This window comes from Epinephelus fuscoguttatus, linkage group LG18, assembly GCF_011397635.1.
Source record: "Epinephelus fuscoguttatus linkage group LG18, E.fuscoguttatus.final_Chr_v1".
NCBI lineage: Eukaryota > Metazoa > Chordata > Actinopteri > Perciformes > Serranidae > Epinephelus > Epinephelus fuscoguttatus.
In genome coordinates, this window is record NC_064769.1 from 20,311,587 (window position 1) to 20,373,041 (window position 61,455).

Below are 61,455 nucleotides of genomic sequence, written 5' to 3' on the forward strand. Positions count from 1 at the left end.
CTGGAACAGACTGCCCAATGATCCGAGATTCTCTGCAACTGTGTCATCCTTTAAAGTCAAGCTTAAGACCTACCTATTCGCAGGCCTATGAACAGTTAGTGCCTCTGTCTCTCTTTTGGGGATGTGTAATTTGGGTATGTCTGTGCGGGTGGGTGGGCTGCGGATGAATTACTCTTAAGACTTAATTTGTTTTTATTCACACATGTTGTGTGTAGAAGCGCATTGAGATTACTTTGTATGAAAAGTAAACACTGTCGCCTCACAGCAAGAGGGATCCTGGTTCAATTTTAGGAGGGAGCCCTTTTGCGCAGAGTCTGCATGCTCCCCCTATATCAGCGTGGGTTTTCTCCAGGTGCTCCAGCTTTCTCCCACAGTCCAGAGACATGCAGGTGACTCTAAATTGCCCGTAGGTGTGAATGTGAGTGTGAATGATTGTCTGTCTCTATGTGTCAGCCCTGTGATAGTCTGGAGACCTGTCCAGGGTGTACCCCACCTCTCACCCAATGTCAGCTGGTTTAGGCTGCAGCCCCCCCATGACCCTCAAGAGGATAAACGGTTACGAAAATGGATTAATGGATGATTGATTTGATCTAAACATATCCTGAAGATTTCCTATTAAATCAATCTAAAACAAAAGACAAAATGAAACAAACTCGCATTTGATAGCCTCAAAATCATATGCCTATGTGGTTAAATCATCATTTTCCTCTCAAATTTTTAGTGCATTAGGCTAAGGCATCAGAGTCAGCATGTGAGACTAGTCATTGTTGATGTGGCACTGCCCTTTGGACTCACAAGAAACCAGATAGACCAGTCAGTAGGGTTCTAATCTCTCAAGACAGATTCTGCAATTTACATTGTAGAAATGTAAAGGAAGAATTTTTTTTTCTTTTTCTTTTTTTTACCGATGGATTTCCAGATTGGTAAGGTTCAGCCCTGTTTTAATGAGTAGAATTGGTCATCATGTTTTCTTTTTTTAATTATTATTATTTAATGAGATGATTGATATCAGTTTTGGTGACTCTGAGGCATGGGTGCAGTATGCAAGAATTTTTAAATGAAGCAAAATTAAACATATACAAACAAACAAATACATATAATGGATTTTTTTTCCAAGTTTGTGTAATGCGCCTGTTTTCCTGTAGGTGACACCTGTGAGCAGAGCAGACGCCTGTGACGTGGAACGCTACAGAAGAAGAGTAACAAAAGCAGGGCTACTGCTTTTTAGGGCAGTAACATCTTCTGTCATATCCGTGTCTGGGCTCACATTTACTTTAATTTTGAAAAATGTAACTGAAACCAGAGGGAGTTTAGATGTTTAGAGGCTCGCGTGGAGGAGCAGCTTGTCAGGAGTGACGGCGTTAATGTTTTCAGACGTGTTTTCGTTGGTGCAGCTAAGCTAGCTCTGAGGTTAGCTCCTCTTCAACTGGACCGTCTGCGTCTGACAGACTGTCTGACCTGAGAGATAATCAGCCGGTGTTTACCGTCCAAATTAACCCCTCACCTCTCCATCAGCCTGTCCGGTGCTAATCATCAGGTGAGCCAACTCGGTTGTTATTTTTGTCAAACATACTGTACATTTGGTTTGCATATGCAGCACGAGGGAGCCCTGGTGTCAGACTGATAAAGACAAGTGTAGCTGATAAAACCTAGTGTTTTGTGTGTTGCAAGAACACAAACACATGATAATTTCAAGGCCTTTTGGACCCACATTTTACCTTTCTGACAGGTACATTCAGCAGAGTATGACAGCCACACATTAATTAACACATTTGTCTTAATGTCATCTGCTTTATTCTTAAACGTTTAAATAGATAATGCCATTTTTATAAAGGCTCCATGTTCATTATTCGCCAAGCTACACATACACTGCATGCAATGTGCTGCTGTTTTGAAAATGATTTGTAGTACTGTCAAAATACCACACATATTTGAGAAATGATCAATAGTAGAATATGTTTCTTTCATTTAATAAGAGTCAAGTCAAATAAGTTAATGCAATGACATCTTGGGATTGTAATCCAGCTTTTGGGGAACTATAGGACTAGGGTTGCAGTAATATACCAGTTTCGAGGTACACGGTGATACTAAAATTGGCGGGTATCATACCATGTACATTTACTTGTCAACAATATTGAAAAAAATACAACTGGACGTTGAATCTCCCATTTGTTTTTACACATACTTCCATTAACAAAATGTTTTCAAGTTTCAATAATAGCAATAACACATTTGTTCAACCAACAATAGTCCTTTTGTTTTCATTCCTTTAAGGGTTATTCTGAAATACTTTGATACCGCAGTATTTCCTGAGACAGTTATCGTATCGTGAAAATCTCATACCGTTGCAATCCTATATAGGACTATGAATACTATTGCCTTTACTTCAACAGGGCCATCGAGAACATGCTCTCTTTTACAAGGACGCCCTGATCACAGTGCATATAAAATAAAAGAATTACACAAAAGTTACAGCATACATCAACTAATTATACAGCAAACAGGCCAACTGATCAGTTTTGATCATAAATCAATTATCCATCCATCCATCCATCCATCCATTTTCATCCACCTATCCAAGGCCGGGTCGCGGTTGCAGCAGCTGGAGCAAAGCACCGCAGACATTCCTCTCCCCAGCACCGCTTACCAGCTCCTCCTGGGGGACCCCAAGGTGTTCACAGGCCAGATGAGATACGTAATCTCTCCAGCGTGTTCTGGGTCTGCCCCAGGGCCTCCTACCAGTGGGATGTGCCTGGAACACCTCCAGCGGGAGGCACCCAGAAGGCATCCTGATTAGATGCCCGAACCACTTCAACTGACCCCTTTTGATGCGAAGGAGAAGCAGCTTTACTCCAAGCTCCCTCCGGATGTCCGAGAGCTCCTTACCCTGTCTGTAAGGCTGAGCCCAGCCACTCCACGGAGGAAACTCATTTCGGCTGCTTGTATCGGTGATCTCATTCTTTCTGTCACTACCCAGAGCTCATGACCATAGGCGAGGGTTGGGACGTAGCTGGACCAGTAAATTGAGAGCTTTGCCTTCCGGCTTGGGAGCAAGTTATATAAAATATTTTGTCAAGCAAAAATTTCAAATATGTGCTTGTATCAGATTCACAAACACATGGATTTGCAGGTTTTTTCAGCTGTTGTTTGGATAAAACAAGCAATTCAAAGATGTCACCTTGGCTCTGTGAATCTATAACAGGCATATTTCATTATCTTCTGACATTGTATTGACAAAACAAACAGTTTATTGAAGAATGAGTCATAAGATTAAACAGGGATTACATTTATTGTTGGTTCAAGCCCTGACGAAAAGTAACAAAAAAACCCTCCTAACTCAAGCTACACCACTATACAGCAAAAGCCAAAGTCCTTAACAATATCTGTTCTAATGATTTTGATATATCAATCGACCCATGCAGCTCTGTTGTAATGTCAAGATAAAGCTGACCTATTATTTCTGCGGATTGTTTTGTTTGTGTTGCTCTAGTTGGGAGTGTAGAGATGGGAAGTCTGGGCAGTAGGTTCCAGTCCCCCTCTCAGGGACCAGAGGAGGCTTCAGAGGGCACAAGTACCAGCCACAAGCCTGGATGTGAGTGTAAGAAGAGGAAACGAAATGCTCCGTGTGACTGCGACAGTGAACAAGAGGAGGACGATGCCATACTAGACACACCTCGCAGGCAAGTCTGGTTAAAAAAATGGATTAAATGTCACGTATATTAAAGTCAGCAATATTTTTTCATGCAATTGTTTTTCTGTCTCCCTTGTTGTTTTTTCAAACTTGAGCAGGAAGAAATTGAAAAGTACATCACGCTACATTTATCAGACTTTGTTCCTGAATGGGGAAAACAGTGACATTCGCATCTGTGCTCTGGGACAGGAGTGGAATCTCCACAAAGTGTACCTCTGCCAGGTAACACATGAACATGAAAACACACCGAAGACAGTTAGTGATATATTCTTCCATGTGGGTTATTGTTTTCTGTCCTTAAACGCTTTTTTCCCCTCTTGTTTCTCTCCCTCCTTCTTGCATCATGCAGTCTGGGTATTTCTCCAGCATGTTCAGCGGCTCTTGGAAAGAGTCTAACATGATGGAAATCAGCTTGGAGATCCCCGACCAGAACATTGACACTGAAGGTGAGAGGGCCCCAGAAAGTCACAGAAAGCAGCAGATGACCGTGTTTGTTTGTTTACGTGTCTTACCAAAAGAACTTAACTTTTTTTTGTGTGTGTGTAGCTCTACAAGTCGTATTCGGATCTCTGTACCGGGATGATGTTCTGATCAAGCCCAGCAGGGTTGTCAGTATTCTTGCAGCTGCTTGTATGCTACAGCTGGTCAGTACTTTGTGAATCATATAACTGCATGTACAAAAATAATAATTTTACATTTTAGATAGTAGCTGATTTAATTCAATCTACTATCTAATCTAAGTTATGGCGTCTTGTTGTCTACAGGATGGTTTGATCCAGCAGTGTGGAGAGACCATGAAGGAAAACATCAGTGCAAAGACAGTGTGTGGCTACTACGCTTGTGCGAGTATATATGGCCTGGATTCAGTCATGAAAAAGTCAGATTTTAATTTGTTCTGATTATTTAAAATCACAGTGATTAGACGATACAACTGTTTTTATGCCATGTACTCACATCACACTGTATGTGTGTTTGTGCTTCTCTTTCTGCAGATGTCTTGAATGGCTTCTGAACAACCTGATGACCCACCAAAATGTCGACCTGATGAAAGAACTTGGGTATGTGTGTGCAGCCTGTGTCCATATTTTAGGGATCATCGTAACTTTTCTGATAATGAAAATCTAATTTTCTATCAGCATGACCATCATGATTACAGCGTGCTGCTTGATTAAAAATAACTCAGTTAGTTTTAGTGCTGTGACATTTTTGTAAACATATTTTTATTGACATTATAAATTTAGCAAGTTATGTAGAACTCTACCTAATAAGAACATATGGCATTATGTAAAATACAGTATTAATGACAATAATCATTTCTTGCATTTCAATTTGGGTCCTCGCACTGCGTGGTGCTCGGGCCCTAATTCTAATAATAAAAATAAAATCCACATAAAAAAAGAAAACGTAAATAACTAGGAAGAGCTTTTTTTTGAAGTGGCTGAAATACATGTTACTGCGAACCCCCGTCCACAACTGTACATTGCTCAACTTCTGTAATGGTTGTCCTGCCTGCTTCTTCAAACTGGGAGCGTGCCGGCAGACATCTACTGTATGTAATACAGTGCTTTGAGGTAAATGGCTACTTTAAAAAATCTAAACTATTCCTTTAAACACATTGGGGAGGAGGTCATCCAAGAAACAAAGGCCACCTATCTCCAAAATCACTGAATCTCAACACATTCCCACAAGCAATGATACAAAGTGCCTCGGTGTGAACTGCACTTATAACATTGTTCAGGAATATTGGGATCAAATCAATGTATTTAAATTCACAGGGGTGATATATGTTGTCATTACCAAATTATACTGTTTTATTTTCAGTCAAGTAGTAAGCATAATAATACATTTTATTTATAGGTGCCTTTCAAGACACTCAGGGTCACCTTACAGGCAAAGAGAGAAAATAATAACAGATTAATTAAGTCAAGAGAGAAGGAATAGAGTAGCATAAAAATAATAATAACATAACACTAGTTCTCACCTTTGCACATGCTGTGACAATTTTAATAAGGACAACTGGATGGCCGTGATGAGTAAGTATGTTTCAAACCACCATATAAAAAATGTCTGTGATCATACTCACCCTGCGTCTCTGCACTGCAGGGTGGAGGTGATGGAGCAGCTCATCCAGTCCTCAGATCTGTTTGTCATGCAGGTGGAGATGGATGTATACACTGCTCTGAAAAAGGTACATGAAAATTTACATAAAACTCCCAGATGTGCTCTCTGCAGCATCAGACCTGTTTCTAAGAGCTCTTTTTTTAATCGCCTCTCTCTGCAGTGGATGTTTCTGCAGCTCAATTCGTTGTGGGACGGCCCAATCAAACAGCTGCTGGCTGACGCTGATGCCTGGCTTTGCAAACGCAGGACAGGTACAGTAAGGCCACATCTCCTGAAATACTTAGCTTCCTATGCATTGTCTTTAGATGTTTTACTCTGTGTCCAACTGACTTTGGTCCACAGACCTGTGTGAGAAAGAGCCTTTCCTGAACACAGAAGAGGGGGAACCTTTTCGTTCAGTGTTCAAATATGTGCGTCTCCAGTATATCATCAACGATTTGGCATCTGCGCGCATCTTGGAGAGAGACAATATTTTGCCCCCTGGTAAGATGTGACTCTGTCTGACATTTAATCATGAGTGTGCTCATTCTAGGAAACAAATCCAGTTATGTAGACCAATATTCTATTTTTATCTTTGTGCTTAAATCAGTTGATTAAGTTGTCTTATTTCATTATAAGTGGTGCAAAGAATTAGACACACATGCCTCAGTTTTACTTACATCTAACAGAAACTTGAAGTAAAATTGTAAAGCAGAGTTACCATGCGTCATCCTAGTGTTTACAGGAATGCTCTTTCCATGTTTTTATGCACTGATAATACTTTATATTCCAGACTGGTTAACGTCGGTGTACAAAACGCAGTGGTTCGCTATGCTGCGGACAGAATTTGACAATGACAACGGGTGAGACTAAACATCTGTTATGTCACCTGTATTTTCCAGCTGCAGCAGTATCTTTATATAACTACAAAAACTGTATCTATAAAATATGATTTTAACACTGTTGGGATGACAAAGACACCTGTCTGTCATTAGTCCCCAGGAAGCCAACAAAGACGAGTTTGAGGTGAGCAGCATGAGGTGCGGCAGGAAACTGACCAAAGATGGAGATGTAAGTCGGACAGTCGTGCTGCTGCATAACTTTTGCTCCTGTAGAATGTGATTTGTTTAAGTTTTACATAACAAAAACAAATGTTTTCCTCTCCTCAGTACTGCTGGCGGTGGACAGGCTTCAACTTTGGTTTTGACCTGCTGGTGACCTACACAAACCGCTTCATAGTCTTCAAGAGAAATACTCTGAGTCAGCCATGTGGGGGCGCTGTGAGTCTGCAACCACGAAGGCATCTGGCATTCAGGTGTGTAGCTCATTGAACCTTTAGGTATTATTGTAAAAGTCTGTGTCTATATCGTGGAGTTTAACATAAGCAAACTAAGATGATCTTTCGGAAAGTGTGACAATAAAAATTACAGGTGTAATCTATGAAAATAATCCAGCTGCAAGAAGAGTTTAATCAAAACAAATATTTAGTGTTAAAGCATTTTAAAGTGGCTTTACATTTATAGTCGTCTTACAAGTTAGGGATACATGTTGGAGCTCAATTGAAACAGAAATGGGAGTACAACACAGTGCAAAAGCAGTACACATTTACACTACAAGAATACAATACATTTATAACAAAAAATACATTTACAAAAAAAATAGTTTACAATAAGGCCAGCAGTATTTTGTAAATATATTTTTTGTAAATGTGTTATTTTGTAAATATATTGTATTCCTGTGGTGTAATTTTGTACTGGTTTTGCACTGTGTTGTGCTGGCTTTCTGTATAGTGTTACGGCTGTCTGTGTATTCCCTGCTTCTGTCGTAGACCTGCCCAGGTGTGCTGCCTGGCATGGAGGAGGTGGTTAAGAGCTCCTGTGCCAGCAGCAGAGGAGAGAGGCCTCTGGTGTGGATTTGAGGGTTTTAAAGGTGTTCATGTGATTATTTTTGGTCAGTGTTGGAGTTTTTGTTCGCACCATAGGGCCGCCTAAGGGTGGGGTGTAACAATAGCTACATGTGCTATCACATGATCTGTTAGACAACAACCATTTGGTTGTGTATATCTAGAGGTGTGTCTCCTTATCCTGTTCTTGTCTGATGAGGAACTGGTGCCTGAAACATGTGATGATACAATTAAAATTTCCTAAAGAAGCTGTTTCTGTTGTGCGGATCCATTTTTTTAATTTGCTGTTCTGTCCAGCACCCCGTATTTATCGTTTTTGGATGTGCGTGCTGTTTTTCGAGTCTTCACTTTTCTAAGAAACCCTGTATGTCACACTTGTCATGTGTTGATAGAGCATTGGTTTTGTGACAAAAAGTAAAACTGCCATATATTGAAGATGTAAAGAAAGAAGCAAATTTTCAAAGTCTGTATCCTTCCTTTGACAATCTTTTTGCGCTCAGGTTACGTCTGGCCTCGTTTGATAACCGTGGAAAGCTGGTCTGCAGTCGCTCAACAGGTTACCAGCTTCTAACTCTGGAGAAAGACCAGGTTAGTGAACACTGTAGACCTGTAGATGTAGACAACTCACTTGTCGTGCCATTACCTCGTATAAGATGCTGTTCTTGACTTGCCTTTCCCTTCAATGACTCAGGAGTACGTGGTGATGAACCTGGACAGTCGGTTGTTAACATTCCCCCTCTACGTGTGCTGTAACTTCCTGTATACGTCGCCTCAGTCGGACCACCGTCCAGAGTCTTCAGAACAAGAGAGCACGACTCGCATCATGTCTTGATGCCTGTTCACCAGCCATTAACTGCTGCTCCCTCTGGTAATGCTGGGACACTGACACAAGCTTGTACGTACAATCCACCACCACATTTAACATCATTTTGACATTGGACATACCATCTGCATGCTATGTAACCCAGTGAGGTGTTTAGGGAAACGTTTTGTATCGGTGTATTCAGTGTTTTGACACATCAAGAGTTGGCTACGCATACAAGGGGCTTACAGTGTGACAGAGACACTGGCCAAGAGGGATTAGGCCACCTTTGGACCTCTGCCATGAACTGTCTGCACTGGGATGTTGGACCATTTCTCAAGATGGAAAAACCCCAAGTCACTCATGGCAGCGGAGCCACTCTGGAATCTATTTCTCGATATATATGGGCGCATTATCACCTGGGAATATGGGAACATCATGAGGGAACAGCTCCAGAGAGTGAAACTGGACCTTTACTGACTTGTATGGGAAGTTTCAAGACTGTCGCTTGTTCTGACCATATGTAAATCGACTGTGGGATGTGTTCAGAGGTGTGGCCCTTCGCTACACAAAAACTCACCTGTCATTTGCACTGACTTGAATCGACGCCTCTGTGCAGCACGCACACAAAATACCATGTATACCAACAGTGTTGTAAACTATATAGACACATTTCACATGACTTGTTGTTGCTGAAGATACTGAACAATCGCCGCCAACACTTTGCAGCTGTAAAGAGAGTTAATTAAAGATGGACACAGCATCACCAGCTGATAGAGATTCAACTTCATACCTGCTGCCACACACCACCTGTACTCCACTGAAGCTGCTTTCTCCGCCCTTGCAGCTATCTGAAAAGTTGGACGGTCAAATGATTGATACAAACAACAGACATCACTTCTGAATTGTGGAAAACTATTTAAAAGATGCAGTAAAAGTAGTAGTTGCAGTCATCACTGTTTGACTGGAGGTCCATCTCGCCATATCTCTGTGCTAACCTACGCCAGAGCAGTTTCTGATTGGAAAGTCCACCACCTCTTCTGTAAACTAGACAAAACAACATCACCATTTTCAGATCATATCCAGTATCAAGTACTTTGTAAATAATATTTACTGCAATATTCATGTTATAGAACAACATTACATTCAAGTGATAAAGTCAGTAAAGTCACAAAGCCCAAGTAACCACGCTGTTGTTACATACATCTATGTAAACCTGCATTGTGAGGTCAAAAATCCAAAATCTTATTTCCATTGAGACACAAGCCTTCAGGAGTTTTTGTACATTAGCCTCATTGTTACAGCTTATACTTGGACGTTTGATCATTGACACCAGCTTTCTTATGTTCACAGCGTAATGTTGAAATTCACAAATGTTGACAGACGTCAGATTTTGGGACGATCTGTCGTGTTTACCAGCTGCACTGTCAAATGTCCTTTTACTGGTGTTAACTGGGGTCAGCGACTCCTGTTAGGCGGTGCCGTTGGTCATTTAGGAAGGATATTTAGTCAGGTTGTGTAATGGCAGGAATCTGTTGAAACAATATGGCTAAAGAGAGATTACAGTGCTGAAGGATCTCGCTGTTGAGGGTTTAAACCTGACACAAAATGAAGCACTGCCACAAACCTTTGCATGTAAACTGTTAACTAAAAGTCACTAGTGTTTTTAAGAGTTCATACAGTATCAAAAAACATGTAATCGTAATATTCAAGTGTACAGATCATTTCTTACAGCCCTAATATTTAGACTTCTCCCACCACCACATGAAGTACCATTGCAGTTACATTGTTGTACACTTTTATACTTCTGATTAGGTCGTTATTTGTTTGGCAGTTATGGAGATCTGTTACCTCATGCTGTTTTGAAAACCTGTACCACGGACATCAGTACAACTCGCCTGTAAAGCTGCAGCTATAACTGTCATGAAGTTCAGAGTTTATGGTGTTTTTTCATTTGGTTTTTATTTATTTTTTACTTCATTTGTATGGATTTATTTTTGCAAAAGGAAATATGTATACAAGTCTTGACAGCCAATAAAACTGCCCGTTCACATGGGCTGTGGTGCTATCACATGATGTTTTTCCGGTGTATGTCTTTACAACAGCTGCATGATTATACATGTATATATGCTTGTGTACATATTAAAAAAGTTCTTGCCTCTGTGATGAACCTGATTTCGGTTTTAGTGATGTTCATGGAGACACAGCAACATATTAGACAAAGATGTCCATCAGTTTTATTCTCTTAATGTCACATTTATCAGACGATCACTGACAAACTCCAGCCATTCCTACCCAACATCTTCTCTGCAAAATGGTCCAGATTTAGCTCGATGTCCTCAGTTCAGTGAGAGCAACAGCAAATGTTTATCAGGAGTGAAAAAGATTGGATGAATCCCAGCAGATATTAGGCTCAGCTATGATTTTAAAAAACATTTCTTACAGTCATCAACATACTAGCTGTCTTTATGTTTTTAGGGAAAAAATTGAGAACACCTAAGAGCTTTCTTTCTAATTATGTGAGTTTGGAGAGGATGTTTTAATCAAGACTAGCCTCTTAAAGTCTATCACTTGTTATTCTACACTGATAAAATGTATGGGACCTAAAATTGGCTTGAGAGTTCTGTCAGAGACAATCACACATAACACTGATCAGCCAAAACATTAAAACCCACTGGCCAGGGAAGTGAATGACCTGTTCTGGTGGGATACCCTGTGTCCTGGCATTTATGTGGATGCCACTTGCCATGCACCACCTACCCTAACACGGTAACAGACCAAGTACATTTTCTCATGGCAACAGCACTCCTCACTGGCAGAGGCCCACAAGCAGGACAATGCACCATGCCACACCACCAGAACTACTCAGGAATGGCCCTAGGAACGTGACAAGGAGCTTAAGGTGACAACCTGACCTTCAAATACCCAGATCCCAATCTGGTTGAGCTTCTGTAGGATATGCCGGTACCCCACCTCACAAACTACAGAACTCAAAGGATCTGCTGCCAATGCTATGGCTCCAGACACCTCAGGACACCCTCAAGGTCCTGGGTCCATGCCTCACCAAGTCTGATCTACAGTGGGGCCTCTGTCCTGTTGAGATATGTACACAGAAACTCTGAGGTAGTGGCATATCCCACAAATGCCTGATCAGATTGGGATCTGGGAAACTTGGAGGCCAGGTCAATGCCTTGAGCTTTTGTTCATGCTCCTCGGGCCATTCCTGATTAGTTTTTGTGGTGTCACGTGGTGCATTGTCCTGCTGGAGGGGCCACTGCTATCAGGGGGGTACTGGGTCTGTAACAATGTTTGGGGTCAGTGGAGCATGTCAAGTTGTATCCACACGAAAGCCAGGATCAAAAGTTTCCCCAGAATCAATCGATCAATGTCATTTACTTTACCTGTCAGTGGCTGGTCGGTGTTGCTGTCTCACACACAGTGTTGTTGGCTGGACTTTTCTTTGTAATTGTTCTCAGAAATGATGCCATAGTTTCCTCAATAATGTGGATATCATTACAAATATATTCTAAATGAAAGCAGTCAGTAAATGGATGTGTGGTTTATATCAGATCTACAGTGTTGCCTTTCTTGTACCGTTGTTTATTTGAGATTTTTTGGAGACACTAAAATATATAGGAAAAGCATAACCGGTATTTTTCACTGCAGTGTCTCAATAGTTTCAAGCAGTGCTCATATTATTATAGAAGTAATGCAGTCCAAAACCGGGTACACCTACAGTACTTTTAATTCAGATATATAATAAACATATCTCACCATGAAGAGTCAGACAGTCACACAACAACTCAACAATAATAAAATGACAAAAAAAGAAGAATGAGGGACGAGAGGGCTCATACAGGAGAGAAAAAGGACATTCAGACCTTAGATAGATTCACATTTCAATTGCATGGTGTACTTTATATTTTAAAATGTGATACTCAGACATGCACACTTCTCTTCACAGCATGTTTGAGCTGTTACCTTGTTCACGCACATCAGATGCATCACTGGATTTATTTTTGTTGTTGCTGATAAACCAAGAGCTAATGAAACTCTCCGGAGAGGTAATTGTTTGTAGATTACACAGAACAGTCTCACATTGGGCAGTTTTAAATCTCCACAACACCAACATTCAGTGTCACAGCCTCTAAAACTTGTCAAGACTCATCCATTTTAAAACTCCACTCTCTCCACCTTTTCATGGTGTTCCAGCCCTCTATTCTTCAGGTGTTACTGGTCAAACTGGTTGAGTTAACTGACCATGTGCTGCTGTATGTGCGTGTAATGACCTCAGGCTGAGTCTCCGTGACAGACTATAACTTCTCACTGCTGTATAGAGTCCAAATTCTCTTTGAGTCGTCGGGTCATGCTGGGGATCAGGTTCACGTGGTCATCCACACAGCTGCCCACGCAGCGGTCCATCAGTGATCGAACAGCTGGCTCCTTGGCGCCGGAGTCAAAAAGATCCTTCGCCTTGTCGTTGCAGTGCATCGTGCATCTGGTCAGACGGTCCTGGGAGGGGTGGGGGGGGGCAGAGAAGAGAGATGGTTTAGACTTACCAAAAGCAGACGAGAGAGGCATCCCAGTGGACATGGTTTGAGATTCACAGGCGGTTACAAATTTAGAAAGTAAAGATTTTTAGCATCTAATCAGCGATGGTGGAAATTTAAAACTTGTCCTTTTTGATAATTTAATACTTCAGTGCAAATGCAGTTGAAATATGGGGGAAATTAAACAAATACATCCCTTAAAAGGCTCATACAAATAAAAATGTTACATCATAAATGTGAAATTCTGGCAAATGTTGACTATTTAATGGTGCCAATATGATGTGACGCCTTGGATAAGTCATGGAAAAAGCCTGTTCTTGAACAAGTATCATGTTGCCCTGGTTAACTCATTCTTTATGCCTGAAAATATCTACAAAAAATTAAGTTGCTACATGGATGCATGATAAGATCAGCATGTCATTTGTAGGGGCCCATATTGGCTTTAAAAGGAAATATCTGAATTGGCCAACATGCTGAGAATATCGGTACCTCACTGGCAGTGGTGTAAAGTGGTTACAACAGGTCCCACTGCACGCTATTATGACGGGCCCGACAGTATACGCTATCATGCACATATCGTCTTGTGCCATGATCAGAGACTTGATATTGGCTAACATTAACATACATATTACCCAGCAATCATCACTGCATATCTGCATATCACAAAACAATACCTAAGAAATAAAAATTTTAAATTTTTTGATAGTTTATTTCGTTCAAACCCAGGGTGGGGGAGCCCCTCTGTGCAGAGTTTACATGTTCTCCCTGTGTCAGTGTGGGTTTTCTCCGGGTACTCCAGCTTCCTCCCACAGTTCAAAGACATGCAGGTTAATTGGTGACTCTAAATTTTCCGTAGGTGTGAGTGTGAATGGTTGTCTGTTTCTATGTGTCAGCCCTGTGATAGTGTGGCGACCTGTCCAGGGTGAACCCCGCCTCTTGCCCTATGTCAGCTGGTTTAGGCTCCAGCACCCCGTGACCCCCAACAGGATAAGTGTCTACAGAAAATACATGAATGAATATAATTTGTTACAGATGCTCTTTACTACTTTACAGAAAAAACCTGAAGGAGACGGGTTTGACTTTTTTTAAAAAAATTCCAATGTACATCTCTAGTTGTTACATCATTACCTTGAATCATATATATTACATACATATACAGATCCAGCGCAATTTGCAAAACATTTAGGACTAAAGCCTCGGACACCCAGGCCAAATGACACCATTATTGCAGGCTGACTTTATTGGAAATCTGGAAAATGTGATTGTGAAATTCCATGACTTTTCCTGAGTTTCCATGACCTTGACCATCACCCGTTTATATTTTTACAGATTTTGAGGTTTAGTCTATTTTTCCAGCACACACTGGAGGGGTGGACCCAGAAGACAATAATGTTTGGACTGCATATTCTCCTAAGAAACTAAAGTGACAGAAGCGGATGCATGTGAATGATGTCATACAGGTTGTGTGACAGGAAACATGTTTCTTAAAGTAGGGCTTTGATGCATAAGCAAAAGAAGGGAGGTATTCTTTTGAACTGTCTCTCACCTGAAACTTCTCCAGCTCTGAGGTAACCAGTCCCTGAGCTTTGGCCAGAGGGGTGTGACACCTCTCGATGCACTGATGCACCACAGTCATGGAGTCTGTGGAGCGTTCACAGCACTCTGCGCTGCACCTGAACATGCGACCCTGCAGCAACAACACACAGCTAACACGTGAGGAACACAGGTGCTGCACAGGTTAGACAGGTAGAAACACAAAGCACTGCATGCACAGCCAATGTTTATACGGCTATGACACCTGCCTGCATCACACGGATGTGATCCCTCTCCAGGCTTTGGACCATTTCTTCCACCACAGTGTGCACGCGTGCCTGATGTGCCTCCGCCATCTCTGTCCGTCCTGCTCACTCCGAGAAGTCTTCACTGATATTTAAGATTCAAGTTTAGCATTTAAATCAGCCCGGACGGACGTGATATACCCGCGGCGTCCCCTTCAAGTTCCTTTACTTTACACTTTTATTGTAACTAAGGTCACCTCCATTCAAGCATGGTTCAAGATGAGTACTCGTGCGCCACTTCCGCTTAACTTCCGCAACCGGTTTTAGAAAAAAAAATCCTCTTCCGGTTTGAGTGGTCCGACTTCAAAATTGACTTCCAAGATATTACTCAACAGGTTTTTTTTAAAGGCCAAGGGTGTGACAAGGATCTTCTTAGATCAGACCTCTGTGGGAGAGTCCGGGGGGGATTCTCCCACGGGATTAATTATATTATTCATTTATTTATTTTGATGAAGTAGCTCTATTTTGTTGCTTTTTTATGCACCCTGGCACCTCATTTACCCTTAAAAACTTTTTTTTTTTACTTTTATGAATTGTGTGATGTTAAAAATATCTGGTTATTTTGAATCATTAAAGAGTAGAAAGACAACTGCTATCATTAAAATTAATTCACTAGAGTTGGAAAAATAGTCAAATGTATGTATTTATGTTAACAGTGGTGGAACTACAAACATTTATTTTGGTACAAATATGAACAGACCAACAGATTATTTGATCTGGGGCTTTGTATTATTAGCAGACCTACCTTTATTTCTGAAACATATATATAACCTAAACGTATGGATCCGCCGCTTTTTGTAAAACATTTTGGGTTGACACCAAGGCCTAACGATGCCACCATTGCAGACTGACGTTATTGGAAATCATATTTTCTTAGAATTTATTTATCTTTTTGTGAGAGGAGAGGGGTGATGCAGAAAGGTGGAGGCATGTCTATTTTTTTAAGCACTGGGGAGGGACTTAGGTTTTTTTTTATTTTGGCTTAGGGGAGGAACATACAACTTTAAATTGCCTTTTTAAAATTTATTTTACCACCAATCTTTGAAAATTGCCCAAACTGCCATTTATCATAGCGAGAAACTGTAAAAACAGAAATTATAAGTGGATATTTAATTTTCCAATGGTCCCTGGAAACATCATGTACACCCAACGCTTTTGTCAGGAAAAGAAAAACAAGCTATAACCAAATCAGAGCTCAAAATGGTGACATTTCATCAAAATAACTCTACATTTAAAATAAACCCTAAGCACAAACTAACCAGCATGCACGAAAGGCGTTAAATAATTATGCTTTTTTTAACTCCAAAATTTCATCCTAAACGTCGGGGAAGATTAAAAAGATTACAAAAATCCAAAAAAAACAACAACCCTCATTTATGGTGGAGGGAAGCTCATGCAGGGCGGCACGGTGGTGTGGCGGTTAGCACTCTCGCCTCACAGCAAGAGGGTTGCTGGTTCGATCCCGGGCGTGGGAGCCCCACTGTGCGGAGTTTGCATGTTCTCACCATGTCAGCGTGGGTTCTCTCCGGGCACTCCGGCTTCCTCACACAGTCCAAATTGCAGATTGGGGACTAATTAATTAATTAATTATGTGTCAGCCCTGTGATAGTCTGGCGACCTGTCCAGGGTGTACCCTGCCTCTCGCCCGATGTCAGCTGGGATAGGCTCCAGCCCCCCCATCATTAAAAGAAATAATGATGATGGTAATAGAGATGAAGTCACACCCCAGCCTCCTCTAATAAGTAAAGAACAGTCCCTTAATTAATTGTAAGTGCCATACTTCTACATTTCTTTGCAGTCCCTTACTTAACTTAAAATACATGTCACATTTTATCTTGTTAAAGGTTAATTATATTATGATCTTCTCCACCTGGAGACAAATTGCCCTCATTATTCAGTAAATTAAATTTTTGCGTGCCTTTATTGTGAAACTCAGACGTCGTCGTATCCGGAAGTGTGTTTCAACATCAAGAGACGTTCACGGCACCCCGACATGTTTCAACCGTTGAACAAGTCTAGTTAGTTGTTTACACCTCTAGTCTTGTAGTGGCTTTTGTTGACTGTCCAGTTTGCTGTTTAAGCACACAGAGGGAAATTTAAACGAGCTCTGAATCTGTGTTGAAGGTGAAGATATCTGTGAGGCTACCTCTGGACCAGCCCTCCTACAGTGACTTTTTATACAGTGAGTCCAAACCGTTCACTGTGACACTGAACTCTTTCTCTTTATAACGTCTCTAAATATTAAACATTACAGTGTTAGCTTCGGCTGTGTGATAATTTATGTCACTATTTCCTGTGTTACTCTTTGAATTCCACCTAGCGTAACCTTTGACCAAGACTGATAGGCACTGTTGCATTCAGGTTCACAGCGGAACTGACCATGGCTCATGTTTGTTCCTCCTGAGCAGATGCTACGTCGTGCAGTGAAGGACTAGACGCCCACAATGAATCCACAAACACTGTCACTGAGAGCGGTGCTGTTCCTGGGGCTTTTCCACACTGGGAGAAGAAGTCTAGCCTCGGCCCCAGAGCTGCTAGAGCAACCCAAAAAGATAGGTAGGTCTGCCCCAGGGTGCGTTCAAATACCAAAACATACTCCTCCTTTCTATACCTACTTCCTCTATTTGGTCTGATGCATCCATTTTATGATGTCTGCCTCACTGGTAGACAGGCGTCCTCCCTGGGGTGCTAAAGTTATAGGGGTCATGTTACTTCATCTCATTTATTTTATTTATAGGGACAACACTAAATAACATCTCTGTAAATGTGCCAGTGTTAGTCAAATGGCTTATTTTCAACTGCAGTCTGGTAAGATGATTTGAAAACTATGATAATATTATATTTCTGTGGGGGAGACCTCACGGTGACCTTACCCAGAATACAACTGTGTCCGGGGACACTCTTTATACAGTATGTGAGCTCAAAGAAATGGCATTTGCTGTAAAATCTGACAGACAGCCTATGATTTGCTAAAAAGCATCATCATAATAATAATAAAATTTATTTATATTGCACCTTTCATACAATAAAATCAGTATTAACTGCTTTACAATGAGGGCAATATAAGCACTGAAAATAAACACATAAAACAGGCCAACATGGCAGTTCAGTATAAAAGGACATTTGAAAAATTTTCATTCAAAAGCGATGGTGATCTGAGATCATATCAATCGACATCTCAGAGAGTATTTCTCCTTGTGTCACCTTTTAGGCCTCTGACGTCAGCAACAGTCAGAGTCTGTAATTCCCAACAGACACAGACTGACTAATAGATATTGATTAACTGAAATAAGCTTCTCTCAGCTTGCCTCAGAATGCCTTCCCAAGACGTCCCTGTGGGTTTGTCTGTGCTGGGTGCAGCCCTCTTCTGCCCCTGAATCCACCACCCAGTTGTGGCGCTGTGGATCAAGAAGAACTCAAAACAATCTTTCTTCCTCGTATAAAGGCAGAAAATTATAAAACCATAAATCATAAAATCAAGTAAGATACAACATTTTAAAAGAACTGCAGCAGTGTGAAGTACAAGAAGAGTTTCAGACCTGCGTCAGAGCTAGTTAAAGGTCAGAGTGAACAGGTGCATTTTTATCTTTCTTTTAAAAATATTTAGTGAGCTGGTATCTCTGATATCCCCCATTTTCTTTCTGCTGTTACTGGGAACCTCCAGTAAACCAGCAGAGGATAATCACATTGTTCTTGGAGGTAAATAATTAACAAGGGACTTAGTAAAGTAGCTAGATCTGAGCTCATTTAGGGCTTTGTATACAAGGAGGAGGAGCTTTAAATTAATGCTAAATGTAACAGGAAGCCAGTTTAAACCAGATAAGACTGGACTGATGTGCTTTCAACTCTTGGTTGTGGTTAATAACAGACTACAGAGTTTTGAATGAGCTGATGGAATATTTTTCTTGGTTTGATCAATAAAATACTAGACACTGGTCTGATGATTTAATTGAATAAGCATGTTAGTAGGTCACTTCTAAGAAGATCAGTGACTGTAGAAGTGTTTTGTCATTCTTTCTTATGTTTCTGACTTTTCACTCACATGCAAACTCCACACAGAAGGGCTCCCACGCCCGGGATCGAGCCGGCAACCCTCTTGCTGTGAGGCGAGAGTGCTAACCACTACATCACCGTGCCGCCCATGTATTGCGTTGTCTAGCCTGTAATGCTGTGTTTCTAATATGCAGTTAGCGTATTCAGATAAGTCTTGCTGAGTTTAAATACTAATGCCCCATAGAATAATGAATGAATAGGAAAAAGCACCCTTCTAGCTGGAAGACCTGAGGACACTTGCTGCTTCAGATACCGACACATCAGTGGGCTGAACTGAGACGATATCCTCGATAAAATCATGTGGCTAATAACTGCTTTTGTTATTGGAAGAAGTCATCTCAGGATAAAGTTATACTCCCAGACACAGAGGCATTTGTCTTCTTCACTACTCCTGTGATGTTATCCCCACCACTCACAGTTGCCATGTTTCTTGCCTACAATACTTGTTCCATCAGTAGAGGCTGACCTCTGTACATGTTGCCTGCATACAGTATCTCTGTAGCTGTTAAAGAGAAAGAGTAACATCTGTATTTTTGAAGGTATTGAAAATCATACCTTTGGGATTTCTAAATATGCCATTATACTGCAATATCTTGATACGGCCCAAGTCTACTTTTAGGGTGATATCTACATTACCAAAACCATATGGCCTTCTTAATCAGTTACTTGATCAATTCTGGTGATAGATTAATCACTTTAAGTTATTTATTAAGCAAAAATGGCAAACATTTGTGTATACCAGTTTCTTAAATGTGAGGATTTTTTGTTTTCTTTGTTTTAAATTATTGTAAATGTCTGTAAATGACTGTCTGTTTGGTTTAAAAAAGGAGGTTCAAAATGTCTCCTTGAGCTCTGGTAAAGTATGATGGACATTTTGTATATTCTTTATATAAAAATAGATTAATCTCTGATGGAAATCAATTGTTGGTTGCAGCTGCAGTACAAATTTTTTAAAAGGACTCTTAAAAAAGTTGTATGTAAGATGTGTCTATTGTAAGTATCGCACAAAAGTAAAGCTGCAGGTGTCAATTGAAATAAAACTGGGGAAAGTTCATCCTATAAATGTTCATATGAACAGACAATATTATCTCAAGAGAATAATTCCAAACGAGCGTGTTACAAAGTTGTTTCACAGTGTTGTCATTGCTTCTGTGAAGCTGTGGTCGGAGCAGGCATCGGTGGCACAGCTGCAGCGTTTTACCTGAGGCAGGAGTTTGGACCTGGGGTGAAGATCGATGTGTTTGAACCTGGCACTGTCGGTGGACGGCTTGCGACAGTGAAGATTGGAGATGATGAGTATGAGACAGGAGGTTCAGTGATCCATCCTCTGAATCTACACATGAAGCAATTCATTGAAAAATTAGGTAACACATCCTCAGTTAAACAGACTCAGCACAAATTTATGAATGATTGAAACCATTATTGGTTTGTAGTCTTGATATCTGAAACTTTTTTTTTCAGGTATTCCTCCGAGGAAAGATGTCCCCTCTAAAATGGCGATCTTTGATGGGAAGGAGCTCATGTTTGAGGAGAGTGACTGGTTCATAGTAAACTTCTTGCGCATGCTCTGGAGATACGGGTTCAGCTTTCTCCGAATGCATATGTGGGTGGAGAGTATTTTGGACAAATTTATGAGGTGAGGAGGAAGAATAGTTGTCATGGCCTCTCAATATCAACACAGAATTGCTGTTCCTTTTTTTGTTGCATGTCTTAATGATCATGTAAATCCTTGAATTCACAGGATCTACCAGTATCAGCAGTATGGTTACTCTTTCTCCACTGTGGATAAACTCCTTCATGCCATGGGTGGCGATAGTTTTCTTACCCTGGTGAATCAGACCCTGGAGGAAACAATGATTGGCGAGGGATTTTCGCAGACCTTCATCAACGATATTGTCGCACCCATCACGCGTGTCAACTATGGCCAAAGTGTCCGCATCCATGGCTTTGTGGGTATGTTTGTGGGTATAGTTCATCGCATATCTCAAGGTTTGTGTTGTAAAAGCTGTAAAATAGAGGTCATATGTGTTGTCTGTCTTGTCCTCTAGGGGCCGTGTCATTAGCAGGGGCAGATTCAGGCCTGTGGGCAGTGGATGGAGGAAATAAAAGGGTGTGTTCGGGACTGCTGTACAACAGCAAAAGTGAGCTCATCCCTGCTGCAGTGACGTCCATTTCAGTCAAGGTTCGACCATCAAAGACAGGTACCTTTCACATTCCTTCATGTGTGTGAAGAATTTCTGATGTGTATGTTCACACTTTTTAAATGTCAAACATTTTAACTTCCCTCCTTCTCCCATTTTCAGGCACCACAGCCAGTTTCTATGAGGTTAACTATGTCGGAGAATCAGGCGCAGCACACTCTCTGTATGACATTGTGATAATAGCAACACCGCTTCACCAAGGAAAGTCTGACATCACCTTCTCAGGCTTCTCCCCTCCAATCCCAACTCATTTCCCCGGACGTTACCACCAGACCGTCGCCACTCTGGTCCACGGCTTGCTGAACATGTCCTACCTTGGGACCACAGAGCCAGCCTCGAAATTCACCGTGTCTGACATCCTCACTACAGACTCAAAGGGCTGCGCCATCAAAAGCCTGGGCTCTCTTGACCCTGTGCACATCCCCGAGGGCTACAAGAGACCCCCTGCCAGTGAGACCAAAGTCTGGAAGGTGTTCTCCCAACAGCCGCTGTCCCAGGAGCAGCTGAAGGACATGTTCCTCTCCTGGGACTCAGTGTCGGAGACTCCGTGGCTGGCTTATCCTTCTTACCACCCGCCGCACCGTAACACACCTCCCTTCATCCTGCACTCGCGGCTGTACTACCTCAACGCTGTGGAGTGGGCCGCTAGCGCCATGGAGATGAGTGCCATCTCTGCCAGGAACGTGGCCTTACTGGCACACCACCGCTGGCACCAGCAGGTCAACAAGATCGACCAGGAAGACCTGCACACCCGACTGAGAGGTGAACTCTAAAGAGAGGAAGATAAAGCAGTAAAGTTCAGTACAGACCCACACAGATACTCATGGAAATGCCCGCTGCACTCTAACATTACTCCTGTCAGGACAAAACCCAACTCTTCTTTCAGGTATTTGGGCCGCTCTGACCTCTTTAAACTTAAAGTTTATTGCAACCTGGATCTCTTTGACATAGTATTGGCCATCAGTTTTATCTTTTACTAAGTTAACAGTCAGAGCTAAAAACACAGGGAACACAGCGACATTGCCACGATGAAGTCTAACAGGGCAACAAACAGGAGCAGTCACACAATTAGACTTGTAGTTTAAACAGATTCTCCTCAACACAGAATTTGCTCTGAAAACGTTCACTGTTTGTATGCGTTTTCTCCTCCAAATAAGTCTGGCTAACCCGAGGGGTTTGTGTAATACCTGTCTGATTGGTTGACTCCTCCTCCTCCTCATGTTTCCTGCCCTCATCTGACTTCTTTTTAGCGATGTCTCTGCTTTCCCTGATCTCAGCAGATAACTTCTTGAGTACAATGTTATTTTTATCAGTAGGAGTAGAGAGGCTAAGTCCCTCCCTTTTTGGTGTACCCCATGGGATTTTATTTTTGTTTTACAGTCTTTTGTTGATGTTTGTCAGTTTAAATATGATTTTGCATGTTGGGAAAGTTGCAGTTTTTCATAGTTTTGTCGAAGTACTGTGTAGATTTGTGTAAAACTGCTCAGTAAACTACATTTCTCATTTTGCACGGTATACATCACAAACACCAGCTAGCTTGCTAGCCCTGAGAAGACGATCAAACTTCACTATCACTAAGTTGTAGCAAGGCTTCCGTAGCTGCTGGAGGATCAATTACGGCTAGCTAACTAGCTGGCTAGGTAATTCGTAACGTTATCTTCCCTGATGTGTCAAATTCAGTGTCTTCTGGTCTTTTATCAGACAGCATAGGTTTAGATTTAGGGGGGGATGCAGGGGACACATCCCGTCCTTTAAAAAAATTAAAATTATTTTGACAAAATTGAATACATTAACACCATAAATTGATGCGGAAGTGGCACAAATTGATGCATAAAAAATCACCAGAATGCAGGAAATTAAGCACTTGATGCTCAAAATTTACTAGTGGAGGATTCCTAAACTTCCAGTTTCATGTGTCCTACCCAATGTTGACAAGACCTGTACCTCGTGTAAGTACATCAACCCCTGGTGCGAAACACACAGACATTGTAGCTTCGGTGAGACAGACTGGAAGTAGAATAGAAAGCTATGACATCATTTAACGTGACTTTTGTAGTTTTTTTTTTAATGATGTCTTTTCATTATTTTATACACCACTTTCATGGCAAACTGCGACTGTCTTGGTTCACAAAATTACCTTATGAATTGACAAACATTATATTTGTAATTCATGGCACAATTCAAACAAGATTAATGAATTATTTGTCTCTCACCATTGACTTACAAAGATATTTCTTGTTGAAATAATGTCCCATGGCAGTCCACTGGAAGAGGTGGGACTTTGCTTCTCTATGTTGACCAAAACTAATAAAAGAAAAGACCATCAAAAGGATCCTTTAATCACCCTGACAGTAGACATGGTTCATCATTCACCAGCAACAATAGCACAGATCCCTCTGAAAGGTGGGTCAACATTGTAACGTGCTGAATTTTTTTAATCACTGTGAACCATGCTGCACTCCAGGGAAGATGCATCCTCTTTGTGTTCCTCTATCTACATTAAACTGATTCTTTTGTATGTGCGCTTCTACTGTTATGAACATGGTACAGCTTACATCTAGCGAGTCAGCTTGTTGGTGCCACATAAACCAAGATGTCCTTTTTGTTGATGGATCTATGTGTCTTTTTTAGTCTCTCTACCTCCAGAGCAGACCACTGTATGTGTTGTGAATGAGCACAGGCAGCTTTCAGCAAGAGAGTGGTGCCATCAAGACGTTGTCTTGTTGATGTTAATGATGCCAAATATGAAAAGTATTAATAAGTTTATCTTGTGCTGATAATGTTAATGAGACTTATGAGATGTATGAATTCAGTTTGTTAAAACTATGATTGTGCCTTAAAGATATCCGTAATCGGCTTAGGTATTTATTAAATAATAAGTCTCCGTATAATTTTAGAAATCATCTGTCCTTTGGGTCTTCTGGTTATTTTTAATGAAGTGAAAATTGTCATCAGAGTCAGACCACCAGGACCAAACTGAGGAGTATAATGCATTTCTGTGTTTTGTTGTAACATCTGGAGGAGAATCTGTTTAAAAGTATTCTGTACCTGCGATTTATCAGGTGTCATGTTGCTTAAAACCACTTTCATATTCTTCATCAGCTTTGGGAAGGAAATTGTAGTTTGCTAATTGTTTCTTCTGCACTTTAGAGGTGTATTTTTCTAGATTTTTTGAGAGAAGTTTACTTGTTGTGAGTGTATGTGACAAGATACTGTAGCAAAGTGATTAATTGTGCAGTTTAATTGACAAAAGTTTATGTTTTACACTTATGTGTAGTCTCTTTACATGGACAAACAAAAAAGACAAAAAAACAAAAAAGTGCAGTATTTAGACTCACTTCTTCTGCAGAAATAAAACAAAGCTTTTAATTACAAATCGAAACGCTTCACTTGAGATTTTAAACAATACTGAAACTTCCCAAATTGCACTGTATGTTTTTTCCAAGTGTTTATGATCACAATAAATGGATGAGTCCTTGTTTGCTTTGCACTTCTATTTGACATTTTACTCCAAAAAGCTGAATTAAATTATGTTTGAATCACTTTTCAAGACACTGGCATCAATCTCACTTTCCACAAAGCAACTTGGAATCATTTGTGTGTTACTGATGACCATTTTATTCTTGTCCACATATTAGAATATCTGACTAAACTTGTTTACAGTTCTTCTAAAATTCAATTCAGTGTCACACCATCATCATCTGAAATTCAAAAAAAAAAAAAGATAATAGCTGCAGCTGTTTGCGTTCTCTCTTTGCCACACGATTAAATGAAGAATTGTCTCACTCAGTGACATTGTGATCCATCGTTCATAGGCCAAGGATGTGTGGTGAAATCACCATTTCCATTCCCAAAAGGAAATGAACATTGTTTTCAGCTCTGATGCAAGGACTCCCAGTTTTTTCTTTTCATCAAACGGTCACAGTAGCACCCCAAATAAAGGCCCATGTGACTGCAGAGCCAACAATGGGTGGCATTGACAGCCTGAATAAGGATACGTCTGTGTGCTGATGTGCCACCCAGCTGTCCTCTCAGGTAGGGAGGGACAATGGTACCAGAGCTGCCTGTCCATGCAGAACATGTGATGCGACTGAAGATATAAGAGAGGCTGGAAACTGACAACAACCCAAAATCTTCCACCAACCCAGACCAGCAGCAAAGATGAGGTTTCTAGTGCCAGTATTTGTTTTCCTCGCCGTGGCGGTGTTCCACTCCGGTAAGAACAATAAATACTCATTTTTAGAATCTAGACTTAGACTATAATTTTAATATGCAGTGATCTCCATTTGATTGATTTTGTTTTTATCTATTGACTTGATAATGTGTGTGACTGTGCCTCTATAGAGAACATGCTTATTTACATCAGATGTTCAGTTATGTATTAGTTCGGAGCCTGACTGATGTACCTGTGATGATTTCTAGCTCTCTCAGCATCTATTGAGTCCGCGGAGAAAGAGGAAGCAACCGCCAAGCACGGTGAGGAACTAATGTCAATAATAATTAGTTAAACAGCAATAATAATTACTATGCTATGATACTTTCAAGGGTGTAGGTTTCATTTAACATTGGAGGGGACACATATTTAACGAGGGGGTTTTTTTGATCAAAAATGTAATTCCCTGCATTCTGGTGAATTTTTATGCATCAATTTATGGTATAAATGTCTTAAATTCTGTCAAAATAAAAGTCTTCTGCTACTTTGAAGTTTATATTGGCAGCAACCAATGCCCATGTTCTAAATATTGAGAGGTATGTGTGCCTTGCTTGCAATTTGCATGCTTTGAAACCGATACAAATGTCTCTTCTTTCTGTCATGCAGATGGGCTAACTGAACTGCAGAAAATAGGTACAGTGCATCCGTCCAATTGAGCACCAGCAGATTTTGAAAGGGATGTTTCAAATGTTTTATGCATTTTATGTTCAAGTCTAGGGGTGTTAATTCACCTGACTGCAAGAACCTTTTCATTTTGCTTTATAATGACACTGGAAAACTTACCGGTTTGTTAGAGACACCTACCATATTTTATGTTTTACCTGTAACACTACTTTTTGTCACTTTTATCGTTACACAAACTACCCATCATCTTCTATGGCTTTTGTTTGACATCATCTCTACCCTCTGTCTCCTCAGATCAGATGGAGTTTGAGGCCGCTCAGAAGAGAGAGGCCGCTCAGGTGAATGGTAAGTATAACCAAAGTGTAGGGAAATGACCACAAGCCAAGATGAGCAGATGTGGCTGTCATCCATTGTGTTACAGTTTGTCTCAGTCACTTTGATACATTTCTCAAATCAGAATTGAAATTTTCAACACTACTTGTTCCACCTCCTCATCATCACTGTGACTAGTCACTTGTACACATCATGAAACCAAGTTCTTATTATTTTGAACAGAGTACAAATGCTTTGACACATTCATGCAAATGCTGTTTCCTTCATTATCAATTGCTTATGTCTTGTTGATCAAACTGTATTACACTAGTTTTCTGTTGAATAGTCTCACCCCCCAAAACATTTAGGCATGGGCTGATTATGTGACAATAGGCCCTTGGGCACAGATACACAAAGGGCCCCCACCTCTCTTACAGGAGCAAGACACATTGACTTTGTGGTGATTTTCCATCTCTTTGTTGTCGTTATGCATCTTTTTGTGGGTTTGTCTCTCTTTATGTGGTCATTTTGTGTCTCCTTGAGATAATTTTCTGTCTTTTTTTCCATCATTTTGAGTTTCTTCCTGGTCAGTACATGTTAATTTGACATTTTAAGTGAAGGCGAGGGGGCCCCTTGACACCTTGGGCCCCTGGACCTGCGCCCTCTAGATCCATTCAGTAATCATCCATGCATAGGCATCAGTCCATTACGTAAGTTACTACATGCGAAATGGCTGAACCAGTTGTCATAATCTGTCTGGCTAGATATCCGTTGTAATGTGGGTGAGAATTTGTGGCCCGACAGACTGAAATGTAAGGAGGTGTAGAAGAAAACTGCACTGTATTTCCTTATTCAATGCTGCATGTACAGTTCTGCATCAGGGGGTGTTTCCTGTTTACATTTAAATTGTGTTATTTTTCCTTTGTGCTATGCAGTCTTTTTTCTTTATCGCACTGACAGTCAACAAATCATAGTACAAACAGTAAAGGCATAAATGTGAATCCTGTCCAGTCTCTTGCAATCAATCTCTAACTTACAGTAATGTGTAACTCTACTTTTGGAATTGCTAAATGCCATACAGAAAAAAACTAGTGAAGTTCTCCTTTTTTAATCGTTGTCACCAAAACCTTAGCCATATAGTTTACATCAGAAAAACTTAAGAGTACAGTGTTATATTGGCAACATGGCTAAGCATTTTGAACATGTTTTTTGATAAACATTGACACAAGGGCTTGTCATTCTAATGGCACTGACATGTTCAGTGACACAAATATTAACTGTTGAGAGATAAACTAAACATTTTGAGCAAGTTATGGGCTTTTGCAGGTGGTGCTGTTAGTGGGAGAAATGCTCTTCCTGTTTTGCAAATGTTAAATGATTTGAGAAATGCACCACAGCAACTGAGACAACTTAAAATACAGTCTGTTTAACAAGTTCCAACTGTTTGAGTAATAATTTTGCACCCTTTCCTGTCAAGTTACAGAGGAACAGAATGCAGAAACCCGCTACCTCGGTAAGAGGAACTACATGACCTCATTCAAAATTAATAACGGCTGATTCAGATGCAGTTTGTAATGCAGTCTTTCAACTGTTTCACACACAGAGGCCACTCAGGACGGATCTGGTAAGTTATGCCTCTGTGATAAACACCTGAACACACACTGATCATGTGCTGAGCATCACCTGTTTGTATTTAAACAGTGGAGGAGCATGTTGAAGCCGGAACCGACAACACAGGTGTGTATCAAAAAAAACCCATCCTGCTGGCTTTAAAGGACAGCATGTGATCATTGTGTACCTGACATGGCATGTCAACTGTGAAATCTGTCTTCAGCAGGAGGAGGTGGGAACACTGAAGTAGCGGCTCAGGAAGGTGAGAGGTTTTACTGTTCAAGTATCCGCCTGTAGGTGGTGATGAAGGACAGTTCAGAAAAATATCTGCAGGAGCTCAAAGTGCACCTACATGTAAAATGTCACAACCTTGTGACTGATTTGTCTCCCCTGTTAGCCACAGAGTCCCAGTCTGAGTCCTCTGAGGAGGCAGAAGGTGAGTTGGTGACATAAGGTTTTGGTTAACAGCATATTTCAGCACATTAAAGCTGTGATTTCAGTTTCTGTTGTTCTATTAATGATATTTTTGTCTTTTTTAAATGTTTGACAGGGAGACAGAGGAGGGGTAAGTGATGTAAACCTGCACTAAAGCACTAAAAGCACCAGTAATTAGTAAAACAAACACAACATGACAAACTGCGACTGATATTTTTGTCCTTTTTTTCTCCACATACCCACGAATTTGTACATTTTCAGTTGTTAACCTACTTTTTAAAGTACATTTGGAGATAAAAATCAATACAAAATACACAACAGATTGGCAAAAATTGTATTTAAAGCCTTTTATTGTGCCTATTGTTTAAACTCAAAGTACATTTTAATGTCTTCCTACTCAGAGCACCACGGGGCAGTGCCAGTGGCTGTGAGCAATTTGGGTAAGATCAAGAAATATGGACACTGACTCACTATTCCAGTGAATCCCACACTGTAACTACATGCTATATTTTCCCATGTCTCCTCCAGATGAAGTGACTCAGGATTCAACCAAGAAGGACCAAGGTGAAAATGTCTAAATGCCACGCACACACACCAGCAACCACAAACAGTGTGAGGCTGACTGTATCTGTTTACTAGTATAACCCAGATAGCTGTAGAGCTGAGCTCAGAAGGCGGCGGTTGACTTTATTTTCTTAAGGCGGACTTGTACCTGCTGAGACAAGATGTGGTGTACTGTTTTGAGCAGCACAGCAGTGAAAGTTAAATTGAAGGTTATGCAATGAGGAGAATGTGGAAAACAGAGCCAGTCAGGGCTGGTCTCAGCTGGATTTAAATTGAGTTTGAGAAAAAAAAAAAAAACACAAAACTTTATAGGTTGGGTTCAAGTAAACAATAAAATGCCTCCAGGGCAATTACAAATTTACAACCAGACAGCTTGTAAAAAAAAACAACTTAAGAATAGATTTTTTTTTTCTCCAGATTAATGTATAAAAACAGTCTGAAGAGATATTTAAGTCACTACAGACCAGTTGGCTGCTTAACCTCAAAAATAAGATGCAGGGATTGTTTATTTGAACACAGTCCTCCTTGTATGTGAGTAAATCTAGGACAAGAATCCAGGGCACTCTGAGATGTCTGTCCCCAGGTGCTCATTGTGCTTGATTTATACTGTATCATCTGCTTCTGGTTATTTTAGGACCAAGGATGCACTGTCCCTGCCCTAAAAGATGCCGAAAAGATTGCTTAAATATTGATAAAATTCTTCTGATCCAAGGTTATTTATACAGTGAAGGTCATCTTTTGGATGCTCTGTAATTAGAAAATCGAATTTCAGAGAGGACAAATCTTGGTGCACTGGTTTCAAACAGAGAAAATCAACCTGTAGCAGTATGTCCTAATCTTTCGGGGGTAGAATAGGCCTTACATTGTGCTTTACAGCAGCAAAACTGCACACTGGTGCAGTCATCATTCATAGAAACCTGCGCAGGAGTGAGTCATGAGAAAGATCTGGATGTGATTCATATAATTGCTCTGAGAGCCCTGGAAAACTACTGAATTGCGGTGTGTTTGCAATGTAAAGCTAGCGTAAAGGAATCCTCTCTTCTGTCCCTGCGTCACAGATGTACTGGAGTGAGAAAGCGCGGTGGCACGTGGATCCCAACGCTCACCCATCACCCGGTGCCTGAGCTGCACCGAGCTTACTTCCAATAAAAAGGGAATTATTCCACCTATCTACAACCTCTCTGTGCTTTTTTGTCTCATGTCATGTGCTGTGACAAAATAGGTCTGTACAGAATTTCAGAAATGCCTTTTAGGGACTTAAGGGATCATTTTACCACAAGAATTTAAGGTTATATGGTTGCTACACTTTGACATTTGTGATTATGAACAGAAGCTTTATCATATAATGCAGCAACAAAAACAAATTCAACACAAGTATTTTCCCATTTTTATTTGTTTTTTTTTGTCATCCACAAATGTGGACTAGAGTATGTTGATGTGCATTAAAAAAACAAAACAAAACTTTTCTTTGGTACCTAAGGGAAAATCAAAACAATTAAGGCAACTACAGCATCTATAGATCTGATATGCATTAAAGTACTGCAGCCAAATGACCACACACTGGTGGCATGCAACGTATGTCCGCCCTCATTCAGAAAGAGAGACCAGATCAGCTCAACACCAAACCACCCGGTTAAGATTAATTTCCACTTTTGGGTTCCCGTTCGTCCTCTTTTATGACCTACACAGGCAGATACAGAAAGAGGAAAGCTACAGTAACCCAAATGTCTAGGCAGGTGCACGTTCCACATGAAAAACATACTGGGAAGTAGCTGATACAAGGTGAACTAGAAAAACAACGCTGAAGGAGGCCTAAAGCATTTAACCATCACAGATGATGCAATCAAGTTTTAACAGGAGACTTAAGGTCATGTTTGGAGCATGAGTTTGTGCTCGTTGACATTCTGCCGTTACATTTCTCAAATTCAAGTAACTAATAAGTTCAGGCAGTTATTTCTGCGCTGAATGTAGAGCCTCAGGAGATTCTGATGGAAGAACCTCGTCATTTCCCTGCCAGAGGTGTGCTGACTTTCAATGCTATTGATACAGTATTTTACATATCATTCTGCAAGGGGTCATCCAGTGTGTAAGATTAGTGCTTCTACCATAGTACATTATTCAGATAGTTGTGTGTCAAAGACAAACACTGTAGTGAAGTGAATGTGATTGCACAAGTATGGTAGAAAACACGGTCGCCAACCTCTCTGATTTTATAGTCAGTCAATTTTGTTCTTTAACAAGAGGAGGCAATATCTCACACTTTAGGGGTAACAAGAAAGCCAGATGCAAAACATCAATTCATTGATATAACATTTGCTTGGGGGAAAAATATGCACATACACACAAATAAACTTGTTTTTCCACCTAAAAATACTGCTTTTGCATCTACGTTACGTTCAGCACGTGTTATACTGGAGTTACATTTGCAAAAGGCTTATACTGCATTTCGATTGTTCATTTCTTTCTAATGTGTAAAACAAAATTAAAAACAGAACATGGTCGTATATACATAATTGCAAAGTAAAAAAAAAAAAAAATATGGAAGAATGAGTATTAGAAAAAAATCAGTTGATGCTTTTCGATTAACTCGTTACAGAATGATGAGATATGAAAAAGCAAGTCAGAACAAAGAAATGCAAGCTTCCCACTGGAAGTTATGTGGCCCAAATGGAACAAACAGCAAATTCTAGGTCAAAAATGATGCAGCCAAGAACCACAGGCCCATATCACAAGTCCTTTCAAACATTTCTATTTTTTTTCCTTTTTCTTCCAGAGTTGTTGGCTTGAGGTAAGCGATATATTTTGGCCTTCCAACTTTGCCTCTTCTCTCCTGGTACGCACTGGAGCGGTTTCTTTCTCCTCCCCCGGCTCGGGGTCCAGCTGAACGCTCAAAGGATGCCGTAGATGAAGATGGCCATGATGGCGGCACTGATCAGACCGGAGATGGGCACAGTCACGAACCACGCCATGAAGATGTTTCTGAAAAGACGCCAGTCTACTGCCTTTCTTGAGCGCAGCCATCCGACTGCAACCACAGAGCCCACCTAGAAACACAGTGGTTGTCAGATGAATCCCATCATCTTCCTTGAATTTATGACTTCTAATTATCTGTCTGCAAAGCTAAAGTGTAAAATTTCATAGGAGAAAGTTGCTCCACATTTGGACCATCTCCCAGACTGGGTTCCTGTTTACTGTAGCCTCCCTCACACTAAATGGTCTCTTCCCCCGTGTCTCAGTCTAGCGCCTAGACCACAGTGTTTGACCAGCTTACCTTGCAGTGGGTGGTGGAGACAGGCAGGCCAATGTTAGAGGCTACCACGACAGTCACGGCTGAGGCCAGTTCGATGCTGAAACCACTGCGGGGGAATAAAAAAAAAACAACAACACTCAAGTCTCTCCATTGGACTTGTCTGAGCATGCCTGCTAAATTCAAAAGACTGGTAATGTCTGAGGAGGATGTGGTTTGGTGACTAAGGAGAAACAGGTTCTGCACTGTCTGTGCAGTCTATACCTTGAGGGAGTGATGGGGGTGAGATCCTTGCCCATAGTCTGGATCACTCTGCGACCCCACACCCAGAGACCGGCGCAGATGCCTACACCACCGTACAGCAGCAGCCAAATGGGAATGGGTTCATCTGAGATCACACTGCTGCTTGTGTAAACCATCCAGAGAGCTACCAGTGGTCCGATGGCGTTACTGCAGAGGAAAGAATGAAGTTATTTCAACAAAAGGTAAAGGATTCTGACTTTGAGTTGAACCGTGATAAGTAAAAGTCACCTACAACATGCCAGGGACCAAAATCTCATCTATCACTTTGATGACCGACACTAACATGACATTGGCGTGATGACTGATAATAACAACATGAACATCACGAGGAATCTGCATACCTAACGTCGTTCCCTCCATGGGCGAAGGATCCGAAGCAGGCGGTGAGAATTTGGAGGAACTGGAACAGGGTCGACACCTCTGGCTTGTCTGCTTCAAGCCCATCGTCGTCCAGAGAGCTTTGGCTGCTACCTGCATCCTCCTTCCCCATTTCTAGGGTCACATCCCCCTCTCCCAGACCTTCTGGAGTTGTGTGCTCCGCCACAGCGTTGCAGTAGCTGGTGTAACTGTCCATACGCACGCGCTTCCTCTCCTGACCCCCTGTCCCCGTGCCCTTGTCGCCATCCTCGTTGGCGCGGTGCTCTCCTTCCTTATGCTTGAAGTCTTGGTGCATGCCGATGATGGCCATGGTGTAGGAGGTGTAGCTGTTGTTGCGTCGGATAGGTCGGTCGCCCCCCTCACCCATGCAGTCGCCTACCTTGGCCAGGTGGAGTTTGTGCAGTAGGTCCTTGTAGAGGCCAGAGTCCTTGTGGACTGTGTGGTACTGACTGTAACCGTTACTTGGGATCTGCGCTGGTCTGTTGTTGAACTGAACGTGGTTGTTGAACTGAACCTGGTTGGCCGAATTTGTAGAGCCATTGCTGACTTGCTGGTTGTTGGCCTGGCTGTTTGACTGAACCTGTTTAAGGGCTGCAGAAAAGTAAAAAAAAAAAAAATATTGCTTAAAACTTGCAAACATGCGTATCATTTCATGGTTTGTGTAGCAGAGGACTTGCATCACCATATTATATATTACAGTAATGTTTCTTGGCATGCTTACCACCATTTGCATTGCTGTAGTCCGTGTCATCAGAATCTCCGATGTCAAATGCCACCTTGCGTTCCTTATTACTGTCAACCTCGTCAGAATCTCCAATGTCAAACGCCACCCTGCGCTCCTCAGGGGCAGCCTGGGGCTGAGCAGAGGGGCTCTGATTGACAGCTGGGGTGGTAGGCGTAGATGTCTCCTTGGCAGTCTGTTTCAGGATTGGACAGTGAGCCTCTCTCAGCTCCCTCTTCTCCATCAGGGGGCTCTCAGAGGGGCTAGAAGACTTTGTATCTCCTAGTAGGGGAGGAGTTGGGAGTGAGATATTGCTTGGGTCATGTCCAAACATATACATTGTACAGCAGAGAAATACTAGCACAGCACATGATTTCTCTCAACCCTGATCTGTAGGGAGTCGCAAGTATTGCATAACCAGAGAGTTAAAAAAAAAACAAAAAAACCTTTGTCCTATTAATGCAACGTTACCTGTGTTCAAAGCGAGCCCCCGTGTTCAAAAGGAACAGATAAATGGATTATGACCTTACAAGGAACATATTTACTCTACCGCTAGCAGCTTAACTTATGAAAGACGGTAAGACTCAACACAGCCTGTGGCTCACATAACATTTGCCTGTGGTTTAAAGTGAATCAGACACTCAATGACTACATTTTTTATGAGATAATCCTGGGAGTATTCTGACCACTTGGCCACATTGCGTCATCCAAACCGGTCAAGGCCGGACATGAAGGCAGTACGTCACCCTCGGCCTTCAACCCACACATGGATTGCAAATGCCATGTCAAAACCTTAAGTCAACCAAGGCTTATTTTAGCCAAGGAGGTAAAGACCAATTAGTTGATCACTATGACCCAATTAGGCTGCTAGTCTACTGAATGGAGGCTGATCTAGACAGGTCACGCTTGGTCAGATGAACCTGTCGTTTCTGTGTGACGAAAACAAACACGTGACATGGCCAGTGTCACTCTAAATATATTTAAAGATCTGTCTCTGATAGTAAATGGGTTTCGCAATAATGCTACAAATAGAGAAAAACCAAAAAAGACCTTTAAAAAAAAAAAAAAAAAAAAAGCACGTTGGATTTATACGTGTTGTAAAACAACATTTGTGGACTTCTGCCCTAGGAAGTGTCAAATACAGCTATAATTAACAGCAAGATTTACCCTGTTACCACTGAACACAGAAGCACTGTATTGTTGAACAGGCAGGGAACTACAGAAAACACTCGTGAAGGTTAAATGAATGGTGTCCCCCTCAACAACAACACCACACTATTGGTGTGTAAATGCTGATGGCTCTTGGGTTTTTACTTTAATCCAGGATTATAGGACAAAAACTGGTGACAACATTTTCAGATGATTTTCATTAGAGCGACCCCATTGTGACAAAAAAAAAAAAAAAATCCCTGAGCTCCATTTTCTGGATTAATTTGAGTCCTCAGTGTGAATAGGTTGAGGTTACAAGTGCAATACTTAATCCCTCGCTTGTCCAGTGGCTTAGGTGAGGAAAACTGTTATAGCAGCGGTCAGCAGAAACAGGTGACAGGGATTTTTTAAAAAAAATGAGTCATCAGTTTGCCAAAAATTAAAAACATAAATGTGACTTACGTTCAATCTTCTTCTTGAGGCGAGGGCAGACAATAAACCAGACCACAATGGCAGTCAGCACAGATAAACCAAACGAGATGAGCAGGCTGCCCCACCACGGGATCTTGTTAAATCCCAGCACTGAAGAACCACCAGGTGCCACAGACAGAATCAGATACACATAGAGGAGAACAGTGAAAGGCAGTTTTAAAAACAAGGCAGCAAGTGCCCCCATTCTTGCTGGACAACACATTAAGTTGACTATAACAGCAAACTTTCAAATGAGCAGCTTTTTAAAAATATTGGAAACATATAAAGTCAAGATAGTATTTAGTAAGTCAGCATGAGGGCAAGTTAGTGTAAACTTACATTTCCATTTAAAACATTAATGCCACAAATGAATGAGAATGAACCGCAATGACATCTGAACATGCATCATCTTTTGGCTCTCGATGTTACAAGCAGGACTGCATTGCCTCATTGTGCCACATCCTAGTTAAATATGGAGAGCGTGTGTACCCCTCGATGTGACAGTTATGCAACACCTCAAGGTGAAAGTGCAAAAATGTCGCCATGACCCCAAAAGGCCCTGCCAACACTGCACATGAACAATGAGCTCCTTAAAAGGCAACGTTACTTTGGGAGAATAGGGGAAAAGAAAGGGGGGAGTCGTCCACAGGAGCCTTTTGCTGTAGCAATAAGGACACCCTCCTGCCAAGACTGCAGCAAAGCTGGTGCAGCAGCGGTAGATATAATGCAGCACATGCTGGCTGAAAGCAACTATTTAAATTTCCCCAGGGAAGCAGTCATCTTTGTCATACAGAGTAAATGCAAGTCAGCAGTGTGGTTAGGAGAGAACAAAAACAAGAGCTGCTGAAAATCCCAACAATACCACCTCTGGTGAGGTGACCTTGACCATGCATAATTAAAAACAAACAAACAAAAAAAAACAAACAAACAAAAAAAAAACCACAACACTTCCACTAGCTCGAGACTTCAGTTTAAGATAAACAAAAGAAAACCAGGGCCAAGGCTAAACGATAAGTGTCTCGGTCGCCGTGTTCATTTGAGTCCACAGTGCACTCTCTGGACACTGAGTCACGCTGCAGCATGAGAGTGCAGAGCACCTAACTGATGTTTATTTAGTTACGCAATGGAAGCTCACTCCCTTCAGGACTGGAGAGACATAAGAGGAAAAAACGGAAGGAGGCCCTGTAACAGCTGTGCCTCCTGTCTTTCACTGGGGTGTACAGGCTCACATGTAGCGGGACGTCCAGTAACAGGTGTGATTCAGCTACACATCACTATGCTGTGACACTATGGGGAATTCAACTAAAAAAACAAAACAAAAAAAAAAAAAAACAACCCTGACAATGGGGCCTGACACAATTCACATGGATACTTTGTCACTGTGACTTTTTTGTTGGCAACTTCTTAGGAAACAAAAGAAAAGATTTAAAAGCTTGCCTAGGTCTGGCAGTCTGATAAACACTCCCACACACAGGGGCTGGTTTATACCACAGCCACGCAGTGGGATGAATGGGACTGCACAGGAAATTGACTCTAACCACAGCTGCGTTCCAGACCCCTCCCTTGAACCTCTGTATCCCATGACCCACATTACACAATAACATAGTTTGTTGTTTTTTTCCACTACCATGTGTGCATCTCGCCACCAACCTAAATTACAATGAGGTAAAGTGGCAGTTTATGACTCACTTGGCAGTGAACCTTTGGTTATGTGTCTTCACTCATGTCTAAAGCCCCAGTGTAGCTCTTGGCAAGAGTATTAGGATTAGGTGACAGGCGCATCAAGTCTCAGTACTAAAGAGATCTGGTAGCCCAATATTTACCGCTCACAATAAGCCATGACAATAACAGCTTCTCTTTCAGTCCTGTGGCTCAGGTAAAACAAGACATGTATACTGAGGTGTATCAGTTTTATGTTGCCGATTGTTTAGTGTCCCCAGAGCAACCAACGCTGCTGGGTGTTTGTTTTTCAGAGGGTTACCCAGGCAGAAAATTCGTATCCAGCTAAACGCATTGAAGTTCATCAATTGTGGCTGGTGTGGGGGGGTCAAAATGTCCCGTCACTGATACTCAGCACTTTGAAACATAGACTAGTACTATTTAGACCTGCATATGACACAGGCTTTTCTCTGAAGCAGCAACATGGACAGAATTCAGGGCAAATTCTAATGAAGCTAATAGCTTCTAGTGTCTTTGAGATGCCTTGATGAGCTTTTAGTAATTTTAAATTGACTTAGAAAGTCATACGTCCCCATATCCATGATTTATGACACATTTTAAAAAGGGGTAATTATTATATTTCTGTTAATGTGGTAGATTATCATTTTACTATGATGATTTATAAGGTGTGAAGAGCCCAAGTCACACGGAGCCTCATCTGTAGAGGATCGACAGCTGACCCTTAAATTCTTTGGCCCAGATTGCATGCGCAAGCTGACTTGAGGTCTCTGGCACTGGTGTATATATTGAGTGTAGGAATTTGCTGTGGGATGCCTGGTGTCCAATCACACCACCATGATAAGCTCTAGATCAGGGAACCAAACATACTGTACTCAGTTGGGTGCAGATACCAGGGCTGCATTTTGGTGCATAAATCAGCAAAAATGACCTGTTGTCGTGTGCCGCACTATCCATAACTGGGCTTGAAATACACATGGGATGTCTGACTTTGAAGATAAAAACAAATGGATACTGAATAAGCTGTGATTCATGCTTTGTCTTATTCTTATTCTTATTATTATGCAGGAATTGGTGTTAAGCTGGCTCCTCAGAGGCTTTAACAATGTGTGTGTGAGTGGTGACAATCTAAGATGCAGTGGGTTTGTTAAAAGGTGTCTAAAATGCAATCTCGCACCTTTTTTTATGTGAGGTACCCAAGTACAGGTCCTCATGTACAGTGTGTCAAGGTGTGAGGGACTCCACACAACTGTACAGAATGTGCCTGACTAAGCAGGGCTATGGGCTATGCTGGAACAGCAAGCGATCTCTTCCTTTTGAGTGTGCTGCTGATGTGCATGCACACATCAGCGCACCATATCTGGTCAAACTCTGGCCTGTAGCAGCCATTTAATGGCCCAGGCCAGCTAACATCTTGAACTGTTAGGCCCTGTAGAGAGAAGAAAACAAAAGGAGCAAAAGTTGCTCGTTTAATGGAGAGATTCTAGGAGGTGCCAACAAGTATTCAAAGCAATGCTGTACAAATTATGAGCAGCAGTACAACTACTTGCAACAGACAACTAGGACCATATTCAAACACCCTCTTTACTTCTCTTTTCCTCCTTCATGTCTGAAGGGCAGACAGTGACGTCAAGAGTAAAGTGAAATCTTATTTCCATCTCCCTGTTGTGCTCCGCTCTAAAACTTCATTCCAGCCATGACCCACATAGAACCACAAGCAAGAGAGCCCCGAAAAACATGTTAAAATAAACACAGCTTCTGTAAAAACGGTAAACAGTCTGGTCCAGTCTGGAATACATGTGGGCATCCGGCTGTCTGAGGGAGCAGTTTATTTTAAGCTGTGGCTGTGCGGGCAGGCATGCAGAGCAAAAATGACTGAAACAATGATACTCACTCGGAGCTCCAGTGTACATGATGGAGAACAGGTTGATCCCCATAGTCACGGCGTAGAAGACAGGCAGGGCCTTCAGTCCATTAGGTACAGGGTCTTTCTACAGGGACAAAGCAAAGCACCAAGTCAGACAGACGAATCCACTGAATGAACAGAGCTGCCCCATTTTACTGTCAGGTTACAGTTGATAGCATAACAAGGGCATGGTAGTAATTTGAATCTCTCTGGATGATGCTGATAGGGAACTACTCCTCAGAACAGTAGCCTGATTCTCAGCATGTAACAAACATTTCCTCTATTTCATTTGGGCAGCCGCTAGCACAGTGTTGAAACTGACCTACAATCACTCCGGAAGGTTCTTGTCTCACTCACAACAACACAGACTTATCTACAATTTGATAACAGCCAGCTTACCTTCTGTAAGATGAACATGCGCACAAAGTAGAAAACAATGCCTGACATTATTCCAGACAAAAGGGGACTCAGGAACCAGGAAGCCACTGCAAAGTAAAGAAATATGAGCACCGCAATTAGTGGTTATGTAATATCTCACAATTCTGTCAAAAAAAGAGCACATCCCTTTACGCTTCCTTGATTATTTTTTTCCAAGGAAATATATTTTCTGTTAGGAAACAACCCTCACGTTAGGTCTAAACAGGAAATCTCATCTCAGCTTCAGTCTTATCTCAAGTTTGGGCTTTCCTCAGAAGAACATGCAACTGAAATTGACCATCTAATGCAACAACCGTGAGAAACAACTTTACTTTCCTGTGAAGCTGTGAGTAAAATGTCCTCATCTTCTGACACGCAGTAAAAGCTTATCAAATGTCCTGTCCTTTCCGCCTGGACATCCGTATTCAATATTTCAAAACATCAGCGACTACTGGATTGACTACTGATTTACAAATCAAATTCATATATTTCTAAAATTAGAGTGTTGACCTGAATATTGCCAGTAGTCAACACAGATGCAATACTGGCTGATCTTTTATGATAACTATGGGACAGTTCTAGGTCATCTGATTAGAGTGTCTGACTTACCGATACTGACAAGTTTAAACCACCTGACTCCCTCCTGGCCTCTGGCAACCAGCGAGAATCCGATAGTAGCACCAACAATGCAGTGTGTTCCAGAGATGGGGAGCTTAAGGAAGGAGGCTGCCAGCTGCCACACAGCAGAACCTAATGAGAAATTAATTGGTCACGTTAGTCCGACATGTTGACCTCGTCTGAGCTTTTCCACATACCTTTTCAGACAGCTTTTAAACTCAACAAAAAAAGGGCACACATGAATACATAAGAGGGCTCCCAGCAGTCTAAGGGTCTCCCTTACTGTGGCAAAAGACAGTAGAAACTGGCACAAGTGTACATTTTTAAAAAAAAAAAAAAAAAATTCATAACAGTTTCAGATAAGGTCTCTTTTTTTCTGAGTTGGATTAAAAAAAAAAAAAGAGCCAAGTGTTGGTTTGCTGTTTACATTTTCTGGTTGTAAGAACCAAACTGCGCCAAGTCCTACGTGCCACAGAGCTCTATTCACAGGGTTCAATGACCGCAGGTTTAATTACACCCAAGATAAGCTGCAGATACTCACCAAACATGGCACTGATGGATCCAGCCATCAACACGTGTGCAGAGCCATTGTACATCCCCGGGTCGATGATACCTTTGCGGATGGTTTCGCTCACATTGGCCCCGAGGAGCACAGAGCCCAGCGTCTCAAAGATTGTTGCCAGAATGCATGCCTGTCGCAAGGTGACCACCCCAGAGCCCACGGCCGTGCCAAATGAGTTGGCGACATCATTGGCACCCACAGAAAAGGCTAAGATGAAGGCGATGATGAAGCCAACAATCAGCAGCCACATGTACTCTGTCAGAGGACCCGGGACAGTCTGGGTCACCAGCCCCACTGTGCTGGCCAGTATTATTGCAGTTGCAGTTGTTGAAACCATGATTGTAGACTAAAGAGGAATTGCTTCACAATCTTAAAGGGAATGAATGCTTGTCAAAATAGCTACTTATATAACGCTACTTATTAAACAGCAGCCAGTAAAACAAAGAGGTAAACGGTAAAAATAAATAATTAACTTCTTTAGGCCCGCCTGTTTTAAACAGGATTTCTTTTAGATTTAGCAGTGCAAACTTGTAATGCGTTTAGCTGGTACTGACCAGAAAACAATTAAGGTAAACAGAGGTATGGTGTGGGCTTATTGCTATCCTGTAATTATACTAGATATGTTGCTGTTGCTTTGGAGCTGAGATATTAAACTGATTGAAAAGACTGCCATTGTGCAAATGTCACTGCAGATGAGCAGGGGTACATCCTGGAAAGACAAAAAAACAGAAAGGGCGACCTTTAATAACATATACTCCTCATTTCACCTTCACGTGGAGGGTCATAAACATACAGAAAGGGCACTGATAACGCTGAGGAAATGCTTTGAGATAAGGCAGGGTTTCACACTATGAAAATCGGCTTCTTTGAAAACTGAATTAGATAAGTAGTGGTACACGCATGGACCGGAAGGAGGGTCTTCAGGAGCTGCCTTTCCTGAAAGCCCAATGGGAAGCCATTTCTGGTAAATGTCGCAGGAAGCAGCCGGTGGTTACACTACACCAGCGTGCTCTAATTTCACTCAGACACTTCGCCTACATAACGGTTTATTGCTGTTTTTGTTTAGCACTGCCGGCCGTGAAATCGTTTGTAGGTAAAGTGCCTTATCTTTGGGAGACATTATAATCTTTTCTGCGTGCGCACGTGTCGTCATCCATTCATAGAACACAGCCCTGAGCACAAGCGCCATCTGTTCACACAGTCACGCGAAAGACCAGAAACAGCTCGACCTGTCTGGACTCGACGTTAAGTCTTTAATTTATTTCGTAGATATAATGACTGCTGTGCTTATTATCTACAGTTTCCATAATGTTTGACGTGTTCTTGTAAGAGAGGCTGTAACCGGATGTGACATAATTTAAGGAACACAAGTCTCCTCTGACTGACTGGGTAGGCAGTCACGGTAGTGTGTATCGTGTCATTTTAATGAATTATCAAGTGTATTGGACAGATGGTCAATACAAGATTTACATTAACGCAATCACGGTTACACTGCGTCCATTTTATCATTCGAGCCAAACGTTACGCATATCTGACGTAGATGTTAACCGTGACGTTTACTCACAATTAACCATAAACTCTCCTACGTCAAAGAATATATATAACATAAAATAACGTTAGCTAAGTCGTCGTCTTCGCTTTCGATTGTAACAGTTAGCTAACAAACAGATCACATCTATCATTGGAGGTGAATACGTAGCACAATGGTTTATTTTTCCGGCTAACGTTAGCATCAGCTTCCCGTTAACATTTAACGGTGATTACATAAATTTTAGTCACGGCGTTCAGCGAATAAACCACAAACAAGCAGATTCTTATTCTGTCAGAAAGAGAAAATAATAAAACTTACCACACGTTGAAGTTGTCAGTCCCGTTAAGAATTGTGCTTGCTAGCCGGTAAGCTAATTAGCGCGCGCACGGACAGTTACGATAGCGCGCGCGGGATAATGAAAAAAAAATCGAACTAATATGAAAATCGATCTCCGTCAAAAAAGCTGCCTTACGTTAAAAAAATAAAGTGACTAACAGTTAGGTTAACAGCTATTTGCGAATATCTGACTCGATGTGGAAATAACTCAAAATCCGGAAACGTCTCAGTTTGAATGAGAGCCTCGCAGCCGCATGTGGAACTTGCTCGTGCCGGTGCTGGACAGGAACACAGGGTTCTTCTTTTATTGGATACACCCCCTGAAGCCCCGCCCCCAACCGCCCAGCTGTCAGCAAGCCTTTCTTTTCTTTTTCTTTTTTTTTTTACTCATCATGCGTTCATGAATGTGGATTGATCTAAGATCATCCCACTTCACAGCAAAGTCTGCTTTTACAACTTTACTTTTATCTTTTATATATTATTATGGTATGTCGTAAGCTACAAACTCTAGAAAAAAATCTGGTTTAAATCCACTGCCCCAAATAATGGTTACACTTACTGTCGATTATTATAGGCTACTACTAGGACACTTAACTCACATACTTGTAGCCCATATTCAGGACCTGTGCATATTGAAGTACAATACAAAGTGACCTGTACTTAAGTGTTTTAATTTTATGCTGCTTCCACTGCAGTAAATTTGCTGTAATAGGGAAATTTTATGGGTTACTTTGTACATTATTAGCCTATTATTTATTATATTTATTTAATTACTGTATTTATTTGTTACTTTGGGGATCAAGTTATTATATATTAAAAAAAAACTATGGTGGGCTTATAAAATACAGTATACTGCAATAGGTTAAGCTACACAACAACATTTAAATTAACTCTATCCAGTGGTGTAGTGCAGGCAGTGCGGTTGCACTGGGGTCCTATAGTGAGAGTGGGCCCTGTAGTATTGTGTGGGCCCTTATGAATGATTATCACCTTGAAAATATGCCTGTGTCCAAAGAAAAACTCTGATTAAATTAAAAACAGTGCCATTTACTATATATGCCCTTGAAAAACACAAACCCATCTTGTTTATTTTTCTTTTTTTGCACAATAGTTAATGGCATCTATAACAAAATTATATGCTTATTCCATACCTATAAATCAACAATTAATATTGTTTAATTAAATCAATAATTTCTTATTTTCTTTGGTATTTTTTGTTTATACAGATATGCAGTGATGATAGCTGGGTAACATGTATGTCAATGTTATCCAATGTCAAATCTCTGATCATGTGAGGGGATGGTATGTGCATGATAGTGTGCACAAGGGCACATCGTACCCATATCTTAACCTTTTGCAACAAAAAAATGCTGCTTAGGCTATATATCAATGCATAACTAATAATAACCAACAAATAGTATACTTAGATAATAAAACACTGATACTTTAAGTGCATTTTACTGCTAATATTTTGCAATACTTAATAAACATTTTTAGTCAGAAAAGTATTTATTGCCAAGTAGGTTTTCACTTACAATGAATTTGTTTTGGCATTAGTGCATACATTAAACATGCAATAAACATATAAAGAGGAATAAAAATAAAGCAAAGTACTGCAACACTCAAGAACTTAAATATAGAATAGAAAAAAACATAAACCATAAAAAGTGCAAATATACTTTCAAAAAGCACTACAACATAGCAATATGTGCAATACAGTTATTACATTATAAGCTAGCAAGTTTTGTGCAGGGTGTATTAAGCATGGGATGTGCAAAAGATGACAGTGTAGAGCAAATATGCGTGCTGTGCCTTTATATGCAATGGAGTATTTTTGCACTGGGCCAGGATCTGTGTACTTCCTCCACCACTGCCTGTGTAATCTATCTTTATCTATCTCTCTGTGCCCCTGTATCTCGTAAAACTAATGCTTTGATGATGACCTAAATCGTCACACGTTTCAAACGTAACCCTGCAGGCAAATAAACAAACACAACAGAAGTGAAAACCGCAATTACGCCTAGTAACCACGGTTTTCCCAAATAAGGGGAACAATGTGTCCCGTCAAAACAGTGCAGGAAAACACGCGGGTGGCGGGGATGGTGTTGACTGCATTACAGAAGACTTGTCATTCATTCAAGTGCACCCGACCGGAAATGATACCAACATTCACCCTCTAACAAAAGTAGTTTTCTTTGGCGACTGTTCCTTTTATTGTGTTCAGGAGGGACGTGATACACTGAATGGGTGAGGTGTTAAACAAGCAAAATATGTTTATTACTTTTAGTGCCTGAAGCCTAAACGTGACAGCAGCGAGGGAAACAGTGAGAGTTCATTGAACACACCACAGTGGGCTTTTTATTTACATAGGATCGTGTTGTAATAGTCCTAACAGTACATATAATTATTCTTTCTATTACAACCTTACTGGCGTCACCTCTTTTGTGGATCATGGAAAGTTTCCTCATTCCCAACCCACTGGGCAACGTTTGGGGTCGGCTGTGATCTCTTGCGCTTACGATTCTTATCCAAGCCCCTGAAGGCATCATCTCACAAAGGAAGGAGTGGCGATTATCTGTTTCATAACTGCTCAGGCGGCCAGTCTTACTCATGTCATCCTCAAAATACCATTCATAACATCAAAAAGATGTCCTTTGCGTGTTACTTATCTTCATCCTCAGCCAAATAGCAGTTACTCACATTTACAGCACACCTTGCTTGTTTACTTTCTTGTCGGTGGCCAGAAAAGTGACCTCGACTTATAAAAGATAAGATAGTGGGATTGTGAATGTCATAAAAGGAGACAAAAAGGACAACAGCTCGTAATTCACGTTTGCTGATGTTTGTTTTTCTAGCTCCCCCTTCAATTGTCCTGAGAAGGTTATACTGACCCAATCCAAACATACTAGAAATAACAATGTAGGGCTGCTTATTATTTTATACCGTTATACCCAATGGTCAGATGTCTCACTGAAAGGATCCCTGATGGGATGTCACTATTTTCCTTGATGCAATATACACTACAACTCCTCAGAGCATTGCCAAAACTGTGGATTTGTTTGTGTTAGAGATAAGAAAAATGAGGCAATAGCACATGCTGTGTTGCACGAGGTTCTTTAAAAAAACATCTTGTCTCATGATCTTATGATACTGAGAGCCTTCACAGTTTTCATGAGTAACACACATGATTTAAAATAAAATGTGATGAATTGAGCCAACAAAAGGCTATTTCTCTTGTTTACAGTGTCTAGTTCCACTCATTTCATCAATGTAATTATACTATAGTCAAACATATTACTATAAATAGTGATAATATTAATAATAATGTTATTTTTTCCATTACCTCTGCCCTATGAATGTTTTAACATGTTGCTTCCATTGATTCCTGGGGAACCTGATACCATTCAGCCTTTTCAGTGTTGAGTGCAGTGCATATACAGTGCATGTGCTGATCAAAGAAATGAGCCCACTTCTCTAATGTACCTATTTTTTAAAGTTTGAGTTGTGTCATTTTAACAAAGAACTCAGCTTGCACCAGATATGCAAGACTCCAAGCTCGTCTGTGGCAACACTTCTCTGCATGGTTAAACAACGCCATCTGGTGTATATTCTCTTTAATAACATCTCGATAATCAAGGTTTCTGTTTGTGGTATCTTGTCAAAATTAGTCTTTTATGAGTGAATGAATAAATGAATGACTTTTTGAACCAAATATTTTTTATTTTGAACCAAAATAAAAAATAATAAAAAACAAACAAGACATGGCATCTATAACAAAATTATATGCTTATTCCATACCTATAAATCAACAATTAATATTGTTTAATTAAATCAATAATTTCTTATTTTCTTTGGTATTTTTTGTTTATACAGATATGCAGTTGGGTAACATGTATGTCAGTGTTATCCAATGTCAAATCTCTGATCATGTGAGGGGATGGTATGTGCATGATAGTGTGCACAAGGGCATATCGTACCCATATCTTAACCTTTTGCAACAAAAAATGCTGCTTAGGCTATATATCAATGCATAACTAATAATAACCAACAAATAGTATACTTAGATAATAAAACACTGATACTTTAAGTGCATTTTACTGCTAATATTTTGCAATACTTTTTTGCAAGACAAAGATAACAGTGTCCCAAAGTAGTAGGTAAACTTTAAACTTATATGTCCCTACCTCTGTCTTACATTTCTTCTTTTAACTCATATATTATTTCAGCAAATCCCCAAATGTATTTACAACTAATATACAAATGAATAAATATCCCCAATTTACCACCCAATGAAATAAGTGATTTGCAGATCTAGTGCCACCCAGTGTTTCAAAATATATATATGCACTCTCCTTACACAACCTTTCCGCATCTATATATCTGCCTAAAAATATCTTTTTTTGTACCTTGTTTAAAATTGATTTGTGCTTTGTTTCAACTCATCACGCAGCCCATTCCACAAGTCCATCCCACACACTGAAATACATAGACTCTTGTTAGTTGTAACACGTTGTTTTTTTTAATTATATTCTCCTCTTAAATTATAACCCCATCCCTGTCCCAAAATGTTTTCGAATGTTTCCTGGAAGTGGATTGATGAGATCCAAAAATTCCAATGCATGTGACTTTAAAAACAGTGTGTTTGTGTACCCCAGTTTGTGTGCTGTCCTGATTGCTCTTTTGAAGGAAGTATAACAGTTTCTTTTGTAAGTGTTGCCCCAAACTTCCACTCAGTAAGTCAAGTGCAGCAGTACAAGTGATGAATACAGAATGTGCAGTGATTCATGGTCCAGTATGTGTTTTGTTCTTTGCCAGTTTTGCTCTTACATAATTGATATGAGGTTTGCAGCAGTTTTTGTCATCTAGAATCACCCCCAGAAATTTGACAAGTTTCATAGACTCTCTCCACATCAATATTATCAGTCATCATCTGTACTTTTGTGTCTGTACTGCGGTTTCCAAACAACATACATTTAGTTTTGTTCAACTTTACAGGCAATTTATTTATGCTAAACCATTGTTTTAATGTATTTTTTTTCTGTTGTGACCTCCTCCAAAAGCTGCTGCAGATTTTCTCCAGAACAAGGAGCACTGGTCTGTGAATAAAACATATTTTAATTTTCTGAACACCATACATGTATCATTTATGTACAAAATTAACAGTGTTGGACCCAATACTGACCCCTGTGGGACACCAACAGTAATGTCAAGGCATGATATGTAATCATGCATTTACACAAACTGCTGCCTATGTCCCATAAGGCTTTTCACCCAGTCCAATGCAACCCCTCTTACACCATATCTTTACAATTTTTATTGTAGTTTTCAGTGTCTTTCCCCAAAAATACTTACATAAATTTCAACATTGAGTAAGTGTTGGGGTATGCACTAACAACCAGTCACTGCTCCTTCACAAGTGACAGCAAATATAACTAATAAAGAAGTATTTGTCACAAGAGTTTTATCAGAACATCAGTTTTAAGGTCAAATGATTGAAGCTGAGCCTATCAGCAAGGTCACTGCAAGAACAACTCTATAAAGACGCATTTTTAGGCAGCAGCACATCTAATAGCACATATACTTCCGGTCAGTAAAATACGTTTATTTAAGCACAAAATCGTGAATGCTGTCTTATGATATAACGCATGCTATGTCTAATGTTTCCAGCTCAAACACACGTGGTGAAGGCATGATACTTGTGACTTTGAACAGTACCGCTGGAGGGCGACACGAACTTCCTCTCCCCAGAAAGGGTTCAGCTGTCTGGAGACACTGATCCTGGACCAAGTTGACACCCACCTTCTCCTTCTACACTACAGCAGATAAACAACAGCTAGGACGTCAAATCTGATCCCAGTTCATCGAAGAAACTGAAAAGTGGGGGAGCTTTGCTTGGAGCTGGACTGGCGCACATGCTGGTGCCCAAGCACCTCAATTTAAGACAGGCTCCCACTGGAACCAATCAGAATTGAGCTGGCACAGCAAGTGTCCAATGAACGCCCGCTATTCAGTTTGTAAGGCGGGGCTTCCGAGTAGGCGTGTGGGAGATAGTAGGAAGAGGAGGTCAAATGCGTGCACTGTAAGAGTTTCAAAAACGCGAGGCTGTCTCCAGGAAATTCACGCAGGTAGACATTTGTGTTCGAGTTACATTAGACGATATAATTTACTGTTTTATTATAAGAGTTTAGTTTTAGAAGTAAGTGCGGCGGTGCTGGGTGTGGCTTGTTCGTGTCGCATTTGTGGGCTGTTGACAGATAACGTTAGCTAAATGCTAACGCTACATGTCGCGTGTTTAGCTCGATAACGTTAACTAACGTTACAGGCAGAGTGAAATTATGAGTTTGGCTGGCCAAAAGTCCCTCTTATCATCTATGTAAAGTTAATTCATGGTGCATTTGTGCAGACATTTAACGTTAGCTTTGGCTGCGAAGTTCGTTAGCTAGCTGCTGCACTTTGCTGGCATTGATTTTTGTCTTTGGGCACTGTCACGGTCACAGCTGTCATGTTTCACTCTGTGCCCCGTCGTCCGATCTGCGACATCGGTGTAAACACAATGAGACTTCAGAGCAGCAGGACAATCAGACGGGCTGTCGATGAGGGCAAAGGGAAGCTTGAGAGTTTCCCATGGCTGGGCAGGAACATGGGCCTGTTGTTGTCCTGGCTGCAGAGGGCAGGTGTGGGTGCATCTGAGGCCGCGGGGTCTGGTCAAAAGAGGAAGGGGTTGCTGTCCATATTTGCGGACCACTGCGGCTTTGTGACCGGCCAGAGGCTCCGGCGTGCTTGCCAGGTCGGCGAGCTTTACTCCAACCTTTACTCCGAGCGGACCAAGTGGACCCTGGTGGGCAACATATGGCGCAGATTTCAGAGCAAGCACGCCCCCACTGGGAAACTTGTCGCGGCCCTAGCTGGTATCTTCATGTGGGATAGTGAGAAGATTCAAGATGAGGAAATTCGCAGGTTTGAAATCTTCCTTTAAATTCACATATGTTTGCACGTAAGACGTACTGTTGATTGACACATTGCAGATACAAGCAGAGTGAGTGTAGACACTTGTCAGAATCAGAAAAGAATTTACTGCCAAAAAGGTTTTCACTTGCAAGAATTTGCTTTGGTTTTTGGTGCATACACATTAAACACACAATACACACATATTAAGAGCAATAAAAGTAAGGCAAACTGCTGCAACCACCAGTAACTTAAAAGAAAAGAAGTACTATAGCATAACAAGTATGTACAATATTACAGTTTCAGAATAGGCTGTACAGTTTTGTGCTGGATGTGCAAAAATATATATGAGATGTGCAAACGTTCACACAGCAAATAGAGTTAATATGTACAATGTGTTCACAGAACAGCAAATATGTGCAAAGTGCGCAGCTTCAAGCACAGTAGTTCTGTAAAGGGGATAAGAGGGGGTCACTGAATGGTTAAGTATTAAAATTATGTGAACTGTGCTATGGGCTACATTCACCAGACCCCAACCCAGTTGAATGCCTACAGGAGCTCTTAGACTAACACGTTAGACAAGCATCATTATCAGAATCCCAAATAAGGGAATATCCTTTGAAGAAGTGTTGTTTATTCCTCGTGTAGAGTTACAGAAACTTGTACAAGCTGTTCAAAGGAGCATTGATGCTCTTCTGGCAGCTCAACACATTACTAAAATGCTTAACATAGTGTTTCATTCCGTTTGTATTTACAGTGCAGCATTCCATATTGATGTGACTATAATCTGTAGTGTCAACTGTGCAGCATGCTAAACAACCCGTCCTGTTGTTTGCATCCATTTGAAGGTGTGGACTCGAGCTACAGGCACTGGAGGCTGTAAAATGTCTGAACACAGCTACAGGTACAGTGGCCGGACAGCTGGAACCTGGCTGGGAAGTTGTGATGGAGAAGAAGGGCTTCAAAGTGTGGAAGCGTCCTATACCCAACAGTCACCTCTATGAATACAAAGGTCAGCCAACTTACAATCTCATATGTGTTATCAGGTCTCTGAAATGCAGGTAAAGCACACATTTAACTTTCCCTGTACTTTGGTTGTGGTGATACTGGTGTGACTAGTCTGAAGAAACAGCATTTCTTTGTGTTTTACTTGCAGTGTTGGGCTCTTACAACGATGTCACCCCAAGGCAGTTCTTCAATGTACAGGTACAGACATTTCAATTCTTGTTACATGCTACCAGGACTATGTTGGTCTTGATTTATGTAGGAATGAAGTGGCATAAATAATTTATTTGACTGGGATACTGGCATTCAGTAATAAAAACCATCACAGGGAGGAGAACGGCATTCTAAGTTCTTATCAGGGTTATATGGGTGCAGCAATGTCCTCACACCTGAAGTCTAACATATGAGCCATGGAAAATCTTTGCATACTAATCACAATTATGCAAGTGAATATATCTGGTAGTTTGAAGATTTAACAGTCATAGCAGTTGGACTTTCACCCATCGCTTTTGTTCTGTTGTGTGTTCATGGTATATCTATGACAGCTTGTTTTGCATTTCCATTACCCAGCCGCTCTTGCATAACCAGTATGTTTGCACTGCCCGTGTGTGGCACAAAAGCAACTGCAACACTCACTTTAGGTGCTATATTAAGCACCTTACCCTTGACTTATGCTTTCCCCTTTCCCCCAGTTGGATACAGAGTACAGAAAGAAGTGGGATTCTCTGGTTATCAAGCTTGAAGTGGTGGACAGAGATGCCAGCACAGGCTCTGAAGTTGTGCACTGGGCTACACACTTTCCTGTGAGTTTCTGTTGATTTGCTATCATTCCTAAAGGGGAGATGGCTGTTTGTCTTGCATAATGTGTGTGTTCGTAGGTAGTTTTCCTTCCTTGCTTCCTTGTACAAGCAAAGAGTGATTGACCTTGGCTTATTGTGTGGTCAAGAGACACGTCTGTATTTTTTAACCTGGACCATATTTTCCCATGTTTTTGTGCCTAAGTGATGAATGGAAATTTTTGAAATTGGTCCAGTTTTGAGAGAGACCACTGCAGTTGCTAATTGGGCTCCAGTGTAATCTTTGGGGCACATTCTCAGCGTCAGTGTACGTCCACTTAACATGCTTGTTTTTGCCACTGACAGGTGCAGATTGTTGCTGAAATATTGTGGAAAGCACCCCACATATAAATAAAATGTATTTCTTGACCTTTTGCCTGATCTGGTCTGTTCGTGCTTGTCTTTCTGCAACAACTCAACTCATTAAACTTCAGAAGCGACTTCTCCTTGAGTGAGACTTGAATAGACACAATAACAGACTGGATCAGGCAAAAGGTAAAACAATCTGAGCCTGTCGGTGGCATAACAAGCACTTTTAGTGGACAAACACTGACAGCGCTCTGTTGCCGAGAGGTAACCAAGTGGTTACATTACAGCCAGTTTCACATCTGCCATCTGAAGCTGTGTCGCTCAATACTGGACCAATTTCAAAAAAAGGTTGTTCCCATCAGTCAGTTAATCTACATTCAGACTGTGGCCAAATCAGATTTGTTTTTCAAAGCGGATCTTTAAGACGGACTGTCTGCACTGTTATTGGCAAGTGATCAGATTGGATTTGTGAGTCTAGACAATACCAACCTACCTGCACGGGTAGCTGTGGTAACAACAAGGCGTCAGTAGCTATGCCGATGACGCGGCTTGCCAGTATGAAAGCATGAGAAATTGAGGCTAACCTCAACTGGAATGATTTTCAACATGGAAAAAATGGATGAAAAATCGCAGAAGACATTCAGTGTCAGATTTATCATCACGGATTCATTTTACAAAGTCTCAAAAAGACACTGCAGTCCAAGGCTCGATTACAGAGCTTCTAAAAGAGATTCGATCGCACAAGAGCCCTTGCCAGAGCAGCACAAAGGTTAATGCAGACTCCTGCACGCAGCCTAGCTGGAAAAGCTCTGCTTCAGTGATACAGTAATGTTACACAAAAGACAGTTTCAAATACTATTTCAGCAGCCAGAGCTGTGAGCGAATCTGTAGAAATTTGATCGGAATCACATTTCAAACCCCTTCCAAATGTGGTTTTGGATCTGAGTTTGCAAAAATGGCATTTTGTATTTTGCTGTCCAAATCAGTAAGGATACAATCAGGATTTGAGCTGGCAGTCAAAAGTCACTTAGAAACAAAAACATGGAAAAATAGGGTCCAGGTTGAAAATATGCTTAAGATTCCCCCTAAGAGAAACTATGAACTCAGTTTCAATATATCTATCAGTTTCTATTTTAGAACATCAGCTGTTATTTAATCTTGTCTAATCTCTCCTCACAGTATCCCATGTACTCGAGGGACTATGTTTATGTGCGTCGCTATGACGTGGATATAGAAAACAACCTGATGATCCTGGTATCCAGGTGAGACTTCAAACATAATGTCTCTCTGAAGTCAAATATGGTTTAGCTTTTGATACATTACTAAATTATTAACTTGTTGTAATTCTGTTGTACAGAGCCGTGGAGCATCCCAGAGTCCCAGAGACTCAGGACTTTGTGAGAGTCCATTCATACCAGTCAAAGATGGTCATCCGCCCTCACAAGTCCTTTGATGAGGTTTGTGGTGAATGTGTTGCTATGCACATTAATTTAACTTGCATCCAGGGTGCTGTGTTTTGTAGTCGCTGAGTTTGAGTGTGTTTTTCTGCACAGAATGGATTCGATTACCTGCTGACCTACAGTGATGATCCTCAGACTGTCTTTCCCCGTTACTGTGTGAGCTGGATGGTGTCAAGTGGTGAGTTCTTTTCACTTGTTGAAACTGCTTAGAGCTGCAGATAATGATGATCTTTAGAATCATATTTTATTATTGATTTCTTGCTGGGTCAAAAACCCAGTGTTATTCCATTTAAAATGACATTATGAAGCTGGAATATGCAAATGTAGAGCATCTTTTTTTTACTCTAACATTTAGAGTTATGTGCATTTTTATACCTTGGGTGTGTATTTCTTTCCTCTCGTACATTTCATCCTATCCCCACTGAGTATGCATATTTCACCCAGATAATAAGGAGGCTCTCTCTTTGCTCCTGGCAGGTATGCCTGATTTTCTGGAAAAGCTGCATACTGCTGCCTTGAGGGCCAAGAATTTGGAAGTTGGGATTCATGACTACGCAGGTGTCATTAAATCTGGTGACAACAACCGCCAGCAGAGCCAGGAGCGGCTCAGTGGAGAAAAGCCACACACAGGTGGTCCCGGACAGATCTACGCTTGAGACGGAGAATTTATAGACCAGAGGTTATGTTGGTCTGTTTTTCGCTCGCACTTGAACCCAACTCAAACCCTCCAGCCTATCTTTTTGGGTAGATGGAACTGCAAATGGAAGCTGCAACCTACGTTAAAGACAGATATACAGTATGTCCTTCCATTGACGTGGTTATAGTGGTTGCTGATGAGATGTCACAAGAACAATGAATCGTACCGATGACAGTTGACACCTGTCCTTTTTGGGAAATGTTGCCATAGAAATTTTCACCCAGACTGCTGGCATTGGCACTGTTTTTGCTTGGCAAGGTGGCATTTTTTGCCACCGTTGGTAATGATGTAGGTCCAAGAGCCATTGGTAAGATCGAGCCAAAGTTCCTAATTGTAGAGATGCTTTTGCCAAGATGCAGTTTCTCCCATTTTAACGTTTTATGTCTTGTCTTCCACTGTTTGACAAGAGCGAATGCAGCCACATTACTGTATTAGTGTCTGTGGTGTGATTACAGCGAGATGTTGTGGAAATGGTCATGCAGTACTGGACGGTGAAACCCAAAACTTCTGCACCTACAGATGAAGAATTGAGGACTTTCTACCACATTTTTTTCATGCAACTAAAGCAACTGGTTTCCTGTTTGCTCAGTGTGTGTTTAATCTTTATGTGTCTGGATGGGATGGATTAAAAAAAACTAATGATGCCATTACTGGAAAATTTGTCCAAAGAGTTGAAAATGAACATTCTGGTCCATTGTATTTTGGGGATTGCGCTGTTTTGCCATTGGCACAGTTGAGTTTTCACGCTGTTCATCTCACCGTGTCTGTGTAACCGTTGAAACTGCCAGCGTTGACAAAACAGCCTTCTGAAGATAAACCAGTCCTTCAGCACTAGGGGCATAGTGTCTTATAACAACCATATAAATCCTCAGCTCAAAGGTACTGATGCGCTTCAGTTTACTCTCACTTGCAAGGCATACCTACAGAGACACATTTCAATAAACCCATGCCCCTTTGTTGAAGAAACTTGGACCACCTGTGCCACATCACAATTTATTTACATTTCATATTAAGTTAAAAAATTAAGTTGTCCATTTCAGCTCAGAAATTATTTTGTCATCTTGGTGTCCACAGCAGTTGTAGCAGACGTCACTGAAGTTTGAGCTGTTGGAGCTATGGGTGTTTGTGTTTTCTTTGTGTTACAGTGACACTTGATCTTGTACATTCATAAAACCGTTGCCTGAATACTGGAAATCCCTGTTCTTATGAGTACAGCAAGCTCTGTTACATGTTTGTCCTGCGTTGTGATTCATCAGTCTTTATTATTAATGTGGATCCTACTGATAGTCCATAACTCATCCTTCCTAATCATCCTTGTTGCTTTTCTAATGAACTTTTTGCAGGGGTGTTATGAATGTACAAAGAGCTCCACGTTGTGTGGGAAAACATCGCCTAATAAAGTACACTGTTTACAGCCTGACAATCTGGCACAGAAATCTTGAAATTCATTTGTGTTTAAAACATCTTTATGTGTACTAAAAATGTCATACTTGTTGTAGGTGGTACATCAGAGTGAAGCAGCTGCAGTAACTGTCTCAAGATCAAACAGTATAGTGGCATCCACTTTTGTGAAGGTCCCACATATATGAGAATCCCCGATTTAATATATCCCCGTTGTCAATGTGTGTATTTCCATACTGTGAAGTATTTCAGTCTGTTTGATCAAAGAAAAAGGATAAAAAAGGGCAGTGGAAGTTGTGAAACACTGATATGTTGAAAGTGTGAGGGAGAATATCTCTTGTGTGGTCAAACAGAACTGTGAGACTCTAAAGAGATCATCGTAATCTAATTTAACATTATGCAATGTTTGCTAATGTTCAGCTTGTGAATGTAACATGTTAACTGTCATTTATAGACACCTGCGTGCCACCTGCAGTAGTCTAAAAGAGTTGTCACATACTGTTTTTGTTATTTCTTCCTACAGGCAGTAGAACGTTTGTTGTGATTAGCCACCACATGATGAGGATTACCTATGAATACTATTGTGTGGATATGAGCTGGTGCACTTGTCACCCTGTGATTTCATGGCTTATTGAAAAGGAAGAGCGACTAATCAAATCAAATAAACATCTTCATGTGTATCTTTCTGTGTTCAGCTGCTGATTGCAGAGTATGCTTGGTTCTGACCTTGTCTAGGTAGGAAAAAGGGGTGATTAGCATTGTGTTTGTGTGAAGCAGCCATCGTAGTCTGGTCTAATGGGATAATGTGTAAACCTATATACTCCCTGTCTGGGCAAAAGGTCAGCGACAGACTGCAGAGAGGCTCCACAGTTTACTGAAAGCACTGTGTGCTCGGCTGATCTGCTTGGAACAAGACTTACTCTACTGGCTAAAACCTGTAGCTCCAGTGGCGTAAATACAGGCAGTGTGGTTGCCCTGGGGCCTGTGGGGTGGGGCCATGGAGAGAGTAAGCATCCTTCAACAATGTGTTGGGCAGAGAACTTGCCCTTGTGGTGATTCAGATTGCCACATGAGAAATACATGTGTTCAACGAATTAATTTGGGGGCCATTTGCTAAATATTCCCTCGAAAAGGCAAGCCCATCACCATCATGGTTTTCTGTCTTTATTTCTGTCTTTACTCTTTTTTTGTTTTTGGTATAACAGTCAATAGAAATCTTTAACAAAATTATATGCTTGTTCTTCAACTATAAAAAACAAAAAACAATTAAATTTAATGAATATTTTCTTATTTTCTTAGGTATTTGTGGAATGTCTTTGATCATGTGTGGAGAAGATATGATATATTGTGGGCAGTTTAGTTGTGTAATCTGTCAAGGCTGACAAACTTGGCACATCTGCAAGCCGAGCGAGTTGTCTTGCCTTTCAAACACAGAAGCGGCAGTAAAAAGAGCAGGAGAAGGTAGCAAACCTCACTAAATTAAATTCCTTTGCCTTTTTATGGACAGTCGTATACCCACAGACGAACCCCCCCCCCGATTCTAACAGCAATGCAACAGTTTGCCAGTAATCAGAATCAATGCTGCTCTTAGTGACATGTCAGCCATGCAGCAAGTATAGATAGATATAATGTTAGTTTATATGTGTGTGTACTTCATAACTAATAACTAGTATGCACTGGAACCCATCGTGACTACCCTACACAACTGTGTAGCTCTGTCCCAAATCCACACTACATAGTAGTTCTTTACAGAATGTAGCCCACGACATACTAACTGCCATAATGAATTGTTTTAGTAATAATCATAACGCATTTTGAAATGCCCACTTTGGCCTGGCATCCTGGCTCCCCCTTGTCGTAGCATATTCCTGAGGCAGCATCGGATGTGAGCCCCAGTCTCCCACACTAAGGTCAGGAGCCTTAACCACTGAGTTATCCTGCCAACACAGACACTCTTTCTTCTGGGCACATTTAACCTTTTTATTTGGGCATTGGACTTTAAAATTCACCTGCCCTGAATAAGGATCAAACCTCTGACCTCAGAATTCCCAAGCAGCTCTTTAACAGCCTGAGGTATTCCACCTCATACTTCTGTTGTGTTTCACGGAGCCTTTCACTCTGTCCTCTGGACAGTGGCCTTTAAAATTCACCTGCCCTGGACTAGGATCAAACATTCAACCTAAGGACTTCCAACCAGCTAACAGCCTGAGCTACCAGGCCAGAGACATTTTGTATGTGTTTCTTTGGCATTTTAACTTTCTCCTTCAGACATCAGCTCGCAAAACAGACAGACTGTTCACCTGGGAATTGAACTCTGATCCTCTGACCTTCAAACCAGTCCTCTATCTCCCTAAGCTAACAAGCTGGAGACACTTAAATGTGCCTCCTTGACGAGGAGTGCTGGCTCACTGTCATGACACACTGGGATACTTGAATAGAACAGAGCCATTGTTAATGTTTAAGTAAGTCTTGGGCTTTTTCTCCTATGTCAAGTAAAATTTCCAATGTGAAAAAAGACTATTGATTTTTTTAAAAAATAAATTAAGTTAATGAATTGTATTTGAAATAAGTAATAAGTAATAGCAGTGTTCAAGACAGCAGCTAGGAGTTACATCACCTCATCCACGGTGAGAGTGCACCCATAAAATAAAGTTTTAGCCAACAATGACAATCTATCATTTTAACTCTGGCACACGCTGCTGCTGAAATTAAAAGTCTCCAACAAAGGGGGATGTATTTTTCTGGGTTGGATATGACAAATGCATGTATAAATATTTCTCCAGGATAGAGCGTGCTGACTCAGTACAACATGACAAGACAAGGCTTGTGGTGCACTTCGTTGCCATAATGGTCATTCTGACAGTGATTCATACCCAAAAGTCTCACAAGTATTTTACATTGCACGTTATCTGCAGCACATGAAGGCTACATTTATTAAAACATGTCATAAAGAAAGGACAAGTCTGGTTTAATCATTTAAAATGTATTGGTTTAATGCAGGAGTTATGATGTGACATATGGGACAACAAAAGCGCTGCATAGAGACAAAACTAATATAATTTTATCATCACTTCAAGAACATGAACTCTCTGTCTAAAACACATGGGCTTGTGTGTCTCAGGGTTTGATTTACAGATCAGTGTTGTGTCCGCAGTCTTAACTGAGTGCACATTGTTTTAATGGATGACCTCCACTGTCTGAAATCATCAGCCGTAGTTAAAAGCCACGGAGCACTTACAATAATTGATCGTTTCCACAAATCTGCCACATTGACACCAACCAGCTTTTAGAAAAATGTTTTATCTTTATGAATGCTATAAAAACCTGTGAGCCCCACTCTCCCTGTATATATTTATATATATTTGAAAATCGATTTTTGCCCTTTATTCAACATTTTTAAAAAAGCCAATAAAACACACAGGATGTTACTATGATATTTATTGGTCACAGTCCTACATCTTAGAGTACATGATGAGATAAAACATTAGGAGTAACATTAAAAACAAAATTAGAGCCAACTATCATAAAATGGTGGTCCTTTTGTACCTTGTAGTCTTCATTTTTTCTCCAAATACTTGAGTTTTATTGCCCCATTTTCATTTATTTCATTTAAATTGTTAAATTTTAGAAATGCACAGGCACACCACTGACTTGAAAATGAAAATCTGAGCTTTTTTAAAATCACTCGGGAGGTCAGAACAGAAGGCCGATAGTGCTCACAAGCCTCCAAGGTGCTTGGCACAACCATGGACAGAAGACGCACTGCATGGTTAGATCAAGCACAATGGGGTCCTGGGCGAAGGCAAAAAACCCAACACCAATCACAGATGATCCCGCTCAACACAAGGCGTCCGAGGAACTTAACAGCTTTGTCATTTGCTTTTGGGTAAAGGAAGAAAATCAGTAAAACAGAAAATGTCTTTCTGCTTTCGTCAGCCAGCTCATCAAGTATTAAACTCTAAAAAGAAATACATCACCATCAAAGTATTTTCTGGATTATAACAGCTGAAGAACCCCACGGTTTGATTTGTATCTGCAGTCCAAGAGTCAAAAAAGTCCAAAGGCGTGAGGGAGGAGATCCAAGCTCATCGACAGATTGTTAAACAATAAAAGTCATACTATTGGTTCACACAATTATTAGAAAAAGATAGTAACACAGTTGCGGTTAAGAAACATCTGCAGAATAAAAAAAAAAAGCGATTAGTCATAGGTCACACTCACTGCGGAGAAAAAGGGCTACACCCTAACTGCGCACGAACTGCGTCAAACCCCACCCTCCCGCCCTTCACGCCCAACTCTACCAGACACGACTGAAAAAAAAAAAAGTCCAAAAACTCTCACTATTTTAAGAAACAAGCATTCAAATATTAAACATTTTCCAGAAATGATTTACAGCAGGCCAAAGGAATGCTGACTTAATCAAATTAGTTCTCCATCAGTCTGTTGGGTGTTCTTCAACTGATCGATGGAAACACAGTTTGGGTAATTTGTCAGTGATCTTGTTAGAAGCCGCAGCATCTCATAGAGTCCAGTCTCTCAGATTTTACATGCAATTGACTTCAAAAATAACTCTTGATCTACAGATACCAATGGACTCAAGCATGACTGTCTACACTGCTGTTGTCCATCTGAGGACATTTTCTGTCCCGTTAGAGAAAACAAACAACCCCCTTCTGGCAATTTAGTCCTAACTATGTTAACGGTCACTGAGTGCAATGTCAAGAGTCATGATACCATCAAGCAAAGACAGCTGCTTCTCCAAAAGGTTTGACAATCTTGTTACCTTTTCTCGTGTCTCTTTCGGGCTCCCCTGGGACATCTTACTAAAATGAGAAGGCATGGTGCGATAATCAACTTAGAGCTCTGGCAACTGGACCACTTTGTGAGATGAAATTACACCACAATGCAAATGGACGCGCCAAGGAGAAACCCTGGTTTTGCAGTTGACCAAATGGTATGAAAATTGGAGTGCTTGGGGTGAAAATGGTAGGCGGTGGCGGTGAAACAGACCTCTGTTTTTCTGAACAATGAAGATGTTTCAAAGGGATGCAGTGTGGCTGATGGGATGGCGTGATGGGTTTTTATGCATGGATGATTGTGATACATAATTATGCATGCTTACCTTGTTTTTGATGTTTTGTCTTTCTTTAAAAATTGACATGGATTACAAAAACCTCTGCTTCAGGAGTTGCACTTCAAACTCAGAAATTCTAAAAGTATTTTTAAATGTTCTTTATCAGTACAAGTATCTGAATAAAAGCAAAGGAACATAAAATATTCTTCAGATTTTGGGTAAAACCCCAAAAACTATCAATGCAACACTACAGATATGAGACTTTACTCTGTATTTTGCTGAAAACCTCCAGCTGCTGTCTTTGGAAACTCACTTCTTTACATCTGGTCTGTCCAAGGAAACCCACCTTCCCATCCTCTGGTCCCAAAGTCGGTGTGAGGTGCAGCCGGCTGAGGGGCGATGAAGGCGACTGGGAGCTCTGAGCTGTGTCTTGGGGTCTTCCAGCTTGCTCAACTGGAGACAGACTGTCCTGGCTGCGTCCTCAGCACCCTTCAAGTCCCCATCTCCTGCCCCTCCTTCAAGCTAGGAGGGGTTGGCATGTTCTCTTGGGATAGGTGCACTGGCAAGGAGGACTTGGTCAGGCTGGGATTGGACGCGGGTTGGGGAGTTTGGGGGGGCCACCGGTTCCGCAATTCATAAATATTAATACAGAGTCCTCCCTCTCCAAATGGGTAGATTCTTTAATTTTGTTAGAGGGGAAGTGCTTTATTCACTTAATGGCTTTTATTAGTGCCCGGTCTTCAACTCTTTCATTAGCTAAAGTGCTGCTATAATTTACAGGGTAAAAGGGGGTGGGGAAGGGGTGGTGTCTGAGCAGGGTTGATCCTGCTACTGCTGCTGCTGTGGGACAGGCAGCTGGTACCCTCAACCACTGCAGCTTTTCCTACAAAAGTGGCCATTCTGTTAGTAAGAACTGCAGTCTATAACAACAGATACACTCAATAGCATCCTCACTGAGCGTTATAGTGTTGTCGCAAGTGTTAAGAGCATGTTGTCAGGGTTTTTATACATCCGTGAACCTGGATCCTGTTGCATTTCTACTTTGTCGTATAACATCCAAGATGAATATTATTCAGAATCATAGACAGTGTAACCCAATAACACTTCTGACATTTGAATAGCTTTTTATATACGAGTAGAATATTATTTTTGTGATTTTGAAAAGCACTTTTTCTCCTTGCCCGCAGAGTGGATTTGTTCTGTTGGGGACTGAAGTAATTTTTCTTTGCTATAGCACATTATTTGATTTCATATTCTTCTGGTAAATGCAGATATTCATGATTATTAAAGTGGCTTTCATTCATATTGGATTTTCTGCACTGCCCCAAAGTTATTTGGTTTATCTTCAATTGCCTACATTGCCTGTTTGATATATTTTATGTGTAACGTTAGATGAAATTCAAGGGTGAGTTTATTTGTACGGAGCTGAAATTATAAAGGCAGGCACCACATCTTTGCAGTGTATTAAATGGAATGAAAAAGCTCATCAGTGTATGAATCATCAGTTTGGTTCAA

The 61,455-nt window shown here is 41.0% G+C and overlaps 5 protein-coding genes across 6 annotated transcripts; 3 read left to right on the plus strand and 2 right to left on the minus strand.

Moving 5' to 3' along the window:
• Nucleotides 1-1,192: 1,192 nt before the first annotated feature.
• Nucleotides 1,193-10,569, plus strand: gmcl1 (germ cell-less, spermatogenesis associated). The gene is made up of 15 exons (XM_049603545.1): nt 1,193-1,537; nt 3,491-3,684; nt 3,794-3,913; nt 4,041-4,137; nt 4,238-4,335; nt 4,456-4,568; nt 4,684-4,749; nt 5,795-5,879; nt 5,973-6,063; nt 6,155-6,295; nt 6,585-6,654; nt 6,787-6,862; nt 6,961-7,106; nt 8,195-8,282; nt 8,386-10,569. Exons 2-15 carry the CDS (start codon nt 3,505-3,507, stop codon nt 8,524-8,526), a joined length of 1,512 nt encoding a protein of 503 aa, XP_049459502.1. The 5' UTR covers nt 1,193-1,537; nt 3,491-3,504; the 3' UTR covers nt 8,527-10,569.
• A 1,654-nt stretch (nt 10,570-12,223) lies between these two features.
• Nucleotides 12,224-17,402, minus strand: fam136a (family with sequence similarity 136 member A). Of its 2 annotated transcripts, none has more exons than XM_049603547.1 (3): nt 17,264-17,402; nt 14,593-14,733; nt 12,224-13,008 (listed from the first exon to the last, which is right to left on the minus strand). In XM_049603547.1, exons 1-3 carry the CDS (start codon nt 17,264-17,266, stop codon nt 12,820-12,822), a joined length of 333 nt encoding a protein of 110 aa, XP_049459504.1. In that variant the 5' UTR covers nt 17,267-17,402; the 3' UTR covers nt 12,224-12,819. The 2 variants fall into 2 exon arrangements, with proteins under 2 accessions (XP_049459504.1, XP_049459503.1); XM_049603546.1 differs by lacking the exon at nt 17,264-17,402 and adding an exon at nt 14,849-15,157.
• pcyox1 (prenylcysteine oxidase 1) lies at nt 17,300-24,617 on the plus strand. The gene is made up of 6 exons (XM_049603544.1): nt 17,300-17,440; nt 20,095-20,301; nt 20,399-20,573; nt 20,679-20,890; nt 20,986-21,138; nt 21,241-24,617. Exons 1-6 carry the CDS (start codon nt 17,329-17,331, stop codon nt 21,909-21,911), a joined length of 1,530 nt encoding a protein of 509 aa, XP_049459501.1. The 5' UTR covers nt 17,300-17,328; the 3' UTR covers nt 21,912-24,617.
• A 5,655-nt stretch (nt 24,618-30,272) lies between these two features.
• Nucleotides 30,273-42,487, minus strand: slc20a1b (solute carrier family 20 member 1b). Its single transcript, XM_049603722.1, has 11 exons — nt 42,196-42,487; nt 40,326-41,055; nt 39,776-39,916; nt 39,149-39,234; nt 38,738-38,834; nt 35,158-35,277; nt 33,547-33,828; nt 32,789-33,416; nt 32,409-32,594; nt 32,169-32,253; nt 30,273-31,941 (listed from the first exon to the last, which is right to left on the minus strand). Exons 2-11 carry the CDS (start codon nt 40,681-40,683, stop codon nt 31,786-31,788), a joined length of 2,139 nt encoding a protein of 712 aa, XP_049459679.1. The 5' UTR covers nt 40,684-41,055; nt 42,196-42,487; the 3' UTR covers nt 30,273-31,785.
• Nucleotides 42,488-48,243: 5,756 nt separating this feature from the next.
• On the plus strand, nt 48,244-55,546 carry stard7 (StAR-related lipid transfer (START) domain containing 7). Its single transcript, XM_049604368.1, has 8 exons — nt 48,244-49,170; nt 50,007-50,170; nt 50,315-50,364; nt 50,856-50,966; nt 52,488-52,570; nt 52,666-52,765; nt 52,862-52,946; nt 53,246-55,546. Exons 1-8 carry the CDS (start codon nt 48,716-48,718, stop codon nt 53,422-53,424), a joined length of 1,227 nt encoding a protein of 408 aa, XP_049460325.1. The 5' UTR covers nt 48,244-48,715; the 3' UTR covers nt 53,425-55,546.
• The last annotated feature ends 5,909 nt before the right edge of the window (nt 55,547-61,455 follow it).

Excerpts from the sequence above, each read along its gene's own strand:
- fam136a (XM_049603546.1), bottom strand. The coding sequence starts at position 14,935 with ATGGCGGAGGCACATCAGGCACGCGTGCACACTGTGGTGGAAGAAATG. Across the intron at positions 14,734-14,848 it reads ATCACATCCGTGTGATGCAG|GGTCGCATGTTCAGGTGCAG; the intron begins GCAGGTGTCATA and ends TTGTTGCTGCAG. Across the intron at positions 13,009-14,592 it reads CAGAGCTGGAGAAGTTTCAG|GACCGTCTGACCAGATGCAC; the intron begins GTGAGAGACAGT and ends CACCCCTCCCAG.
- stard7 (XM_049604368.1), top strand. The coding sequence starts at position 48,716 with ATGTTTCACTCTGTGCCCCGTCGTCCGATCTGCGACATCGGTGTAAAC. Across the intron at positions 49,171-50,006 it reads CAAGATGAGGAAATTCGCAG|GTGTGGACTCGAGCTACAGG; the intron begins GTTTGAAATCTT and ends ATCCATTTGAAG. Across the intron at positions 52,571-52,665 it reads CTGATGATCCTGGTATCCAG|AGCCGTGGAGCATCCCAGAG; the intron begins GTGAGACTTCAA and ends TCTGTTGTACAG.
- slc20a1b (XM_049603722.1), bottom strand. The coding sequence starts at position 40,683 with ATGGTTTCAACAACTGCAACTGCAATAATACTGGCCAGCACAGTGGGG. Across the intron at positions 32,254-32,408 it reads ACCCCCATCACTCCCTCAAG|TGGTTTCAGCATCGAACTGG; the intron begins GTATAGACTGCA and ends ATTCCCCCGCAG. Across the intron at positions 31,942-32,168 it reads TCTCCACCACCCACTGCAAG|GTGGGCTCTGTGGTTGCAGT; the intron begins GTAAGCTGGTCA and ends CTGTGTTTCTAG.
- gmcl1 (XM_049603545.1), top strand. The coding sequence starts at position 3,505 with ATGGGAAGTCTGGGCAGTAGGTTCCAGTCCCCCTCTCAGGGACCAGAG. Across the intron at positions 3,914-4,040 it reads ACAAAGTGTACCTCTGCCAG|TCTGGGTATTTCTCCAGCAT; the intron begins GTAACACATGAA and ends TGCATCATGCAG. Across the intron at positions 4,750-5,794 it reads GACCTGATGAAAGAACTTGG|GGTGGAGGTGATGGAGCAGC; the intron begins GTATGTGTGTGC and ends TCTGCACTGCAG.
- pcyox1 (XM_049603544.1), top strand. The coding sequence starts at position 17,329 with ATGAATCCACAAACACTGTCACTGAGAGCGGTGCTGTTCCTGGGGCTT. Across the intron at positions 20,302-20,398 it reads GCAATTCATTGAAAAATTAG|GTATTCCTCCGAGGAAAGAT; the intron begins GTAACACATCCT and ends TTTTTTTTTCAG. Across the intron at positions 20,891-20,985 it reads CCGCATCCATGGCTTTGTGG|GGGCCGTGTCATTAGCAGGG; the intron begins GTATGTTTGTGG and ends CTTGTCCTCTAG.